This window comes from Erythrolamprus reginae, chromosome 11 (assembly GCF_031021105.1).
Source record: "Erythrolamprus reginae isolate rEryReg1 chromosome 11, rEryReg1.hap1, whole genome shotgun sequence".
Taxonomy (NCBI): Eukaryota; Metazoa; Chordata; class Lepidosauria; order Squamata; family Dipsadidae; genus Erythrolamprus; species Erythrolamprus reginae.
The window spans coordinates 13,085,922-13,158,010 of record NC_091960.1 but is presented as its reverse complement, the minus strand read 5'-3'; the positions used below and the strand labels follow the sequence as shown (position 1 = coordinate 13,158,010).

Below are 72,089 nucleotides of genomic sequence, written 5' to 3'. Positions count from 1 at the left end.
TAATGAAAGTATTGCATACCAAGACAAGCAGGAAAGCAACGAAGAAACAAATGCAAATAATCACATGGAAGGCGAAAATAGGAGTTGTATTACCGGAGGTGTCATAGCGCTCAAAACAGCGAGTCACAGGCCCCTCCTTAGTTGTGCCATTATCAACTAAAAAGTAGATGGAAGGAACGCCTATTAGGACCCAGATAGCCAATGTAACATAAATTCCTCTTCTTCGTGTGCTGGATTGAACGGCTGAAATGGGACTTGTGACAGCTTGGTAACGATTGTATGTTATGACTCCCAGGAATGCCACAGAGCAGTACGTGTTGACGAAAAATAAGTAGCCACCTATGTTACACAGAAAGCTGGGCATGATCCAGTTCCCTTTGTTCTTGTAATAAACAATCCACATTGGCAATGTAACCAGGAACAGTAAGTCAGCAATGGTTAAGTTAACTATGAATATTTTTATTTCATTTAATTTCTTCTTAGCGTAAAGCCGGCTGAAAAGCCACAGCACATAGGTGTTAGCTACAAAGCCCAGAATGAAAATGATGCTGTAATAGACGGTGAATAGTAGGTATCTGAACTCAGAATCCACGTGGCATTCCTTAGTGGATTGGCTGTGAAGTGCAGAGAGGGTTCCGTTTTCATCAAGTTTGGTTATCATTGCAGTAGTCATGGTGTCCTCATCCTGGGTGGAAAATGACAAAAGGAAATTGTTAATACAAGAGAAGAAAATGACGGGATTTCTTGTAGCTAAGTTGAAGCTGGCTATGTTATTAACACAATCTCATTTTCTTCCCTCACACTGCTTACTATGGAGCAATCCCATTATTTCCCCTTTAGGAATCCCCTTTCCGTGTATTCTCTAGGAATTGTGAGGGCTTTTAGCTAAACCTATAACCTGAGTGTTCTGTCGGGCTCTCTGGTAGACTCCTCCCGAAAATTCACAGGTACAAATTTCAGACACACACACGTTTGAAAATTCAAAACAATGTTCTTTATAATGAAAATTCACTTAAACTAAGCCCTCTTTTGGTATAGCAAAGAGCACTCGTCTCCAAACAAACTGGTAATTGGTACAAGTCCCTTATCATTTCTGAGATACTTAGCTTGCAGCTGTGAGGCAATTCACAGTCCTTCTTCTTTCACAAAGTGAAACACCCTTTGCTCTGCTTTAGTTTCAAAGCGGGGGAAAAGCAACACACCAAGGTCGAAGTCAGCAAGGCAGGCACGAAACACAACAATCAGATAATCCTCCACAATGGCCAAACCCACACGCTGCTCTTTATAGCAGCCTCACTAATTACCACAGCCCCACCCAACCACAGGTGACCTCATTTTCTTTGATAATAATCTCTCAGTTGTTGCTGCCTATGCATCGCTCTCCGCATGCGTGGCTGTATCATTAACTCTTGTTCCGAATCCAAGGAGGAAAGAGATAATTGATCTCCTTCTGAGCTGTCTGCCACATTCTCCTCCTCCCTGTCACTCATGTCTTCTTGGTCAGAGGAGCCTTCATCAGCAGATTCCCCCGGGAGCAAAACAGGCCTGTGACATGTGGATGTCTCCCCCACATCCACAGTCCTTGGGGCAGGAAGACTGGGCCAGAGCTAACCACAACACTGAGAATGCCTTTCCATTGAATCTTTCATCTGCACCTCTATAAATAACTACCTGGTTTGGTTCTGCAACCCAACAAGACAGGCACAGAATTCAGAAGGTAATTAGAACTTCAGGGGAAAAAAACCAATTATTACCAACCTGCCTTCCATTGAGGACTAGTATACTGCACGAGTCAAAAGGAGGGCTATGAAAATATTTACAGACCTCTCACATCCTGGACACAAACTGTTTCAACTCCTATCTTGAAAATGACACTAGAGCATTGCACACCAGAACAATCACACAAAAGAACATTTTTTCTTAACGTTAAATGTCTAAAGTTTTTTTGAGATCTTCCTAAGATACTGTTTGCTTGGTTCTTGCCACCTATATATCTTCAGTTTTTTCAGGGTAGGCCTGGATTTAATTTAATTTATTTGGCTTAAATCAATAGAATAAGAATGAACAGATACAGTTCATTACCAGGGAATTACATGACTTCCTTCTCCTTGCAATGTTTTCTAAAGCTTGTAAGGGGTTATAGTACAAGGCCATATACAGTACATATAAGGGGTGTGCATAAGTGCACCAGCGTGCCTTCTGTCCCTTGTCCTAATGTTTCTTTTTTACTAGTTTCTTGTACACTGCTCAAAAAAATTAAAGGGAACACTCAAAGAACACATCCTAGATCTGAATGAATGAAATATTCTCATTGAATACTTTGTTCTGTACAAAGTTGAATGTGCTGACAACATGTGAGATTGATTATGAATCAGTGTTGCTTCCTATTTTATTTTGCAGAAGTTTGATTTACTTGGAGTTATATTCTGTTGTTTAAGTGTTCCCTTTATTTTTTTGAGCAGTATATATGAACATTATTATATCTTTGTATACCACCAATACATACTTGACAAAACAAACAAATAAATAAAGGCCTCTGTGCTCAATAGTTTCTCACTTTTTTCCACACATTTCTTCATATATGATTAAGGCTTCTTAATCTGTTGTTTGTCTGATCTTTTTGTCTGGGAACCTGTGGCAAATTAGGGTATTCGTCATTCAGCAGACTAGTGTATTAGTCTTCTAACTTCTTTTCACTTGACTCTGTGATTACTTAAGAATAATGGAAATCGGGCTCAGGCTGCATTAGTTGCCTGCAAGTTCTGGCAAGGGGTGGAAGTGAGTGGAGGGGAAGAAAGAGGAACTATACAATTAAAAAAAGGAAGGAATCTGAGCTTTTACTGAAAAAACTAACCTTAAGTAAAACAAAGGGCAAAGTTTAGCACAGCTTAATGCTTTTCAGTCATGGTGTCTCTGGCAAAAGCAGGCTTCATCCTTTAGTAATGTTGTGGTTAGCTCTGGCCCAGCTCCCTGCCCCAAGGACTGTGGATGTGGGGGAGACATCCACATGCTGCAGGCCTGTTTTGCCCCTGGTGGAATCTGATGATGAAGGCTCCTCTGACCAAGAAGACATGAGTGACAGGGAGGAGGAGAATGTGGCAGACAGCTCAGAAGGAGATCAATTATCTAGCTCCTCCTTGGATTCAGAACAAGAGTTAATGATACAGCCACGCATGTGGAGAGCGATGCATAGGCAGCAACAACTGAGAGATTATTATCAAAGAAAATGAGGCCACCTGTGGTTGGGTGGGGCTGTGGTCATTAGTGAGGCTGCTATAAATAGCAGCCTGTGGGTTTGGCCATTGTGGAGGATTATCTGATTGTTGTGTTTCATGACTGCTTTACTGACTTTGACCTTTTGTGTGCTGATTTTTCCCTGCTTTGAAACTAAACCAGAGCAAAGTGTGTTTCACTTTGTGAAAGAAGAAGGACTGTGAATTGCCTCACAGCTGCAAGCTAAGTATCACAGAACTGATAAGGGACTTGCACAAATTACCAGTTTGTTTGGAGATGAGTGCTCTTTGCTATACCAAAAGAGGGCTTAGTTTAAGTGAATTTTCATTATAAAGAACATTGTTTTGAATTTTCAAACGTGTGTGTGTGTCTGAAATTTGTACCTGTGAATTTTTGGGAGAAGTCTACCAGAGAGCCCGACAGAACAAGTAATACGACAAAAGCTCTTAAAAACGTTTAAGAATAGAGGTGAGCTATGTGCAGGAGATGGACTGAGGCTTGCTAAGACACATGTGTCAAACATGAGCTTCATCTTGAATGTGTAGCTTTTCGTTTTTTAAAAAAACCTGCACAACCAATTGTATAGCAAGTAAGAAAAGCCGTTCTATACTTGTACCCAAATTAGGTAAATATTTGCAATAGTTAATTTATGTTTTGAAACGTCAAACACATAGATAAAACTGTGACTTCAATGGGACGGCTATAATTTTACCCTTGAATGTTACATTATACTGATGAGTAACTGGAATAAAGAGCCCACTGCCAAAAAAATGACTCATATTCATTTGAAAAGACCCCTCAAGTTACGTGGCTGGGATCCAGACTTAGACTGGTTTGAAAATCTGTGTTTCATTCTATGTTGCATAAAATATTTCTGACATTTTTGCAGTGTAAATGACAAAATCTTTTAAGAAGATTCTTAGGCATATACCGTAGTTTGCCAATAGCATTTTCTTAGGTTGAATTCAAGTAACCTCTCATTACCATTGGGCCCAAGCCCACCAGGTAGAAAGCTAACTTTAACCAAAGATTGAAAAAATTGTACCAAGCCTTAGACACCAAAACCACCTCTAGCAAGATTTTAATATATTTTGAAACTTCAAGAATAGCTCTCTTAAATTTAGTTTGGACAACTTCAAAGATATCGAGTTTTTTGAATGACATACTTGTCTTGGACACCTAAAGAGATAGGAAATGGCTTTGTTTACGAAGACCTTGCAAGCTACAGGGATAAAATGATCTCCCTTCATACAAATCTAATTAATAAATAAACAAAATAATAAATAAATAGAAAAACCTCCGGATAGCTGAGCTGTGTTGTGCAACATTTGACAATGAGGACTAGCACAGCATCCATAGGTTTTATAATTAAGATAGATCAGTGTTTTTCAACCCGTGTGCCATGGCACACTAGTGTGCCGTGAGACATGGTCAGGTGTGCCGCGAAGAAGGAAGCTCAGGTTTCGGTCTCGCAACTTTTTGCTGACTTTTTGCTGAGAGAGAGAGAGAAAGTAAGAAAGAGAAAGACTGAGAGTGTGAGAGAGAGAGAAAGCAAGAGAGAGAAAAGAGAGAAAGAGAGAGAAAGCAAGAGAGAGAAAAAAAGCAAGAGAGAGAGAAAGAGAGAAAAGGAGAGGAAGGGAGAGAGAGAGAGAAATGAGCAAAAAAGGGAGGGAAAAAAGAGAAATGAGAAAATGATTGAGGCATAGAATGAGAGGAAAGAGAGAGAAACAAAAGAGAGAGAGAAGTGACTCTTGATTTAAAGCATATGATAAAAAGCACCCAAAGAATAAGAGAGGGGGAAAAACCCAGCCCTCACCTGTTTTTGGAAAGGGTTCCAGAATGTGTACACACACACACAAGGGGGGGGAGGAGACAGGGATGGAAAAAGAGAGGAGAGTGTCTTAGGATGTCATTTTGTGTCATTTTGGTTGGTGGTGTGCCCCAGGATTTTGTAAATGTAAAAAATGTGCCGTGGCTCAAAAAAGGTTGAAAATCACTGAGATAGATAGATAGCATTTAGATAGCATTTCTTTATGTTTGCTAATTGAATTTTGTAACTATGAAAATGCAAAGAATTCTGCTTTTCTTCTAAGCAGAAAGAATCCCAAATTCTCTGTGCTATATATATTCTTCTCTTGAAAATTTAGCAATAGGGTGGTGGTGTGTTTTTCTTACTTCCCTGGGAACAATATTTCAATTATAATGTTCTGCTGCCTTCCTTTTACTCTCTTCCTCATTCTAGGCAAATAAGTGCTTTAGAAAGAGTTATTTAACTTTTATCAAATTATTTTCTTTTTAACTTCCTTATAATACAGCTTCAAGTGATACTTTCTAAATATTTTTACTTCATTTTTCTGGGTACATCTGCAATTATTTTATATGGAAGGAAGTGAAACTGGTGTAGGCATTCTTGAGAAATTCTAGATGAACCACAAAAGGAAATTGAGCAACATGAACCAAGGTTGAACATAAGTACAGATTTTTGTGTTTCTTTTCTCAATTTTTGATTGAGTCCTGCTTGTTAAAAAATCTAAAACTATTAGGCATCTTGATTAAGTCTAAGGACCATCATTCTCCCCTACTTGAGAATAAGCCTTACTTAGAAGGGGGGCTTGGCCAACATCACAGTTCTATGGGTGTCTCTGAAGGAAACCCCAAATCCCAGCTGTTTGGAGACCTGGAGGGGGGTTGAAGAAGAGAGGCAGCAGTCAGTGGCCAGGGGGGCTTGCAACCCCCTCTTCGGCAGCCAGTACCAGCCTCTTGGCCTTCACCTGTGGAAGATGACTGTCACCATTAGCTGGAGCAGCCATGATTGGAACAATTGAAATGGAGAGGTTGCGGATTGCCTGGGTGACAAGATCTAAGTGTTTGTGCTGGAGAGAGGTGGAGAAGTGCTGAAGCTGGGTGATTGTTTGGCCCATTTAATGAGGAAGTAATTTAAAAGGAGACAAAAGAGACTCTAAAATGGAATGAGCGGCTATCTAACAATTGGAAATACCATAGAGAGAATAAAAGGAACAAGTTTAAAAGCCCAAATTTGAGGATGTCTTAAAAATTGGACATGGAGGAAGTTAAAGTGACTGGGGAAAAAACAAAGAATTTGAAGAAAATATAAGCGCTAAAATACTTTGGAGACTTTTGTAAAAGCTGTTTTGTTATATTGGGAACAAACCATCTGCTGGTTAAAAGAAACTATTGCAATAGAATGTGGAAAGCTCAAACTAGCTGAGAGCTGGAGACTGACTTTGCCCATAAGAAGATAACTAAAAGCTTGAAAAGACTTGAAAGGAGTTGTGTTGTGCTAGTGTGTTTCATGCGGTGGGGGTGCAACTCTTACCTTGCTATTGGTGCACTGTGCATGCATCACCATGTTTCTGTGTGCACATGTGATTACTATGCACGCGCCTGCGCCTGTCTCCTTTCATGTGATTTTGCTTCTTGCGCATGCATAGAAGCAAAATCTCACAAGGGGATGCTCAAGCATAGGAGATTTCGGTGGTTTTTTGTTCGACGCATGTGCAGGAAGCAAATTTTAAAAAAACCCCAAAAATGTGGTGGGGACATTGGTGCTCTCTTATTTTGATTGTTTTCTTGCAGACATTTCATTACCATATCTAGTTTATTTTATTTATTTTATTTATTTTATTTATTTTATTTATTTTATTTATTTTATTTATTTTATTTATTTTATTTATTTTATTTATTTTATTTATTTTATTTATTTTATTTATTTTATTTATTTTATTTATTTTATTTATTTTATTTATTTTATTTATTTTATTTATTTTATTTATTTTATTTATTTTATTTATTTTATTTATTTTATTTATTTTATTTATTTTATTTATTTTATTTATTTTATTTATTTTATTTTTATGCCGTCCTTCTCCTTAGACTCAGGGCGGCTTACAACACATTAGCAATAGCACTTTTTAACAGAGCCAGCTTATTGCCCCCACAATCCGAGTCCTCATTTTACCCACCTCGAAAGGATGGAAGGCTGAGTCAACCGTGAGCCGGTGATGAGATTTGAACCGCTGACCTACAGATCTACAGTCAGCTTCAGTAGCCTGCAGTACAGCACTCTACCTGCTGCGCCACCCCGGCTCGATGTTGGTAGTTGGTAAATGAAAGGGCTGCAAAAGAACCAAGCTGTGGGAGCACCAAGGACCCCCCCAGTTCAATCCAGATCAACAAATACCGTATGAAACCGCTGGGTGAGATCATCCAAGGGCATGGGGTGAGGTATCATCAGTACGCTGATGATACCCAGCTTTACATCTCCACACCATGTCCAGTCAACGAAGCAGTGGAAGTGATGTGCTGGTGTCTGGAGGCTGTTGGGGCCAGGATGGATGTCAACAGACTCAAACTCAACCCGGATAAGACGGAGTGGCTGTGGATTTTGCCTCCCAAGGCCAATTCCATCTGTCCGTCCATCACCCTGGGGGGGGAATTATTGACCCCCTCGGAGAGGGTCCGCAATTTGGGCGTCCTCCTCGATCCACAGCTCACATTAGAGAAACATCTTTCAGCTGTGGCGAGGGGGGCGTTTGCCCAGATTCGCCTGGTGCACCAGTTGCGGCCCTATCTGGACTGGGAGTCACTGCTCACAGTCACTCATACCCTCATCACCTCGAGGCTCGACTACTGTAACGCTCTCTACATGGGGCTACCTTTGAAAAGTGTTCGGAAACTTCAGATTGTGCAGAATGCAGCTGCGAGAGCAGTCATGGGCTTCCCCAGGTATGCCCATGTTACACCAACACTCCGCAATCTGCATTGGTTGCCAATCAGTTTCCGGTCACAATTCAAACTGTTGGTCATCACCTATAAAGCTCTTCATGGCACCGGACCAGGGTATCTACGAGACTGCCTTCTGCCGCATGAATCCCAACGACCGGTTAGGTCCCACAGAGTGGGCCTTCTCCGGGTTCCGTCAACAAAACAATGTCATTTGGCGGGGCCCAGGGAAAAAGCCTTCTCTGTGGTGGCCCTGGCCCTCTTGAACCAACTCCCCCTGGAGATTAGAATTGCCCCCACCTTCCTTGCCTTTCGTAAGCTCCTTAAAACCCACCTCTGCCGTCAGGCATGGGGGAACTGAGATATTCTTTCCCCCTAGGCCTTTACAATTTAGGCATGCTATGTTTGTTTTTAGGAATGTTTGGTTTTACAATAAGGGTTTTTTAGTTGTTTTAGTATTGGATTTTTATGATGTTTTTTATTACTGTTGTTAGCCGCCCCGAGTCTACAGAGAGGGGCGGCATACAAATCCAATAAATAAATGAATGAATGAATGAATGAATAAATGAATAAATAAATAAATAAATTTTTCAGACTATAAGGCACAACAAGCTTTTGAAGAGGTAAGTAAGGAAAAAATGCTTTTATCTTCCCTGGCTCCTAGGAGCACTCTGCAGGCCTACCAAACTCTCTGAATACCCCATTTTTGCAAAAAACAGGCCCATTTTTTGCAAAAATGGGGTGTGAGGACAGGGCTTTGGGAGGCTCCAAATGGCTATATTTGGTGTACAAACCACACCAACATTTCCACTCTCTTTTGGGGGAGGAGGTGCGTCTTATGCTCTGAAAAATATGGTACTCTCTTCTATTGATACAGAGTTGATTAAAAGGCGAAAGTTTTTCTGACCTGCAGCGCACTTTGTCATACGCATAAAGCGACTGAGGAAATATTAAAATTGGGATGAACTGGGAGAGGTGGCTGAACTAGTTTACATCAAAATATTTTCAGCCATTCTTCAGAAGGCCTGAACAGACACTTGTAATCTGTTTCCTATATACCTGCATGTGTATAACAAATTTAAATTTTCCTCCCTTTCCCTCTCAGTTACACTCCTGGCTTTCCAGAAGAACCTAAAAATTTGGTTGTGCTTCTTGGCCTGGAGCCCCAAGAAGGCCCTACAACATTGGGGGTGACTGACAGAGAGAGAAGAGCTGTAATGATCATCCTCACCCATCATCTTGGTTTTTAATTTTAAATTTCTCTTATTCAGCTTTTCTAATTTTAGTTCATTCTTTAACTTTTTATTGTATTGTAAGCCATCAGAATTGCAGTATCAGTGAGATAAATGGCACACAAATTGAAATAAATAAATAAACCCAATTTAAATCCTTTGTCCGTCTAGCCACACCATGTCCCAGAGGAAATTAACTGTAGCTCAAGAAAAATTACACCGTTTTTATAAAGTTTGTTAGGCAGAAAAGACGCTACTTGATTCTTGACTTTATAATTTATTTATTTATTATTTATTTATTTATCAGATTTGTATGCCGCCCCTCTCCACAGACTCGGGGCGGCTCACAGCAATAATGGTACAATGTAAACAAATCTAATATTTAAGTTAATTTAAAACCCCAATTTAAAAACCAATCATAGATACTAACATACCATGCATAAATTTTATAAGCCTAGGGGGAGGGAAAGTCTCAATTCCCCCATGCCTGACGACAGAGGTGGGTTTTAAGGAGCTTACGAAAGGCAAGGAGGGTGGGGGCAACTCTGATATCTGGGGGGAGTTGGTTCCAAATGGTTGGGGCCGCCACAGAGAAGGCTCTTCCCCTGGGTCCCGCCAAACGACATTGTTTAGTTGACGGGACCCAGAGAAGGCCAACTATGTGGGACCTAACTGGTCGCTGGGATTCGTGCGGCAGAAGGCGGTCCCAGAGATATTCTGGTCCGGTGCCATGAAGGGCTTTATAGGTCATAACCAACACTTTGAATTGTGACCGGAAACTGATCGACAACCAGTGCAGACTGCGGAGTGTTGGTCTGACATGGGCATATTTAGGGAAGTATTGATGAAAACTGACAGAAAGAAAGTCATTCAAGACAATTGTGTGTCTTCAATGATTTGGTTTGCATCTCTGGAGTATTCTCCTTGTTTTCAGTTATAGTAAGTCATTGGCAGTGTGGAAATGAAACTCAACTGCTAGTCATATTACAGGTGGAATGTTGGCTGACTTATCTTTTACTACATGCAGCAAAATGCCCCAGGTATCGTGCTGTTCTTTCATTTCCCAATGAGAGAAGTTTCTGTTGGCAACAGAAATTTGGCATTTCTCCCAAATCATCATGAACAAAGGAACAAATCCAGAAAAAAGACCCAAGTTTAGGAGCATTTAAATAGCTTTTGAGAGCTCCAGAGGGAGAGAAATTGATCAAAACCTAGGAATGTTTAAGACCTTTCTTAAGAGAATAAGGATATAGAATAGAGTGGAGTGGAATGGAATAGAATAGAATAGAATAGAATAGAATAGAATTCTTTATTGTCCAAGTGTGATTGGACACACAAGGAATATGTCTTTGGTTGAAAAAGGAGAGGGGAGAGCGGCGGCATACAAATCTAATGAATAATAATAATAATAATAATAATAATAATAATAATAATAATATGCTCTCAGTGTACATAAAAGAAAAAGATGCATTTGTCAAGAATCATGTGGTACAACATAGGGGTCAAATAAGCAATGAAGAAACAATATTAATAAAAAAGTTTAAGAATACAAGCAATAAGTTACAGTCATACAGTCATAAGAGGGAGGAAATGGATGATAGGAATGATGGGGGAAAACTAATAGTAATAGTGGTGCAGACTTAATAAATAGTTTGACAGTGTTGAGGGAATTATTTGTTTAGCAGAGTTATGGCATTCGGGGGAAAACTGTTCTTGTGTCTAGTTGTCTTGGTGTGCAGTGCTCTATAGCAACGTTTTGAGGGTAAGAATTGGAACAGTTTATGTCCAGGATGTGATGGGGCAGTAAATATTTTCACTGCCCTCTTTTTGACTCGTGCAGTATACAAGTCCTCAATGGAAGGCAGGTTGGCAGCAATTGTTTTTTCTGCAGAGAAGAAGGCTTCTCCTTAGTGATGCCAGAGTGTATCTAGTGGTGGGCTCCTTGTACTTGGAGGAATCCCCCCCCATCAAACTACATAACATCAGTGGTAGAGGGGAACGGGGCTTGCTCTTATTTTATATTCCAGTCACTTGCCTTATCAGTGTTAGTGGAAGTGGTCTTGGTGCTCTTAGAAAAAGTGGTTGCTTACCATAGAAACATAGAAGTCTGACGGCAGAAAAAGACCTCATGGTCCATCTAGTCTGCCCTTATACTATTTTCTGTATTTTATCTTAGGATGGATATATGTTTATCCCAGGCATGTTTAAATTCAGTTACTGTGGATTTATCTACCACGTCTGCTGGAAGTTTGTTCTAAGGATCTACTACCCTTTCAGTAAAATAATATTTTCTCATGTTGCTTTTGATCTTTCCCCCAAATAACTTCAGATTGTGTCCCCTTGTTCTTGTGTTCACTTTCCTATTAAAAACACTTCCCTCCTGGACCTTATTTAACCCTTTAATATATTTAAATGTTTCGATCATGTCCCCCCTTTTCCTTCTGTCCTCCAGACTATTATCTTGTTAATCTGAGTTATGGTTCCTTGATTGGGGCATGGTTTGCTGCTTAGTTGTTAATCTAATGCTAATCTTGCTGCTATTCTCTTCTTATCTAGGTGTTGATTGCTAGTGAAGAGGCGTTTTTGTTTCCTTTTTGGCTTTTTGATTGTGTCTTTGAAATAACATATAAATGTTGTTTATCTCTACACGCCTGTTGAAGGTTGATTTGTCTCTAAATGCCAAGCTTCCAGGAATTCTCGAGTATTTTTGGACTTGGCTAGGTCTAGGATGCTCACAGTTTCCCAATTGAAGCTAGGGTTAAGTCTATCTGTACACTGTGAAATTAAGGATCAAGTTTTCTTCCGGCTTTAGGAGCTCAACATTAAAAAAACTAAGCTCGTGGCATCCGGCCCTCTCAATTCCTGGCAAATAGATGGGGAGGAAACGGAGGTAGTGACAGATTTTACTTTCCTGGTCTCCAAGATCACCGGCGATGGAGACTGCAGCCAAGATATTAAAAGATGCTTGTTCCTTGGGAAGAAAACCATGGCAAATCTAGACAGCATATTAAAAAGCAGAGCTATCATCCCGCTAACAAAAGTGCATATAATCAAGGCTATGGTTTTCCCAGTTACAATGTATGGCTGTGGAAGCTGGACCATAAGGAAGTCTGAGTGCCAAAGAATGGAGGCCTTTGAACTAGGGTGCTGGAGAAGACTCCTGCGAGTCCCTTGGACTGCAAGGGGATCAAACCGGTCAGTCCTAGAGAACATCAACCCTGGCTGCTCTTTAGAAGGCCAGATCCTGAAGATGAAACTCAAATACTTTGGTTGCACCTAATGAGAAGGAAGGACTCAGCGGAGAAGAGCCTAATGCTGGGAAAGATTGAGGGCAAAAGAAGAAGAGGACGACAGAGAAGGAGATGGCTGGATGGAGTCACTGAAGCAGAAGGTGGGATCTTAAATGGACTCCGCGGGATGATAGAAAACAGGAAGGCCAGAAAAATGTTGTCCATGGGGTCACGATGGGTCGGACATGACTTTGCAACTAACAACAGTAATGTTTTATGACTGTTGGTTGGTGTTCCTGGATGCACATTGCTAGTCTTTTGCCCCTTTGTCCTATATTGTTGCTGTTATAGTCTTTACCCCTTATCTTGTAAATGAGTCCCATTTTTTTCTTCTATTGGTATCTATTATGCAAATACAACAGTTGGTTTAGTTTGGCAAGATTCTGTCTAAAGACCAGGAACAATAAAGAAAACTACTTAGATTCATCTTCTTTGTTTCTGGGAGGAGGGCAGAGGTGGAGACTGGCATAGATTAAGCCAATTGAAGATCCTTTCTTTATTTCAGTATATATGACCACAATCTCTGCATCACAACTCCAGGTAGTTAAATACAACTAGTATAAATGATATAAAGTATTTGATAATAATGACTTTTATTTGGTAACAGATTTAACCACTGACAAACCACTTAGAAGTTACAACTCTGTGTTGATTTGTGGGAGAAGTGACGCAAAGTGTTGTGCGTTAATATGAGCTCAAGATTTTAATGTCCTTTGTCAACACAGCTATGATCATTTCAGTGGTATATGTGGACTTGCCACTAATATGTTTCACAGGTTTGGTGCTAAAGAAAAATCTTGTAAAGGGATAAGCCTTCATCAAAATGTGGCACTTATATTTAAGAAATATATGATGATGATGTCCATCCATCGCTTTCAAAGATGACCTTGACATTTTGGAGGGGATGCACAAGAAATATATAAGTACATGGAAAATAGAGGTTATTGTGCCCTTATGTGGCCTTTTCTATGGCAGGATTTTATTTTTTTGTTTATTTTCCCCAGTAGCTGCTCTTTTTTTTTTGGTACTGTACCTTCCTTTTGATGACTAGGTGAAACAGAAACCACAAAAAGGTTTGTTCTGCTATTTTATATTCAAGAACACTTGGTATCTTTTGCTGTAAACTTTCTATATTAAGTCACTTTTCAGATAGTCTTGGTCTTTACCCAAGCTGAAAATATCCTTTTTTGACCCTTGCGGTCTTTTGACCTTATGGTATCCTTTTTGCAGCCTGATGTCTTTCTGCCAATGCTGGGTTCCAATCCTGAACATCATGAGCTTTGGTGGCAGGAGATAGAAAGATGATGGAGTCCCATAATCAGCAGTAGGGCAGGATGGCTGTTCTAGAGCATTGGTCCCCATTTGGTTGTCATCCAAAACTACAATCTCAAATATTCCAGGCAGTGAAATTGCAAGCATCTCCTAGATATTAATTCCCAAAGTTATGAACTCAAAACCAGGTGAACATGAGTTCTAGTCCTTCTTTAGGCACGAATCCCAGCGGCCGATAAGGTCCCACAGAGTTGGCGTTCTCCGGGTGCCGTCGACTAAACAATGTCATTTGGCGGGCCCCAGGAGAAGAGCCTTCTCTGTGGCGGCCCCGGCCCTGTGGAATCAACACCCCCCAGAGATTAGAACTGCCCCCACCCTCCTTGTCTTTCGCAAGTTACTTAAGACCCACCTGTATCGCCAGGCATGGGGGAACTGAGACACCTCCCCCAGGCTCTTACATTTTATGTATGGTATGTGTGTGTTGTATGGTTTTTAAATGACGGGTTTTTTTAGCTGTTTTTTAATATTAGATTTGTTTCTATTGTAACATTGTTATTATTATTGTTGTGAGCCGCCCCGAGTCTTCGGAGAGGGGCGGCATAAAAATCTATTTATTATTATTATTATTATTATTATTATTATTATTATTACTACTATTATTACTATTATTACTATTATTACTATTATTACTATTATTACTATTATTTATTTATTAATTAGTAATTATTGAAGTCAGCTGTGTGACTTTCTGCCAATCAGTCACTCTTTCTCAGCCCTTATAGCTTGTGATAAACATATATCCATCCTAAGATAAAAATACAGGAAAGTATTTTTCTAACTTCTTTTCACTTGACTCTGTGGTTACTTAAGAATAATGGAAATCTTGGGCTCAAGCTGCATTAGTTGCCTGCAAGTTCTGGCAAGGGGTGGAAGTGAGTGGAGGGGAAGAAAGAGGAACTATACAATAAAAAAAGGAAGGAATCTGAGCTTTTACTGAAAAAATAAGGGCAGACTAGATGGATCATGAGGTCTTTTTCTGCCGTCAATCTTCTATGTTTCTATGTGATTGTGTGAAAAACAGGAAAAGCAAAAATTATGTACACACTGCCTTAAGTTGTAAAAAATAAAGATGAAGTATAACTCTAAATAACAAATTAATATTCAGGGACAGTGTTTAATAAGAAAGAACTGTATGCTTGTTCCGTTCAAAAATGAAAAACTTTGGACTGTGAGTCTTGTTGGGGGCAATATGTTGACTTTAAACTATTAGAGAAGGCTGTAAAGCACTATGAAATGGTATATAAGTTTAAATACTATTGCGGTACTAGGATCTGCTTGTTAGATTTCCACATTATAATAGAAACATAGAAACATAGAAGTCTGACGGCAGAAAAAGACCTCATGGTCCATCTAGTCTGCCCTTATACTATTTTCTGTATTTTATCTTAGGATGGATATATGTTTATCCCAGGCATGTTTAAATTCAGTTACTGTGGATTTATCTACTACGTCTGCTGGAAGTTTGTTCCAAGGATCTACTACTCTTTCAGTAAAATAATATTTTCTCACGTTGCTTTTGATCTTTCCCCCAACTAACTTCAGATTGTGTCCCCTTGTCCTTGTGTTCACTTTCCTATTAAAAACACTTCCCTCCTGGACCTTATTTAACCCTTTAATATATTTAAATGTTTCGACCATGTCCCCCCTTTTCCTTCTGTCCTCCAGACTATACAGATTGAGTTCATTAAGTCTTTCCTGATACGTTTTATGCTTAAGACCTTCCACCATTCTTGTAGCCCGTCTTTGGACCCGTTCAATTTTGTCAATATCTTTTTGTAGGTGAGGTCTCCAGAACTGAACACAGTATTCCAAATGTGGTCTCACCAGCATTCTATATAGCGGGATCATAATCTCCCTCTTCCTGCCTGTTATACCTCTAGCTATGCAGCCAAGCATCCTACTTGCTTTCCCTACTGCCTGACTGCACTGTTCACCCATTTTGAGACTGTCAGAAATCACTACCCCTAAATCCTTTTCTTCTGAAGTTTTTGCTAACACAGAACTCCCGATACAATACTCAGATTGAGGATAACTTAAAGGAAAAAGAAATGTACAGAATTTGCAGCAACTAAGTGACAACACCAATGACCTTTGCTCTGGGCATGATCCAGCACAATTCTTTTAACGTGAAAATGTAATTCCACTTTCTTGATAATTCCATTAATATTAGATTCTCTATTTTTAGTATAATTCCACTGTCTATTTGCAGTGATATAAAAAAATCAGTTACACCCTTTCCTGATGTGGTTGACTTTTCAACTTCCTGGTACTGGAAACAAGTTATTTTGAATACTAACAGGATGCAACCTATGGTGGTAACAACTTCTTGTTTGCCAGATTGAAAGAAAGACAGTGATAGAAGGTATGGCAACAAAATTTATGTGAATCAGATTACAATAAACTGGATCATTGCACACGCCTATAATATGAGATTTATAATATAATAGCCTATAATAGGAAGCCTAATTGTTTTTAATCCAAGGAGGACATAAGGCATGGGAACTCAAGGTTTCCATATAGAATAGACGATTTGCTATAAACCATCTACTTCTGCCTTAGAGACCAGTCATATTACAATCCTGGGTCTAGAAAGCCTAGAACTACGACGCCTTAAACATGATCTAGGTATTGCCCACAAGATCATATGCTGCAACATCCTGCCTGTCAACAACTACTTCAACTTCAACCACAATAACACAAGAGCACGGAACAGGTTCAAACTTAATATCAACCACTGCAAACTTGATTGTAAAAAATATGACTTTAGCAACCGAGTTGTCAAAGCGTGGAACTCATTACCGGGCTCCGTGGTGTCGACTCCCAACCCCCAACATTTTTCCCTTGATTGACCTCACCAGATTCCTTAGAGGTCAGTAAGGGGCGAGCATAAGCGCACTAGTGTGCCTTCCGTCCCCTGTCCAATTGTATATATCTTTTCTCCCATTCATATATCCTTTCCTCTACTCTTCATTGACGTATTCTATTCTCATATCTTTTCTTCTATCCTTTCCCTGATATTTACTACTACATGTTTTTATTCTCTTTAACTTTCCATTTGTATTGAACAAAATAAAATAAAATAAATATACTGAAACTGAAAAACCCAAAGTCCCAAGCCCATAGTCACAAACTGGTTGACATTAATGATTTGACATCTTTGAGGGTGTATCTACAGAAACACTTGCCATTTAAGGTAACGGTGCCCTGGTATGATCTTATGGTACTGATTACCTTTTGTAAAATATTATTTCATATTTCTGCCTGCCCAGCTCTAATCTTGCCAAGCAGTTATGGCACATGTCTGAAAAACCCCAATGAAAATTGTCTACAATATCATGATTATCGGAGCCGTGGATAGACAGTGGTGGGTAACTCATAGCTGACCTGCCTGTTTATGATAATCTTCTTCCTAAGGAAAGACAGCAGCAGGAGCCAATCAAAAGGAATTTTATCAGGAGCACTGCTGTAGGTACATATCCAAATAGGAAATTGTTGGATATCTACTGTGGTTCATAGATTCTCACAATCACTGCCAGCTCCTGGAGAATTTTGGCAATTTGTTTGCAAATTAGCATCATTTGAAGCTAGAAGGAACAACAACTGCCTTCTTATTTTCTTCTATGGTTATTCTGATTATTTGGAAAGAGTATACAGTACTCTAAACCAGTGTTTCCCAACCTTGGCAATTTGAAGATATTTGGACTTCAACTCCCAGAATTCCCCAGCCAGCGAATACTGGCTGGGGAATTCTAGGAGTTGAAGTCCAGATATCTTCATGTTGCCAAGGTTGGGAAACACTGCTCTAAACAACGAAGCAGCAGGCAGGGAAGGATGGATCTCCTGAAAATAGATCAACCAAGAATCTCCCAAATTTGCAACTGAGCATATTTCTAGTATCTACCATGTTTTCCCCAAAATAAGACCCTGTCTTATTTTTTTTTTTGAACCCTGAAATAAATTGTCATACACTCAAAATCCCAATTGGGTTTATATGAGAGGATTGCTTATTTTTGAGGAAACGGTACTATTTCAGAATCGGGATAATTATTTCTATTAAAATATTCATTATTGAGTCCAACCCCATGATGGATATTTCTGTACAAAAAATTCAATGGCAATAAGTATATTTCTATAAGGTTCTTCTGAGTTTTCGGGATTAAAAAAGCCTTGATAACAAAAGCTGGGTGCTGTCCTAGCACACTTAAATTATTTCATCTGTAAAAGCTCCCATTACTTACCACTGCAAAGATGGATCCTCTTGGCTGAGTCCAAGGTTTGGCCATGAGGAAATAATGGGCACTATCCATCAATAAAAGGCCAATCTGTGGGAACGATGTCTCTCACATGCTGTGACTTGAAACGTTTTCACCACAGGCTGAATTCCATAAACTCAACTGAAGGTGAGACAGGAAACCTACATAGTCATTGAGAATGAAGAAACCATGCGTGTGTCATCCCCATTGCTAAACAAGTGAAACGTTGAGCAAGTTTGAGAGGAACATAACTTGCTACAAAAAGCTACAAGACAGCATATATATATGTACTATATATAATACACACACACACATATATACTATTACAAGGCAGAAGCTGCCGGATCAAATCCCAGTAAGGGTATGGCTAGCTGATGAGGCCAGAACAAGGCCGAAATAGTGCTATCCTAGTCTCCCTTAATTTTAAAAATTCAGCAAAAACATGTGATACAGAACATAGTTTGTTGGCTATGAATAAATTAACTGCCTTGAAATGGCCCTGGGTTGGGCCTAGAGGCAAAAAAGGAGCTGTGACGTTCCTTCAATATACCAGGGTGATCCAACAGAAAGAATATATAGCCCCTCCCTGGTACAAAGCTGAAGGGATCAGATCTGGTGGCCTAGAGGTTAATTCTCTGCCTTGCAAGGCAGAAGCTGCCGGATCAAATCCCAGTAAGGGTGTGGCTAGCTGATGAGGCCAGAACAAGGCCGAAATAGTGCTATCCTAGTCTCCCTTGATTTTAAAAATTCAGCAAAAACATGTGATATATATGATATATATACCTCGTCGAAACGTTGTCAGAAATTTCCAAATCCTACACGGGAAGAAACCCGAATATACCAAGACCGTCATATATATGTATGTATGTATGTATGTATGTATGTATGTATGTATGTATGTATGTATGTATGTATATATATTGCTCAAAAAAATAAAGGGAACACTCAAATAACACATCCTAGATCTGAATGAATGAAATATTCTCATTGAATACTTTGTTCTGTACAAAGTTGAATGTGCCCAACAGCATGTGAAATTGATTGTCAATCAGTGTTGCTTCCCAAGTGGACAGTTTGATTTCACAGGAGTTTGATTTATTTGGCGTTATATTGTGTTGTTTAAGTGTTCCCTTTATTTTTTTGAGCAGTGTGTATATACTGCATATACAGTGGTACCTCTACTTAAGAACTTAATTTGTTCCGTGACCAGGTTCTTAAGTAGAAAAGTTTGTTAAGTAGAAGCAATTTTTCCCATAGGAATCAATGTGAAAGCAAATCATGCGTGCAAACCCATTAGGAAAGAAATAATAGCTCGGAATTTGGGTGGGAGGAGGAGGAGGAGGAAGAGGAGGAGGAGGACAGTCACAGCCGAAGGAAGAAGGTGAGGTGAGGGGAATCCAAAAAATCCAAAACTTTAAGGCTTAAAAAAAAAAAGAGGGACTCTGAGGTTGCAAGGAAGAGCACGCGCATCTCATACACCCGGCGCGAGGCTGCCTCCCATACACTGCACCAGAGAGAGAAATCCAGGGGGAATGGCAGGAAACAGGCCGAGCCTTCATACCACTCTCAAATTTCCTGGGAAATTTTTCCGGGCTCCGGTTCTTAAGGAGAAAATGGTTCTTAAGAAGAGGCAAAAAAAATCTTGAACACCCGGTTTTTATCTAGAAAAGTTCTTAAGTAGAGGCATTCTTAAGTAAAGGAACCACTCTGTGTGTGTGTGTGTGTGTGTGTGTGTGTGTGTGTGTGTATATATATATATATACCCCCTCCCTGGTACAGAGCTGGAAGGGTTCTGATCTGATAGCTCTAACTGCTAGTTCTCTGCTTTACAAGGCAGAGTTCACCAGATCGAATCCCAGTAAAGGAAAGGGTATGGCTAGCTGATGAGGCCAGAACAAGGCCGAAATGGGACCATCCTAGTCTCCCTTAATTTTAAAATTCCAGCTAAAAACATTTAATACATACAGAATATAGTTGTCGGCTATAAAATATATTAACTGCCTTGTAGTGGTCCTGGGTTGGGCCTAGAGGCAAAAAAGGAGCTGTGACGTTCCTTAAAATATACCAGGGTGATCCGACATAAAAAAACATATACCCCCTCCCTGGTACAGAGCTGGAAGGGTTCTGATCTGATAGCTCTAACTGCTAGTTCTCTGCTTTACAAGGCAGAGTTCACCAGATCGAATCCCAGTAAAGGAAAGGGTATGGCTAGCTGATGAGGCCAGAACAAGGCCGAAATGGGACCATCCTAGTCTCCCTTAATTTTAAAATTCCAGCTAAAAACATTTAACATATATATATATATATATGTAGATTGTTCTGAGTTCGGGTTTTGCCCCATGTAATATTTTGAGTGTCTATGCGACGTTTCGGTGAAATCACATTCACCACCATCAGGCTGAAGTTATAAGCTTCGTGCTGCTGTAAATATGGAATTTTTATTTATTTACAGCAGCATGAAGCTTATAACTTCAGCCTGATGATGGTGAATGTGATTTCACCGAAACGTCGCATAGACACTCAAAATATTACACGGGGCAAAACCCGAACTCAGAACAATCTATATACATATACCCGTGAAAATCTACGAAAACAAACATATATATATATATATATGAGACGAGCAATCAAATATATTTAAACATGTGAAAGTTGATGTTTCCGATCCAAAGAGCTACGGGATCAGCAACGATGAGTATGGCACATGTGAGTGGAGTTTGGATTTGCTTTAACTTATTTACATATTGTAAGGATGTATGCAGTAGGTAAAACTGAATTTTAATTCTGAATCATCGAAGGCTTAATTAGATCACTGTAGACCTTTTCATTCAGTGAATTTTGGCAGTTGTTAATTGCATCACGAGAGCAACTTTGGTGTTGGGGTGAAAATATCAGGCCAGAATTGGAAGGCCCTGAGTTCTAGCCCTGCTTCAAGCACAAAGGCAGCTGGGTGACCTTTGGCCACTCACTTTCTCTTAGCCCTAGAAAGGAAGCAATAGCAACCACCTTTGAAAAACCTTACCAAAAAATCCTTCAGGGACTTTCCCAGGCAGTCTCCCGGAATCGTTCACAATTGAACAAAAGAAGAAAAAATATACACTACATGTTTGTTTATCTAAAGATTATTTGCAGAGAAAGCTAGGATATCAGCTATAAAATGTATCATATTTTAATAACCAAAATTGGGTATAATGCAGCTGCCTGGATTCAGCTTGATAGAAAGCCTGGAATGGCCCTATTATCAGATAAAAAAAAGGAAGTCACCTGAGATTGCATTTTACTTAGAAGAAAGGGCTGTGCTATCTGAATGACTTCTGGCAGGTTCTATCACTAATGTGAGTACACGCACACTCACTCACAAATCACATGGTCCATTGATTTGTCATATCAGGCAGCAGAGGTGTGACCCAGCCTTGTTTCAAGGCAGCCTTATCAGGTCCTTTCCGTTATGGAATAAAAGCCGAGTTAGGGTTGTTGGTTTTTTTTTCCTTTTGAACATATTAACAGGTTGGGTAGAAAACCATTTTGATCACAGTGTATTAATTGATTCAATTTTTTTTTTAACCTTGTTGCATAAATTGTGGTAAATATCTTGTAATCTGTATTTAATAGTGATATGGGTCTGTAATGTTGAATTTTTTCTTTTTCTGTTTTGGGTATGAGTGATATTAATGCTTCTGACCATGTTTGGGGTATCTTTGCATCTCGGGCTATTTGATTATAAATTTCCAATATATTATTTTCTAATATTTTTATTTCTTGTTTGTACAATTCTACTGGTATACCGTCTGTGCCTGTTGCTTTATTGTTTTGTTTTGTTTTTATCACTGCCTAATTGGTCTATTTAATTCTTGCTGTTGCTCTTCTGTTAATACTTCCATATTTGATAATTCAATATACTTTTCTATTTCTTCTTTTTTTACTTCTTCCTGTGTGTATAATTTTTATAATATTGTACTGCTATTCCTTTCTTTTCTTCCTTATCATATTTTATATTAACTTGTTCATCTTCTAATCTATCTATAATTTTTTTTTCTTTTTGTTTTCTTAGTTTATGTGCTAGCCACCTTCCTGTTTTGTTTGCTTGGTCGAAGTATACCTGTTTGGCTGCTCTAATTTTTTCTTCTACTTCTTCCTGATGCAGCAAATTAATTGCATGTCTAATGTGGTCTTTTTTCTCCTTAATTTTTTTACTTTTTGGATTTAGTTGTACAGTAGTTCTGTTTCTATTTGTTACACAGAATATAGTTTCATGGTTGTGCTTTCACAAAGCATCAAACATAAACGTACAAAGATTTGATAGCAGATTATGAAAACCTCATTTATTATCCCATTAGGCACATCCGAAAAGTGTACAATCTACACAAGATCTATAACACAATCTTCTATAACTCTCTACCTTTTTCTTCTATCACTGTATCTCTTTCTCTTCTACTATTCTTCCTATGTTTTATATTATTCCTACATCTTCTCCTCTATTCTTCCATTGATTGCCGTACTATGTGTATATCCCCTGTAACCTCATTGTGTTTTGGACAAAATAAATAAATAAATAAATAAAAAGAAGACAGCAAACCAAGGGCAGCCTTGAAATAACAGGCTTAACATAGTTTGCATCCAAGCCATTTATCACCTCCTCCCGTGCAATCTATCCTGAAGTCTCCACTCTTTAGGATGGCACATTTCACAGATCCCATAAAGAAAAAGCTTGGAATCCATAGCCAATTTGGTCTTGTGCATTTTGCTACTAAAGTCAGTTGCTTCATTGCTACAGTTTATTTCCCCAAGACTTTTCATTATATTTTGTTAAGGTTTTTTCCCTGGCTGTTTAGGTCTGTAATACTTTAAATGTGTCATGGATGTTTTATTATATAACTGTAATGATTTGGCTTTTCTCCCATGCATTGGGCCAGGACTGTAATTTAATTTATTGTGTTAGCAATAGGAATGATTGTTATCAAGGAATGAATGCACGAATGCCGACTCTAGTTATGCTGGAGGTGGGTGGCTTGTAATGTGCCCACTCAAAGAAAAACATGCCCAGGGGTTTATGCTAGAGAGGTCTATAGGATGGGGTTGAATGTTGTCCCTTCCATGAGATGGGTAAATGACCAGCTGCCTCCTTTGTCAGAGGTTGGCTGGGGAATATTATTTATTTATTTATTGGATTTGTATGCCACCCCTCTCCGAGGACTCGGGCGGCTCACAACATATATAAAAAACTTAATAGTACATCTAAATCCAATTAATATAATTAAAAATCCTAATATAATTTAAAACATTCATTATCATTCACTCCATGAAATACACTAAAAAACACTTGTTGGCCAGGGGAAAAGATCTAGTAACCCCAGGCCTGGTGACAAAGATGAGTCTTTAAACTTTTTTGGAAGGCGAGGAGGGTGGGGGCAGTGCGAATCTCCAGGGGCAGCTGATTCCAGAGGGCCGGGCCCCCCACAAAGAAGGCTCTTTCCCTAGGTCCCACCAGCTGACATTATCTGGCTGATGGGACCCCGAGGAAGCCAACTCTGTGGGACCTGACCAGACGCTGGGATTTGTGCGGCAGAAGGCGGTCTCGGAGGTAATCTGGTCCTATGCCATGTAGGGCTTTATAGGTCGTAGCCAACACTTTGAATTGTGTCCAGAAACTAATCGGCAGCCAATGCAGTCTGCAGAGTGATGGTGAAATATGGGCATGCTTTGGAAGGCCCATAACTGCTCGCACGGCTGCATTTTGGACGATTTGAATAGACAAGTAAGGCTCCCCTTTGCTGTTTCTCTCAAACTACTCGACTCTGCCTTCCAAATGCAAGTTCAGATGCCATCGCTCTGCCAAAATGTATGATTCGTAGTCTGAAATATGCAGAGAGCTCCCATCTCCTCTAACGTTCAGATAACAAAATATATTGGGCTGATCTTGATGACTTGCCAGAGGTTGGAAATCCAAGAACGAAGTTAATCATTTAATGACAACCCTCCCTTGCTTCTTCCCTCATATTATTTGAAAAATGCTAATGCAACGAGCAGTGAACAAGTACAAAGAAAGACATACAGAGATCCTGATCTGTTTCGAAATAAAATTAAAAGGGACTTACCTCCATTCGTAGTTTTTATAATTTAATCCCACTAGCAGATTATGGGAAATGAGGATCTTTTCTTCTCATGGTTTCTTTTAAATCCCGGAAGTCCAGATTATTTCAGTAGGGCTTCTTCCGAAGTGTCCACTGTGATTATTTTTACTCTTCTGGAGAAAAAAAGTTTTGGGAAGATCATCATACTGTAGAAGGAGGAGTCCATTATAATATCACATGCAACAGAAGTGCTGGGAAATCCCAGAGGTCCCATGTGTGTGTGTGTATATGCGTATCTATTTTGCAACTCTTTGAACTTATTTCTCAACAGCCGTAGCAGGAAACAGACGCTATGAGTGAGCAAGGTGTGGTCGCTCTCTCAGGTGAATGAGTCAGATTCTTAAAACAGTTTAATTTCTGTTTCGTGCCCTATCCAGGCAACAGCCTGGCCTCCCGGCTAAGTGCATGTAATAGAAATACAGAGGAGAATACCTGGTTAGAGAAAATGATTCTCTGAAATTTGCTCTGTATTCTCTCGATTTTTATTTTATTTGTATGGGTATGGATATGTTTGCACAGCCTTTAAAAACCTTATCTGTCATTTATTTATTTATTTTATTTATTTATTTATTTTGTCCAGTACACAATAATACACAATGAAGGTTATATAGGATATAGTAGAGAAGAAATACAAGATACAGTGATATCTTGTCTTACAAACTTAATTGGTTCCGGGACGAGGTTCTTAAGGTGAAAAGTTTGTAAGACAAAACAATGTTTCCCATAGGAATCAATGGAAAAGCGATTAATGCGTGCAAGCCCAAAATTCACCCCTTTTGCCAGCCTAAGCACCCGTTTTTGTGCTGCTGGGATTTCCCTGAGGCTCCCCTCCATGGGAAACCCCACCTCCGGACTTCCGTGTTTTTGCGATGCTGCAATTTCACTGAGGCTCCCCTCGCTGGGAAACTCCACCTCCAGACTTCCATTGCCAGCGAAGCGCCCATTTTTGCGCTGCTATGATTCCCCTGTTGTGATTCCCCTGCAGCATCACAAAAACACGGAAGTCCGGAGGTGGGGTTTCCCATGGAGGGGAGCCTCAGGGGAATCTCAGCAGCACAAAAACGGGTGCTTCGCTGGCAATGGAAGTGTGGAGGTGGGGCATCCCAGTTGCGGCGGTGGGTTTGTAAGGTGAAAATAGTTTGTAAGAAGAGGCAAAAAAAATCTTAAATCCCGGGTTTGTATCTCGAAAAGTTTGTATGACGAGGCGTTTGTAAGATGAGGCATCACTGTATAGGAGAGACTATAGGACAGGGGACGGAAGGCCCTCTAGTGCGCTTATGTACGCCCTTTACTGACCTCTTAGGAATCTGGAGAGGTCAACCATGGATAATCTAAGGGTAAAATGTTGGGGGTTAGGGGATGATACTACGGAGTCCGGTAATGAGTTCCACGCTTCAACAACCCGATTACTAAAGTCATATTTTTTACAGTCAAGTCATTCTGAACATAGTAATGTTCGCCAAGTGTTAAAGAACTGGTAACCAACATGAGAAGCTCCAACTTATGTATTCTCTGGAACAGTGGCAGCCTGAATATTTACCGTCTGAGAAAAGTGAGTGCTAATGTAATGGGAAGCAGGCAGGTACAATGAAGTTCAGGAAATGAGAAGCAGTTGGTAGGAAATTGCCACGAGAAGCAAGGAAATAAATTGAACGCTAGGAAAAACCCTGGATGTCCAGGGTTTTTTAATTACCTAAAGGCAGAATAATAATAATAATAATAATAATAATAATAATAATAATAATAATAATAATAATAATTTATTAGATTTGTATGCCGCCCCTCTCCGAAGACTCGGGGCGGCTCACAACAGACGATAAAACAATATATATAGGCACAAATCTAATATTAAAAAAAACTAAAAACCCTATCATAATTTAAAAACCAAACAGCACATACATACCAAACATAAATTATAATAAGCCTGGGGGAAAGGTGTCTCAAATTCCCCATGCCTGGCGGTATAAGTGGGTCTTAAGTAGTTTACGAAAGACAAGGAGGGTGGGAGCAGTTCTAATCTCCGGGGGGAGTTGATTCCAGAGGGCCGGGGCCGCCACAGAGAAGGCTCTTCCCCTGGGGCCCGCCAGACGACATTGTTTAGTCGATGGGACCCGGAGAAGGCCAACTCTGTGGGACCTTATCGGCCGCTGGGATTCGTGCGGTCGCAGAATAGAGGGAAGAGGGAAAGGTAAGCAAGCAGGAAATAACATAATTGGTTCATGAGATTAAAAAAGTTTATTAGTACATAAAATGGATCTTTCAAAAAAATTGGGTACTTATAATTTCCCATTGCTGGAAAAAATTGTTAGGAACCCTGGACCTGAAGGAGAACTGAATCAGTACTGCATGAAGTAAAACCAGACTAGAAGTCCTAATGATGAAGCTATAGCTTAAACATTTTGTATATATAATTTAAGGCTGCTCAAGGATCATTTGAAGAAGACTCAGGTATTCTGGAAAACCCAAGCGGATTAAAAGAGTCCATTTTGGAGTGAGTGGCATATAAATAAGATAAGATATAGAATAGAATAGAACAGAACAGAATAGAATAGATGGTTGCAAAGATTCAAAGGAATAATTGCTGACCTACAGTTTTATTTATTTATTCATGACGGACTCAGGGCGGCTCACAAGAATAAAAATAGATATACATAGTGGTACCTCTACTTAAGAACTTAATTCCTTCCGTGACCAGGTTCTTAAGTAGAAAAGTTTGTATGTAGAAGCAATTTTTCCCATAGGAATCAATGTAAAAGCAAATAATGTGTGCAAACCCATTAGGAAAGAAATAAAAGCTCGGAATTTGGGTGGGAGGAGGAGGAGGAAGAGGAGGAGGGGGACAATTGCTGCCAAAGGAAGAAGGTGAGGTGAGGGGAATAAAAAAAATCCAAAACTTTAAGGCTTTAAAAAAAAAAAGAGGGACTTTGAGGCGGCAAGAAGCATGCGCCTCCCATACACCCGGAGCAAGGCTACCTCCCATACACTGAGCCAGAGAGAGAAACCCAGGAGAAATAGCAGGTAACTGGCTGGGCCTTCGTGCTGCTCTCAAATTTCCTGGGAAATTTTTCCTGGCTCGGGTTCTTAAGCAGAAAATGGTTCTTAAGAAGAGGCAAAAAAAAACCCTGAACACCTGCTTCTCATCTAAAAAAGTTCTTAAGTAGAGGCGTTCTTAAGTAGAGGTACCACTGTAATGACAATAAACACTATTAAAACATTAAAAATACTAAAAAAAACCACACCACAATAAAACAATCATTCCTCTTTCATACAATTGGCTGGAGCAAAGCTGTTGCTCACGGTCCCCAGCCCTGCCGGCATAGATGTGCTTTTAATGCCTTTCGAAAGGCAAGGAGAATGGAGGCAGTGTGAATCTCCAGGGGGGGGGGGTGGAGTTGGTTCCAGAGGGCCAGGGCCACAACAGAGAAGGCTCTTCCCTGGGGACCCACCAGTTGGCATTGTTTAGCTGACGGGGCCTGCAGGAGGCTGGCTCTATGCGACCTAACCGGTTCCTGGGATGTGTGAGGCAGAAGACAGTCCCATAAATAATCCCAAACATGTAGTGTCTTGCCAAGAGTTTTCTTCAGACAAAAGTACAGTAGTCTGATCAACCTGGCCATCTGGATATTTTGCAGTCCAATATGAAAATTAGTTCTCACACAGTCAAAACTCCTCCTAGGTCAGGCTCTTGCCACAAGGGATGGGTGGAAATTGTACCTTCTGCCCAAAAGAAAGGTACTTTTAGCTCTTTTCTAGCAGAGAACACTTGTTATAACTTTCTCCCCAGAGAAGGTTTTGCATTCCAAGTTTTTTAGTTAAAGCAGTTCGGTTTCAATATTTGGAGGCTGGAAGGCATAACTGGAGGCAGAAATCATATTTGGGACTTGTTTATAATAGTTTTTAAGCCTGTCTGGATTTCATTGTTTTTCCTGACACATACTAATGAGTTGTGTAGCCTGAATCGATACTATAGGTAACAAGGAAGTTTTGTCCAAAAAATGGCAAAAGATACACTAAACCAGATACATTCAGTAGATTTGGGCTACAAATATTTATTATTATTATTATTATTATTATTATTATTATTATTATTTATTGGATTTGTATGCCGCCCCTCTCCGGAGACTCGGGGCGGCTAACAGCAATAATAAGACAGCGTACAATAATAATCCAATAATAAAAATGATTAAAAACCCATTAATATAAAAACTAAACATACATACAGACATACCATGCATAAAATTGTAAATGCCTAGGGGGAAAGAGTATTTCAATTCCCCATGCCTGGCGGCAGAGGTGGGTTTTAAGTAGCTTACGAAAGGCAAGGAGGGTGGGGGCAATTCTAATCTCTGGGGGGAGTTGGTTTATTTATTTATTCAACTTCTATGCCGCTCAGTCCCGAAGGACTCAGGGCAGCTTACAATAATAATATAAAGAGAAATAGAAATAGATACAAAACAATAAAATGAAGTCGAATATAATAAAAAACTATAAAACCCCCTATTAAAAGAAACCCATTAATTACAAAACAGTCACAATCCCACAATCCCATATATACATACCATTCATACAGTGTGGCCCTGTCAGTTGTTATATCCAAATGACCACCAAGGGTTTTCTGTATTTATAGCTATTCACTGGACCTTTAGGTTTTTGTTCCCCGAATCTGACTCTAAGACTGCATATTCTTAAGTAGCTTCAGATAGAGTAAAAGGCTAGATGTTTCCTAATACAGTATAAACATTGTCCTTCCTAAGAATGCTTTTCCAGGGAAGAAATATATTTTTAGTATAGTGTTAGCATTTGTAGCTCTGTGTTGGCTGGTTTACAATTGTATGACTAGTTTCCTTACTTGGCAATAATCATACAGTCTGACTTTGAACTGTTCCGTATTTATTTATTTACTGATTTATTTATTTACCTATTTAATCAAGTACGTACAGTATTGGTAGGATACATAGATATAACACTGTTTATAAACATGGGATGGGTACTAATAAGAGGGAATCTTCTTTTTCTGAGTAAGTGCCTGTGTTTTCCTACTCATTGGTCAATTTAGCAGAAGTCTTAGTGGGGCCCATGGAATAAAGCAGTGCGATCATCTGAGTATTAGGATTTGCCAGCCTTATAGTTCTGTGAAACGGCCTCTTTTTTTTAGCATGGATGGAGATGCTATGATCGTCCAAGTAGGCCCAAAGATCTTTATAGTGTATTTGGGTTTTGGAGAGAGAAACAGAAATATCTGCATCACTAAATCCTTCAGGATTGGGCGGCATAGAAGGATAGATAGATAGATAGATAGATAGATAGATAGATAGATAGATAGATAGATGGATGGATGGATGGATGGATGGATGGGTGGGTGGGTGGGTGGGTGGGTGGGTGGGTGGGTGGGTGGGTGGGTAGGTAGGTAGGTAGGTAGGTAGACAGACAGACAGACAGACAGACAGACAGACAAATAGATAGATAGTTAGTTAGATAGATAGACAGACAGACAGACAGACAGACAGATAGATTGATAGACAGACAGGCAGACAGACAGACAGACAGACAGACAGACAGACAGACAGACAGACAGACAGATAGATAGATAGATAGATAGATAAATAGATAGATAGACACAGATAAATAGATAGATAGATAGATAGACAGACAGACAGACAGACAGACAGACAGACAGACAGATAGATAGATAGATAAATAGATAGATAGACACAGATAAATAGATAGATAGATAGATAGACAGACAGACAGACAGACAGACAGACAGACAGACAGACAGACAGATAGATAGATCATATATACATACATCATACATACATACATAGTTGTGTGAAGCCCAGCTAAAGTGAAACTAACCTTTAGATGATCCTAACTGTTAACTCCAACTGTTTTGAAGGGAAGCAAAGAAAATTCATATTTGGGCAGGTTCAAATCATAGTATTATGATTGGTTAAGGTCAGTGATGGGCTACCAAAATTTTTACTGCCACACTGTATGCCACGGCTTATGCATTTTGTTTCAACATATTTCAGTGCAAATTGGGTGTTCTGGGGTAGAGCTCCACTTTTGCTACCCCACTGCACCCCCCCCAAAATCCGGGCAGTAGCCCACCTCTGATTATCTACTATATAAAGTGTGTGTATACACACACACACACACACACACACACACACACACACACACACACAGCTCTTCTAGAATTATACACATTCAACGTCATTTACTGTGATAGGAAAAACAGAAGAGAAAAAAAAGAAAGAAATTTTTGCTACCGGTACTGTGTACCCGTAGGGGTCCATCACTGGTTAAGGCCCTGTGAGCCCAGAGTATAAATTACATGGATTTCTCTGTTGTCGCTCAGTTTAGTTTGAGTTAATTTTTTTTTTAATTCTTTGTCCAATATACAATACATATGAGAGAGAATATACATTAGGAATATATATATAAAGATAGGAAGTAAAAAGAAGGGAAGTGGATAGGAAGAGAATATATATAGAGGAGAGAATATATAAGATAAAAGAGGTAAGAAAAGAGAATTGGACAGGGGACGATAGGCACATCAGTGCACTTATATACGCCCCTTAATAAATAAATAAATGCTGTTGTATCAATGCTGGTCTGGTTTTGCCTCTTGCAGTCCACTACACAATAATTAACCCTACAGAAGAGCAGTCTGGCTTATTCTGACCAGGAACATCCTCAAATCTGGAAACGTCGTTTTCTGCTGCTTCAGCAAAGCAAGCCATGTAAACCAACAATATCCATTTCAAATCATTATGTGCCAACACATGACTTTTAGCTTTCCTCTTTTTGTTGAAATTCTGATTCTGTAACCAAGTACCCCATATGTAGATTGCAGAAGTTGTCAGAAGGTGGGAAGTGGGGAGAGCTGCAACTTCATTATGTTGCTGGGGTTACTCACATGTCATCTGGGTCACAGGGGATTTACACAATGCCTTTGGGCAGAGCAATTGGTGCTTTACAAAAAAACGAGAAGCTGTTTCTCAAAATGTTCAAAACCTCCACTTGCAATTCCATCAGTGTATCTTCAAGTGTCTAAAAAAGCTATTGATAAATAGACGGTTAAGCAATCAAGAAGAATCAGAATTTTATAACATTTGGAATAAAGTTTATACATGGATAAATAAAAGGAAAAAATAAAATTTAAATGATATGGAAATGTTTAAATACATTAGAATAATTCTTTTTTTCTTCTTCTTATAATGCTTAAATTACATAGAAACAGAAACATAGAAGACTGACGGCAGAAAAAGACCTCATGGTCCATCTAGTCTGCCCTTATACTATTTCCTGTATTTCATCTTACAATGGATATATGTTTATCCCAGGCATGTTTAAATTCAGTTACTGTGGATTTACCAACCACGTCTGCTGGAGGTTTGTTCCAAGGATCTACTACTCTTTCAGTGAAATAATATTTTATCATGTTGCTTTTGATCTTTCCCCCAACTAACTTCAGTTTGTGTCCCCTTGTTCTTGTGTTCACTTTCCTATTAAAAACACTTCCCTCCTGAACCTTATTTAACCCTTTAACATATTTAAATGTTTCGATCATGTCCCCTCTTTTCCTTCTGTCCTCCAGACTATACAGATTGAGTCCATGAAGTCTTTCCTGATACGTTTTATGCTTAAGACCTTCCACCATTCTTGTAGCCCGTCTTTGGACCCGCTCAATTTTGTCAATATCTTTTTGTAGGTGAGGTCTCCAGAACTGAACACGGGATTCCAAAACAAAACTCTTCTTTTCATTTAAATCGTTATGTTGATTTTATGAATTATTAGTACATTCTTTTTCTGTATTAAAATAGACTTCTAAGACAAGTGGGATAATTGTAACCCCAGCTATATGTTAAATGTATGTATGTCTGTTTGTCATTTTTATGAAAAATTAATTAAAAAAATAAAATAAGATAAATAACAAATCTGTTTGTAATATGACTGACTTCATCCACAATTAAGTGGTGGACAAGAAAACAAGCTGGGCCAAGGGAGATATCTTGCCCTGTTAAAAATATACCCTCCTAGGTCCTTTCTCAGCCATGATCCTCTGGAAAACCTTTTATGCAAGTTTTATTAAGGACTTTTATTAAGGATTTTGACAATAAATAAAATATAGCACAAACTGAAATCAGAAAGAGGGAAAGGAACAGAAAAAAGGAACTATAAAATGCAAATGAAAGCGGAAAAGAAAGAAGGAAGGAAGTAAAAATATTTAAAGAATGACTTCTGATCTTCATCACCAGTACAAACAAACTTATTAATTATCCATCCTCTAAAAGGTTAGATATGGGAAGTATCACTTCTTCCCATAGCCTTCCCCTTATTCATTCAGAAATTGATGAATTTCTGTCCAGTGTCCAGATATCAACAAAAAGCCCGTAAAGAGTTCCTAGAATTGTATAGCAATAGTACTTAGACTTATATACCCCTTTACTGTGCTTTGCAGCCCACTCTAAACAGTTTACAGAGTCAGCATATTTCCCCCAACAATTTGGGTCCTCACATTAGAGAACCATCTTTCAGCTGTGGCGAGGGGGGCGTTTGCCCAGGTTCGCCTGGTGCACCAGTTGCGGCCCTATTTGGACCGGGAGTCATTGCTCACAGTCACTCATGCCCTCATCACCTCGAGGCTCGACTACTGTAATGCTCTCTACATGGGGCTACCTTTGAAAAGTGTTCGGAAACTTCAGATTGTGCAGAATGCAGCTGCGAGAGCAGTCATGGGCTTCCCCAGGTATGCCCATGTTACACCAACACTCCGCAGTCTGCATTGGTTGCCGATCAATTTCTGGTCACAATTCAAAGTGTTGGTTATGACCTATAAAGCCCTTCATGGCATCGGACCAGAATAACTCCGAGACCGCCTTCTGCTGCACGAATCCCAGCGACCGATTAGGTCCCACAGAGTTGGCCTTCTCCGGGTCCCGTCAACTAAACAATGTCGGTTGGCGGACCCCAGGGGAAGAGCCTTCTCTGTGGCGGCCCCGACTCTCTGGAACCAGCTCTCCCCAGAGATTAGAACTGCCCCTACCCTCCTTGCCTTTCGTAAACTCCTCAAAACCCACCTTTGTCGTCAGGCATGGGGGAACTGAGATATCTCCCCCGGGCCTATATAATTTATGTATGGTATGTTTGTAGGTATGTCTGCTTAAAAATGTGTTTTTTTAACTAGTTTAAATTTTAAATTGTAAATTATTAGATTTGTCATGAACTGTTTTATTGTGTTGTGAGCCGCCCTGAGTCTATGGAAAGGGGCGGCATCCATATAAGTAAGTAAGTAAGTAAGTAAGTAAGTAAGTAAGTAAGTAAGTAAGTAAGTAAGTAAGTAAGTAAGTAAGTAAGTAAGTAAGTAAGTAAGTAAGTAAGTAAATAAATAAATAAATAAATAAATAAATAAATTTTACCCACCTCGGAAGGATGGAAGGCTGAGTCAACCTTGAGCTTGGTGAGATTTGAACTGCCAAATTGCAGGCAGACGGCCGTCAGCAGAAGTAGCCTGCATTAACCACTGCGCCACCACAGCTCTTATATATCTTATTTTGACCCTGATCATACCAATTGTCTTTGTATTGCTTCCTTTTGCTTCTAACAGTTTTGGTCCTTGGTTCGTTCAGAATCTGTCATAGGATTTAATGGCCCTTCGGTTTTTCTTTTTCCCATCTATAAAATTTTATGTTTCCCTGGCTTCAGGTCCTGAGAGAGGTCAGTTGTCCTGTTCTTTGGGGAAAGGCTGAAAATTTAAGAAGCAGACTCCTAGGGAACTATTGCCCTGGCCCTCTACATGTGGAGAAATCTTAGAAATGGCTTTGTATAATTTTTTTATTTTTATTACATCTTTAACATACAAACATTTAAACACCATACAAACAACATTGAACATTTACAATTTCCTATAGGCATAAAAAGTTAATCTTTTACAATTCTATTTACTATGCTTTTTTTTTTTAATTTCCACCCAATTGTACAATTTTTCCCACACTCTGTAATAGTCCTTATTTTGTTGATTTTGTATTTCATATGTTAATTTGCTAAATTTGGCGCAGTCTAACATTTTTTTAATAACCAGTCTTTTCTTGCTTCCATACTTGTGCAAAAGCCAATCTTGCAGCTGTAAGTATATGATTTATTAAATAATAATTTTCTTTACTATGTTTGCCTCTAATTATTCCTAGTAAGTACATTTCTGGTTTCATCTCAAGTTTATAATCCAATATTTCTTCCATCCATGTCTGAATTTGGGTCCAGAATTTTTTTGCTTCCGTACATCGCCACCAGATGTGGTAGTATGTTCCTACCTCTTTTTTGCACTTCCAACATTTGTTACTTACATTCACATTTATTTTGACTAAGTGCGCTGGCGCGTAGTGCCATCGGAAAAACATTTTATAGAGGTTTTCTTTATAGGGTATTGATAGCATTATCTTTCTTTTTCTTTTTTGTAAATATTTTAATTGATTTTTTAACAATTTTTATATCACACAACATATAACAGTGCATAGTGAATTGTGCCCACCACCCCGACACACACACATTCCCCACAACCAAATTGGGGGTGTTTCTTGTATAGTCCACTTAACCCAAGAGCAATATATCTATTTACATATTATAGAGTGATTCCAATTTATTCCTTGTAGCTTGGTCTCGGATTCTGCTCGTCATATATCGTCTTACCCTGTCCCACCGTCCCATCAGCTGTCCCTCCTCAGTTTCATTATCCAAATTTATCCTTTTTTCCATAATTTCAAATTGAATATGGTCCACCATGTACCTATACCAATTTTGCATTGTCCATTTTGTCTCATCCTTCCAACCCAAAACTATTACTGCCTGAGCGCTTCCCTATTGCTGCTTTTTTTATTTCTCTAAATTCTCCCATCGCATTGCTTTTTAATAGTACTGCATTGATAGCATCATCTTATAATTTACTGACCATAATTTTTCCCAGTCTTCCAGTTGGATCGCATAACCAAAGTTAGTCATTCCATTTTTTAGAAATGGCTTTGAATGAGAGTGTCAGTGTCTGGCAATATGCACGGCAAACTCTGATGAACGCAAAATGGTATTGTGACAGAATCACTCAGTATTGCGATTACACATAGCAGCATTGAAGTCTGACACAACTACATGTGTCATTATTTAGCTCCTCTTCACCCCCCTCTTCACAGTTGCCCATGGATGTGCTACTCACATTAAAGGATTAAGGGCCCCCTGCCATCATTAATAATATTATTATTATTATTATTATTATTATTATTATTATTATTATTATTATTATTATTATTATTATTATTAGTCAGTACAACACAGCAAACGAGATCACTATGCTGGATTTCGTATTTCATCACCAGTCGGGCGCTTCCCAAGCACCTAGGACTGCGTGATATAGTGGCGAATTATATTTGCCGATCCCAGTAAAGCGGCCTTTTGCAATTGACAGATGGAGATTTTGTCAATTCTGATGGTTTTCAAATGTCCGCTGAGATCCTTTGGCACTGCGCCCAGCGTGCCAAGTACCACTGGGACCACTTTCACTGGCTTATGCCAGAGTCGTTGCAGCTCGATTTTTAGATCTTCATATTTCACTAATTTCTCTAGCTGCTTCTCCTCAATTTTGCTGTCTCCTGAGATTGCGATGTCGATGATCCATGCTTTCTTTTTCTCCACAATCAGGATGTCTGGGGTGTTATGCTTCAGAATTCGGTCAGTCTGAAGTCGGAAGTCCCACAGTAGTTTTGCTTGCTCATTTTCGACCACTTATGATCCCACTTTGCCACTGGTAAATGGTAGTTCTGGCACAAGTTCCAGTGGGTCATTATTATTATTATTATTATTATTATTATTATTATTATTATTAATTAGATTTGTATGCCGCCCCTCTCCGAAGACTCGGGGCGGCTCACAGGATGCAATATAAAACAGTGAATACAAAACAAATCTGATTAATTAAAAAAGCTAAAACCCCAATATATTAAAATCAATCAAACAATTCAATTGCAGCCATACATCACATTTATTGGCCAGGGGGTCTAGATCTAATTGTCCCAAGCCTGGCAACATAAGTGAACCTTGAGACTCTTGCAAAAGGCAAGGAGAGTGGGGGCAGTGCAAATCTCTGGGGGGAGCTGATTCCAGAGGGCTAGGCCCCCGACAGAGAAGGCTCTTCCCCTGGGCCCTGCCAAATGACATTGTCTGGTTGACGGGACCTGGAGGTCAACTCTGTGGGACCTCACCGGCCGCTGGGATTCATACGGCAGAAGGCAGTCCTGTAAGTAATCTGGCCCGATGCCATGTAGGGCTTTGTAGGTTATTACCAACACTTTAATAGAACATCCATGACAACTTATAAGATTGTGCCCTTGCTACAAATATAGAAATGACTCTGAGTTGCTCACTAAGCATCCCAGTTATATTCAATTGAATGAAAGAGTTGAGTTTCCAGGTTGTGCGTTCAGGTTTCTAAACAAACTTTAATAAGCTTCTGGTTAAGGCTTGTGACCTCTTGAGAACATTCCATCTGTGTCACTTGAGAGGGAGAAATACTGGACTGGATGCCAAAATCTTGGGCTTTTGGCTGGTGAGAAACAAGAGCTCTACTTCCCCATAGTGACAACGGAATTTCTTCAAATTGTAAAAAAAAACACTTTTGTCCGTGTGTCTTTTTGCAAGCTGCCAAGTGACGTTGTAAAAGAAAAGATCCACCAGCCCCTTTATAAATTACACTACATTGCAAAGATAAAATGGTGCAGAGGCTGCGGAGAGAAAAAACCAGGAGTTAGACAGGAAAAAGTAGTTATGACTTCTCAGAAATCCATGCGGTTTGAAAATTATAGTGGTGAGTCTTAGCCCATTGTGGCTTAGCATGGTGGGCAAAATGCAGACTGTTGTGATTTAGTCAGTCAGGATTAACCAGTCTCTGAGCAGTGTGGTCGGGCAGTAGGGAAAGCAAGCAGGATGCTTGGCTGCATAGCTAGAGGTATAACAAGCAGGAAGAGGGAGATTGTGATCCCCTTATATAGAGCGCTGGTGAGACCACATTTGGAATACTGTGTTCAGTTCTGGAGACCTCACCTACAAAAAGATATTGACAAAATTGAACGGGTCCAAAGACGGGCTACAAGAATGGTGGAAGGTCTTAAGCATAAAACGTATCAGGAAAGACTTCATGAACTCCATCTGTATAGTCTGGAGGACAGAAGGAAAAGGGGGGACATGATCGAAACATTTAAATATGTTAAAGGGTTAAATAAGGTCCAGGAGGGAAGTGTTTTTAATAGGAAAGTGAACACAAGAACAAGGGGACACAATCTGAAGTTAGTTGGGGGAAAGATCAAAAGCAACGTGAGAAAATATTATTTTACTGAAAGAGTAGTAGATGCTTGGAACAAACTTCCAGCAGACGTGGTTGGTAAATCCACAGTAACTGAATTTAAACATGCCTGGGATAAACATATATCCATTGTAAGATAAAATACAGGAAACAGTATAAGGGTAGACTAGATGGACCATGAGGTCTTTTCTGCCATCAGTCTTCTATGTTTCTATGTTTCTATAAGCTGATCACTCTGAATCCATTCAAATCAGGTGGACAGCTAAGCAGAACTGGCAAACCTACCGATGGCAAACTGGATTCCCCTCCCCATTGAAATCTGATTTATCCTAGATAAGACCAGTGTGGAAAAACACTGTCATAATTACACAGCTAAGGAGGCAATACCATCTGAAACACACTGAACCATAGGCTGGCTAAAATGACTTCCTGGTTTGTGGCTCAGGGTGTTGTACAAACCCACTTTTCTAGTTACTGTGTAAAATAAAAGGTGCAGACGGAGTCCTCCTCCACCCTCCTCCACATTGAGAGACAGTACATTATCTTGCTCTAAAATCTTACGTGTAAGTAGCCACATCGCATGCTTTGTTGTATTAGCAGAAAATGAAAATTCCCCCAAGTCTGCCAAATGGGGTAACGGATGAATCGTTTGTAACTTCCAGCCTCTTCGAAATACTTCGGAAGATTGCAAAAGGCAGCTCCCTTGTGGCATGTTGGTTAGTGACCAAGACATCCGTGATATTCCAAGAAAGCACGACTAGCCCATAAATTCTTAGCAACTATTTTTAGATATGCTTTATTATTCTATTGTTGGCCTGATGATGACCCTCAGCATTTGCCTTAGTATTAAGGGCGTGATTAGGTCCCACAGAGTTGGCCTTCTCCGTGTCCCGTCGACTAAACAATGTCGTCTGGCGGGTCCCAGGGGAAGAGCCTTCTCTGTGGCGGCCCCGACCCTCTGGAACCAGCTCCCCTCTGAGATTAGAATTGCCCCCACCCCCCTTGCCTTTCGTAAACTCCTTAAAAACCATCTCTGCCGTCAGACATGGGGAAACTGAAATAACTTCCCCAGGCCTATGTATGGTGTGTTGTGTGCATGTTTTTAAATTATGGGTTTTTAGTTTAAATTATTAGATTTGTTTTACATATTGTTTTGCTACTACTGTTGTGAGCCGCCCCGAATCTACGGAGAGGGGTGGCATACAAATTTAATTTAAAATAATAATAATAATAATAATAATAATAATAATAATAATAATAATTAATAAAGTGTGATACAAACTAGAATTCCAGCAAACTTTAGTTTTCATCCTGAAAAGCATCAATAGTCAATCAGTATAATATCTTCCTTATTGGAACAGTGATTTTTAGAATAAGCATTTGAGAATTAAGCCTTGTCTTTGTGATATCTGTGTTCTTGTAATTGGGAATGTCACATACTACAGACCAGTGATGCCGAAAAAGCATGGGCGTGTGCTATCGCACATGCACGAGTGGCCACACCCATAATTCAATCCTTTGGGAGGGCGAAAACAGCGTCTCCCGCCCCACGGAGGCCCTCTGGAGGCCGGAAATGGGAAGCTTCAAAGGCTTCCCTGGAGCCAGGGGAGAGTAAAAACGCCCTCCCCCCATCCCTCCAGAGCAGTGGTTCTCAACCTTTCGACCCCTTAATACAGTTCCTCATGTTGTGGTGACCCCCAACCATAAGTCTAGCATCAATTCTTCCAACAGAGCTTTAAGCTGATTGGCAGGAAGGTCGGAGGGACACCCCCACTTGTAAACACCCGATTGGTTGGATTGTGAAAAATATGTTCCAAGGCACCAGAATAGAAGCTTTAGTTCCTAACAGCATGGGAAATTTGTCTTTTCCCATGGTCTTAGGTGACCCCTGTGAAACATAGAAACATAGAAGTCTGACAGCAGAAAAAGACCTCATGGTCCATCTAGTCTGCCCTTATACTATTTTCTGTATTTTATCTTAGGATGGATATATGTTTATCCCAGGCATGTTTAAATTCAGTTACTGTGGATTTATCTACCACGTCTGCTGGAAGTTTGTTCCAAGGATCTACTACTCTTTCAGTAAAATAATATTTTCTCATGTTGCTTTTGATCTTTCCCCCAACTAACTTCAGATTGTGGCCCCTTGTTCTTGTGTTCACTTTCCTATTAAAAACACTTCCATCCTGGACCTTATTTAACCCTTTAATATATTTAAATGTTTCGATCATGTCCCCCCTTTTCCTTCTGTCCTCCAGACTATACAGATTGAGTTCATTAAGTCTTTCCTGATACGTTTTATGCTTAAGACCTTCCACCATTCTTGTAGCCCGTCTTTGGACCCGTTCAATTTTGTCAATATCTTTTTGTAGGTGAGGTCTCCAGAACTGAACACAGTATTCCAAATGTGGTCTCACCAGCATTCTATATAGCGGGATCATAATCTCCCTCTTCCTGCTTGTTATACCTCTAGCTATGCAGCCAAGCATCCTACTTGCTTTCCCTACCGCCTGACTGCACTGTTCACCCATTTTGAGACTGTCAGAAATCAAACGGTCATTCGACCCCAAAAGGGGTCCCGACCCTCAAGTTGAGAACCACTGCTCAAAGGCTCTCTGGAAGCCAAAAACGCCCTCCCAGATCATCTGTGCGAGCCAAAAATCAGCTGGCCAGCACATACATGCACGTTGGAGCTGAGCTAGGGCAACAGCTCACGTACCAGCAGATATGGCTCTGCATGCCACCTGTGGCACCCGTGCCATAGGTTCGCCATCACTGGTATAGACCAAACTGTAAGTAAGGTCATACTTTGTGTCTTTACTTTATAAAACCTTATAAACCTTGTTTTTGTGACATCCAGACATCCAGGGTGGATGGAAAGATCAGTCTCGCTGCCTATCTAAGATTGAGATTGAGAATAAGGAAAACTTGGTTTGCCCTGGTTTTATTTTACAAGGTTAAAACAGGTGGCACCCCTCAGGAGAGATTCATTGCTAGGCCATCACAAAAGCCTTATATGACAAAATGGGTATCAATCAACAAATATGTATTATTCTTAATTTGCTGTGTCGTGATAAGATTAAAAATTAGACTTGGTTATAGTTGGTATGCGATGCAGTTAAAGCTATACGAATATTGACCTACATAATAAATAATAATTAATAATTAACACAGCACAACAACACAATGTTGCTAGTTTCTGGATAAGATCCATTTAATTTGTATGTATTTTAAACTTACATTTTATATTTTAAATTTTAGGTTGTGGTTAGCTCTGCCCAGCTCCTGCCCCAAGGACTGTGGATGTGGGGGAGACATCCACATGCCGCAGGGCTGTTTTGCTCCCGGTGGAATCTGACGATGAAGGCTCCTCTGACCAAGAAGACATGAGTGACAGGGAGGAGAGTGTGGCAGACAGCTCAGAAGGAGATCAATTATCTAGCTCCTCCTTGGATTTGGAACAAGAGTTAATGATACAGCCACGCATGCGGAGAGCGATGCATAGGCAGCAACAACTGAGATTATTATCAAAGAAAATGAGGCCACCTGTGGTAATTAGTGAGGCTGCTATAAATAGCAGCCTGTGGGTTTGGCCATTGTGGAGGATTATCTGATTGTTGTGTTTTGTGCCTGCCTTGCTGACTTCGACCTTTGTGTGCTGATTTTTCCCTGCTTTGAAACTAAACCAGGGCAAAGTGTGTTTCACTTTGTGGAAGAAGGACTGTGAATTGCCTCACAGCTGCAAGCTAAGTATCTCAGAACTGATAAGGGACTTGTACAAATTATCAGTTTGTTTGGAGACGAGTGCTCTTTGCTATACAAAAAGAGTGCTTGGTTTATTTGAATTTTCGGTATAAAGAACATTGTTTTGAATTTTCAAACGTGTGTGTGTCTGAAATTTGCATCTGTGAATTTTCGGGAGGATTCTACCAGAAAGCTCGACAGAACATATAGCATGCCTTATTTTTACCTGTGATGCTTCTGACGGGAGCAAACATGCTATGTGCTGAGAAACAGAGAAAACCTGTTTATTTCAACCAGAAAGATACAACTGCAAGTTTTTGGAATAATTGAGCACCGTCATGAAAATATTTTGGGTAAAAATTTATTTTACATAGAGAACGTTGCCACTAACTGCATGTACAATGCAAGATATTCATTACTATATTTACAGAAGGTGGTGGTGGTGGTGGTTCTAGTAATCAGGCTGTCTGCTCACCAAGCTGCAATTCTGGAGCACAGTTGGAAATTAGGAGGGAGGAAGGAAACATCTCGTGAAGCTTAACTAACCAACTCAGTTCTGGGTTCCAGACTTCACCACCAGCAAGTGGAGAGAGATGAAATACGGTCGGCTGGATGAGGTGAGCAGGAGGAGACTCCAGGCCCTGTTTCAGTATCTGCCTTATGGAGATTCTGAACGGATGCTTCTCACAAGCCATGGGCCTGGTGGCAATTTGAACAGCAATACCCTTGAAATACAGAACATTAAATTACGGGGATTACAAGTATGTGTGATGGTGGCGTCTTTCTAAGTTAGCCAAGGATTCTAAAAGCAGCAGGAGGTTTGGCCTGGAAATTCAACCACGAACCTCAGGGAACCAAGCAGAGGTTAGAATATTCTGATCTTCCATCAATCGTACTGAAACCAAAGATTCTACTGGAAAAAGCAAGAAGAGACTTAAACAGGGCAATACGCAAGTGTCCACAGGAGCCTAGAATAGCCGGCTTATTCACGCTGCTCCATCTTCACTTTGGGTGGTCTCAAAAAGGTCCTATTTTTCTTCTCTTTCTTCCCTTTTGTGTTTGCCTGAAAGTTCCTCCAGCTGTCCACACGTCCATCCCGACTCTCCTGGATACGAAGAGGATAAGCAGGAAGACAAGAGCAACAATGAGAAGACAGCTAGCGTTCCCTGTCACTATCTTAACAGAAGATGTCTCTGCAAGAAGAATGTGGTGGTGGTGGGTTTTCAAATTAAAAGCACCTAAACCAGTGATGGTGAACCTCAGCTCCAATGTGTATGTGTGTGCCAGCCAGCTGGTTTTTGGCTCGCACAGAGGCTCTGGGAGGGCGTTTTTGGCTTCCAGAGAGCCTCCAGGGGAATGGGGGAGGGCGTTTGTACCTTGCTCCAGGGAAGCCTTTGCAGCCTGGGAGGATGAAACACGAGCCTACTGACCCACCAGAAGTTGGGAAACAGGCCACTTCCAGCCTCCAGTGGGCCTTGGCCCCCGAGGGAAAAAAGGTTCGCCATCACTGACCTAAACCAACTCTACTTCCCCAGGGAAACTGTCGGTTCAGCCATAAGCATTTAGAAGGCCAAGGAAAGTTGATAAAATATTGGGAGATAAGTAGAGCTCTGTGAAAGCAACAGAGAGAAATTACTTTCAAGGTGCCCCTTTATCCTTTCAAAATATTGTCCTGTCCCATTATACTTAGTCTAATTGCTTCTCCTATGTTACTAGACAGGCACAAGTTTTCTTCTCCAATCAAATCCACTCACATAAATCTAGAGGGACTGTAACCCCAAACCAACCTGTGTTTTGGTGTCATGTATCCTTTCTCTAGTTCAAAAGCACTGATAGTCCTCGACTTGCAACCACAACTAAGCCCACAAATTTCTGTTGCTAAGCAAAGCTGTTGTTAAATCAGATTTGCCCAATCTTACAATCTTTTTTGCCACAGTTACAATCAGCAAATCACTGCAGTTGTTAAGTTAGTAACATAGTTAAGTGAGTCTGGCTTCCCCACTGACTTCCTTCCTTCCTTCCTTCCTTCCTTCCTTCCTTCCTTCCTTCCTTCCTTCCTTCCTTCCTTCCTTCAATTTTTTATGCCACCCTTCTCCTTAGATTCAGGACGGCTTACAACATGTTAGCAATAGCACTTTTTAACAGAACCAGCCTATTGCCCCCACAATTCGGGTCCTCATTTTACCTACCTCGGAAGGATGGAAGGCTAAGTCAACCTTGAGCCGGTGATGAGATTTGAACCACTGACCTGCAGATCTAGCAGTCAGCTTCAGTGGCCTGCAGTACAGCACTCTACCTGCTGCGCCACCTCGGATTTAGTTGTCAGAAGGTCGCAAAAGGGGATCACAAGAGTCTTGGGCACTGAAATCTTCATGAACACAAACCAGTTGCCAAGCATTCAGATTTTGGTCACATGGCCATGGGGAGGCTGTGACGTTCGCAAGTTTGATAAACAGTCATACGTCATTTTTTTCAGTGCTGTTGTAACTTTGGTCTCTAAATGAATGGTTGTAAGTCGCGGACTACTTGAACCCCTTGTGAACCACAAACAATATTAGGCAGTGAAGAGATGTTTTTATCTACCTTAGTAACAAGCTTGTTGAAAGAAATTCCTATAACCCTAGAACAAAATTTCTATTTTTGACCTCTTGTCTCCAAATGGACAGGTCCCTCAGAAAATCAATACTATGCCCATTTTCCACATGTGTTTAAAATCACTCCATCCATCAGTTAAGCTCCTTAAAACTGAGATATTCTTTCCCCCTAGGCTTCTACAATTTATGCATGGTATGTTTGTATGTATGATTGGTTTTATAATAAGGGTTTTTACTTGTTTTAGTATTGGATTGTCACATGTTGTTTTTTATCAGTTGTTAGCCGCCCCGAGTCCACGGAGAGGGGTGGCATACAAATCCAATAAATAATAATAATAATAATAATAACAACAACAACAACAACAACCTGAAATAATGGCTGAGTAGCATTACTCCATAAGCATTCTCTTTACATACCAGGCTTGACAACCAATTTTCTTAACCCTTTCCACAAAAGTTTGGGACACAACAGTGGTTCTCAACCTTCCTAAAGCTGCAACCCTTTAATAGAGTTCTTCATGATGTGGTGACCCCCAACCATATACAGTAGTACCTCTAGATACGAGCTGCTCTACATGCGAGCATTTCAAGATACAAGCCACGAAGGGAGAGACATTTCTGTTCTAGTTCTGAGCTCAAATTCGGGATACGAGCCGAGCGTCCACTAGGTGGCGCAAGAATCCTTGCTTTTGGTTATCTCGGAGGGGAAAAACAACTTGTTCCAGATACGAGTTGCCTCGAGATACAAGCTCCCTTATGGAACGAATTATGCTCGTATCTAGGGGTACTACTGTACAGTGACATCTCTACTTAAGAACTTAATTTGTTCCATGACCAGGTTCTTAAGTAGAAAAGTTTGTAAGTAGAAGCAATTTTCCCCATAGGAATTCAATGTAAAAGCAAATAATGTGTGCAAACCCTTTAGGAAAGAAATAAAAGCTCAGAATTTGGGTGGGAGGAGGAAGAGGAAGAAGAGGAGGAGGACAGTCGCTGCTGAAGGAAGAAGGTGAGGTGACGGGAATTAAAAAAAAATCCAAAACTTTAAGGCTTAAAAAAACAAAAAGAGGGACTCTGAGGTGACGAGGAGGAGCACGTGCCTCCCATACACCTGGTGTGAGGCTGCCTCCCATACACTGCACCAGAGAGAGAAACCCAGGGGGAATGGCAGGAAACTGGCCGGGCCTTTGTGCCGCTCTCAAATTTCCTGGGAAATTTTTCCTGGCTTGGGTTGTTAAGTAGAAAATGGTTCTTAAGAAGAGGCAAAAAAATCTTGAACACCCGGTTCTTATCTAGAAAAGTTCTTAAGTAGAGGCGTTCTTAAGTAGAGGTACCACTGTAATTATAACATTATTACAAAACTCAGGGGTGGGGTCTAACTTACCTCGCTGCCAGTTCGTTTACTTCTGCACTCCATGCACACGCATTGTTCCAATTTTTTAAAGAAATTGCAAAAAAAAAAAAAGGCTGGGAACAAGATGCCGATGCATGAGCAGTACTGGAAATTTGACCTCTGCGCATGCTCAGAAGTTCCCATAGTAGGTTTTTATTTTTTTTACAGTAGTCTATTTGCATGTGGGTTGACCAGCCTGGAGATGGATAGAAGAGTGGTATCTCAGTTCCTAAGACCATCAGAAATATGTTTTTTTCCCAATGGTCTTAGGTGAGCCCTGTGAAAGGGTCGTTCGACCCCCAAAGAGGCCACAAAGATGGAGATAGCTAGATATCTGCAGAAGCTTCTGTTAAGATTCTTTCATTAAGAACTAACCGACACTTCCAACTGCTCCTGCAGCAAACATTGCCAATTGGTTTTGCTAAGAGCATCCATGCAGAGTCAAAGTACGTCTGCTTTGGACGCCACCACAGCATTTATGGCAGAGTTTTCTCAACATTGTCAGCTTATGAAAGAAAATTGCCCTGTAATTCGGGACCTGCTTCTGCTTTGCATTAAATTCCTGGACGCACCACTTTTCTTTTATCTTTATTCGTTACATTTTTATGCCACGCATCTCTGTATAAGGCAACTCCTTGCCAGACTGGCTTTTGCAATCAGGATGTTTGTGGCTGACTGTGCAAAAGATGAGCAATATCCCCACTTCCCGATGTGAGCTGGCAATGCACGATCATAACTGAGAATATGCATAATGATCCCCAAGTTTTGGGAACCTCAATCACCTAAGCCCATTTTACTCAGGCAAAGTGTGACACTTATTACAAGATTATCTCAGGGACCGCCTTCTGCTACACGAATCCCAGCGACCAGTTAGGTCCGACAGAGTGGGCCTTCTCCGGGTCTCGTCAACTAAACAATGTCGTTTGGCGGGACCCAGGGGAAGAGCCTTCTCTGTGGCGGCCCCAGCCCTTCGGAACCAACTCCCCCCAGAGATTAGAATTGCCCCCACCCTCCTTGCCTTTCGTAAGCTTCTTAAAACCCACCTCTGCTGTCAGGCATGGTGGAACTGAGATATTCTTTCCCCCTAGGCCTCTACAATTTACGCATGGTATGTTTGTATGTATGTTTGGTTTTATAATAAGGGTTTTTTAAAGTTGTTTAGTATTGGATTGTTACATGCTGTTTTTTGTCACTGTTGTTAGCCGCCTCGAGTCTACGGAGAGGGGCGGCATACAAATCCAATAAATAAATAAATAAATAAATAATAAAATGTAGTCAAGTAATTGCTTGGCATTCAATTGCTTCAAAACTCGTTGAATTTGGTATCCAATGCATTTTGAAGCACAAATCTTGTCCCGGCTTTTGTCTTTCTCCCAGTAGTTGACGGGAAGGAAGAACTTGCTGATGTCAGTTGCCTCATGACTCACTATTTCTTCCAGCCAAAATAGTGGGTCATGTGGTTCTCGCAGCACCCACTGGTTTTACCCGGTGTGTCTTACCGATAAAGACTGAGGTACCACTCTATATGTTTTAAAATTAGACTGCTGAAATTCCAATTTGAAACGCAAGGATGCACAGCTGTAGTTACCTCAAAATTTTTCTGCCACTCTCGCTCCCGTTTGGCTTTCTCCTGGGCCTCTATTTCCTCTTCTCTCTGTCTTTTTCTAGAACAAAAGCCCAGGGAGGAAAAGTTAGCATTATGCTTGTTGGAGATCACAAGTCAATTTCATCTAGTGTTCCCTGCACCAACTTAAGTGCCCAAGAAGCTGCTGATGCAGAGGAATCGTTGAGTCTGTCATCTGCACCTCTATAACTGTCTGGTTTGGTTCTGCAACCCAACAAGACCAACACAGACTTCAGAGGAGAATCAGAACTTCAGAAAAAATAATTGGCCTTCCATTGAGGACCTGTATACTGCACGAGTCAAAAACAACCTGCCTTCCATTGAGGACTTGTATACTGCACGAGTCAAAAAGAGGGCAGTGAAAATATTTACTGACCTCTCACATCCTGGACATAAACTTTTTCAACTCCTACCCTCAAAACGTCGCTACAGAGCACTGCACACCAAGACAACTAGACACATGAGCAGTTTTTCCCCCAAACGCCATCACTCTGCTAAACAAATAATTCCCTCCACACTGTCAAATTATTTACTAAATCTGCACTACTATTACTAGTAGTTTCTTCTCATCATTGCTGTCACCCATTTCCCCCCACTTATGATTGTATGACTGTAACTTGTTGCTTGTATCCTTAAGATTTTTATTAATATTGATTTTTTCTTCACTGCTTATTTGACCCCTATGACAATCATTAAGTGTTGTACCTCACGATTCTTGACAAATGTATATTTTCTTTTATGTACACTGAAAGCATATGCATCAAAGATAAATTTCTTGTGTGTCCAATCACACTTGGCCAATAAAGAATTCTGTTCTATTCTAATCTAATGCTTATGTTTTAAATTATAACTGTTACGTTAGCTGGCAGATAATGGCTTTTTGGGCTTTCCTGGTTGGTTTTGGCCAAAGAAGACAAGATGAACTAAGAATTTAAGAAGAAAACAAAGGTTTTGGGAACTGAAACTAAGAATTCTCTCCTTCCAGGGCTAAAGACACAGATCACCCCCTGGAGCCAATATTTAGATACTGCAATGTGAACACGTTTAACAGAATTATTTTTCTCCTTTTCAATCCCTCCTTCAACTGTCATTACTATATATGTATAGATTTTAAAAGTTTTTTTTATTTTTTACAAACATATCAATGCATGAACAATGCATTGATACATGGGTACATACATTTTAATACAAATAGAATAGTATTAATTGTATTTCTTTCATATAACAAGCTTATATAATCCTTGTAATAATACACATGTTTATTAAATTATAATATTTCATTATTTAATCATTCAATATTGCAATATGTTATTTCTATGCCAATCACCCTATTGTCACAACTTTTTAAATAGAATATTATTAATCATAGTAATAAATAATAATAATAATAATAATAATAATAATAATAATTTATTAGATTTGTATGCCGCCCCTCTCCGAAGACTCGGGATGGCTCACAACATAGCAATAGTACAATACATTACAAATCTAATGTTAAATTTTTTAAAAAGTTAATTAAAAACATTAATATAACATAATCAGTATCATAAAATCATCAACTATGCAATCATACACACTCAACCCATATTACTTTTAGCAAACATATATAAGTCTAATAATATAAACATTTATGCTAAATTGAAATCTTCCATTATTTGCTTGTACCACTTATAATCGTTCATTATTTAGTCATTCAATAATTCAATGTTATTTTTATGTCAATCACCATATTCTGCATGTCATACATTTTAATACAAATAAAGTACACTGCTTAAAAAATAAAGGGAACGCTTAAACAACACAATATAACTCCACGTAAATCAAACTTGTGTGAAATCAAACTGTCCACTTAGGAAGCAACACTGATTGACAATCAATTTCACATGCTGTTGTGCACATTAACTTTGTACAGAACAAAGTATTCAGTGAGAACATTTCATTCATTCAGATCTAGGATGTGTTCTTTGACTGTTCCCTTTATTTTTTGAACAGTATATTTCAATCATATTTGTTACATTCAATAAACAGATACTTACCTTTTTGTATTGAATTATAATCTTTTATTATTTATTTAATCAATAGTTCGATATATTGTTTTTATGCCAGTCACTATATTATTTAAGTGTACTTAATAAAACCATCATTCAAATTCTAATTTTCTCTCTTACTATTCTTTCTCCTTATATAAAAATGTGTATTTTATTAATCTCCCTCTCTCTAGTTTTCACCCTGATTCTAACTTTGATTATGCCACTACTATATTTATTCCCTTTTTAATCATCATCTTTTATCCGCTTTAATTGTTCATTTCTTAGCTTGCCTCCCATATTCCTCGCTTGGATCTTTAGTTCTGTCTGCTTCGTTCGACATCTTGACTATTCATTTTAAACATATCTAATTTCCAAAGTATTTACTCTTACTCCTCTACTACTTCTTAATTCCCATAGAATACTCTCCCCTTGCCTTGTATCTTCAAGCATTATTATATCCTCGTTATCATGTAGTATCATTGGTTTTCTCTGTTCCATTTTTTCATCTACTCTTTCAGTTAGTACTTCCTCTTCCTGGGCGTGTTATAACTGCCAGCATTCCATCCGTGCTCTTTCTGTTCAATTCATTATTTCCTTAAAATGCTTTGTCAGTGTCTCCCTTATACTTTGGATTATTGATCCCATCTCTTCCCAAGCTCTACTCCTTTCTCCTTGATGAAGCATCTTGTTAAAATTTACTGTGTCCCTCTTCTATCCAATAATCCAAAGACCATCTATTCAAACCAATAGTCAGTTATAAAAATAATTCTATATTTAATTCTTTGTATTGCAAAATTAATCAACCTCTTCCTCTGGATCAGTGACTTTCAACCTTTTTTGAGCCGTGGCACATTTTTTACATTTACGAAACCCTGGGGCACATTGAGAGGGCGGGGTGGGGGGGGTGGGCGCTAAAAAAAGTTTGGACAAAAAAATTCTCTCTCTCTCCCTTTCGCATTATTTCTCTCTCCCTCCCTCTTTCTCTCCCTCTTTCTCTCTCTCTCTCTCCATCCCTCTTTCTCTTCCTTCCTTCCTCTCTTTTTTGCTCTCTCTCTCCCTCCCTCCCTCCCTCCCTCTATGTCTTTCTCTCTCTCTCCTTCCCTCCCTGTTTCTCTCTCTCTCTCTTGTTTTCTTTCTCTCTCTCTTGCTTTCTTTTTCTTGTTCTCTTTCTCTCTCTCTTGCTTTCTTTCTCTCTCTCTCTTGTTCTCTTTATCTCTTGCTTTCTTTCTCTCTCTTCCTTTCTTTCTTTCTCTCTCTGAGCTTCGCGGCACACCTGACCATGTCTCACGGCACACTGGTTGAAAAACACTGCTCTGGATAGTCCCATAAATTTTCCAGAACCTCTTTAGAGGTCCCTCTATAAATTCAGTATTGCACTGTAATCTTCAGGGGTCATCTTAATGATAATGTTTTTTCTATTATTTAAATCCCAAACAATCAAATAGTTCCAAGATTTGGGGAGTATGTTGTTCTTCCTTTCGTCAGCAGTGGTGCTCTTAGATTGGATTTCAATATTAACCATTTTCCCCCCCACAATGTAAAAATAATGTTGATTTTTAAAATTTATTTTAATTTTTTAAAAATGATTTTTATAATATAAAAACAAACACACAATAATGTTGATTTTTAAGTAGATAATTCCAGCATTTCAAAATGTCTATTTAATGTGGGGCTTATCCAGTTTAAAAGTCCAATTTTCTGTATTTTAGCTATTTTTCTGCCTTTTTCCTTTTAATTATTTCCTTTAATTTTCCAGAGTGCTATATCACTGCTCCTTTAAAAATAATTGTGAACTCTCTTCAACTCCTACCCTCAAAACGTCCCAAAGAGCCCTGCACACCAAGACAACTAGACACAAGAACAGTTTTCTCCCGAACGCCATCACTCTACTAAACAAATAATTCCCTCAACACTGTCAAACTTTTTATTAAGTCTGCACTTCTATTTCTACTAGTTTTTTCTCATCATTCCTATCATCCTTTTCCTCCCACTTAGGACTGTATGACTGTAACGTGTTGCTTGTATCCTAAGATATTTATTAATATTGATTGTTTCCTGACTGCTTATTTGACGCCTATGACAATTATTAAGTGTTGTACCTCATGATTCTTGACAAATGTATTTTTTTCTTTTATGTACACTGAGAGCACGTGGGTCCAATCACACTTGACCAATAAGGAATTCTATTCTATTCTACTCTATTCTATTCCATATTTGTCACGCCGATCGGTTACATTCAAAAGAGCGCCATCACTCTACTAAACAAATAATTCCCTCAACACTGTCAGACTTTTTACTAAATCTGACAATTATTAAGTGTTGTACCTCATGATTCTTGACAGATGTATTTTTTTCTTTTATGTATACTGAGAGCATCTGCACCAAAGACAAATTTCTTGTGGGTCCAATCACACTTGGCCAATAAGATTTTTATTAATATTGATTGTTTCTTCATTTCTTATTTGACCCCTATGACAATCATTAAGTGTTGTACCACATGATTCTTGACCAATGTATCTTTTTCTTTTATGTACACTGAGAGCATATGCACCAAGACAAATTCCTTGTGTGTCCAATCACACTTGGCCAATAAAGAATTCTATTCTATTCTATTCTATTCTATTCTTTTCGGCTTACAATTTGCATAAAAAGAATTGTTCTCACCCAGTTCACACACTGTTCACCAAAGTCTGCACCTGCACTATGCTTAGATGGTCATCTGCTTCCCCAGCTTCTTGGCAGCCATCATAGACTGCCTCTTCTCCACATTTATTCATTCATTCATTCATTTCATTTTTATGCCGCCCTTCTCCTTAGACTCAGGGCGGCTTACAACATGTTAGCATTAGCACTTTTTAACAGAGCCAGCATATTTCCCCCACAATCTGGGTCCTCATTTTACCCACCTCGGAAGGATGGAAGGCTGAGTCAACCTTGAGCCAGTGATGAGATTTGAACCGCTGACCTACAGACCTACAGTCAGCTTCAGTGGCCTGCAGTACAGCACTCTACCTGCTGCGCCACATCGGGACATAGAGGGAAAAAAGCCCCCGGGTTCAGCAGGAGAGTTGCAATCTCTCCTGCAACTTCACAGGGCGCCCCACCTTAGCTTCGCTGCTTCTACAAGGCAGGTTTAGCTACTTTCAGAGCCCACAAACAGGGAGAAGTCAGCACAGGAATGGAGAGCTCTATTCTCTGTGACTGGTAATGCTGTGAAGCTCCACCCTTCTCCATTTACTATGTTTTTCAACATACAGCTATGGCTTAAAAATAGAGACGACCACAATTCAATATACATTTCCAAGCCCTTGGTTCAGTGGGCTCTAAGGAAAGTTTCCACTGCTTAAAGGAACTTGCATTACATAAATGAAATAGTCTAAGATTGCCTTAAGCCGTAATAAAAGTCCGCAATAAAAGCAAGAAATCTGCAAAGTGTATTACCACACACTTTAGGACATGCAAGAGGCACAATACTATATAGAAACCTGCCTGAGAGAGGACTATATTTGTCACTCACAATGTATCAGCAATAAATGATCATAATCTTTGCGTTACACAAGTGAGCTGGCAACACTGCAATATTTATTTATTTATTTACTTACTTACTTACTTACTTACTTACTTACTTACTTACTTACTTACTTACTTATTCATCCATCCATCCATCCATCCATCCATCCATCCATCCATCCATCCATCCATCCATCCATCCATCCATCCATCCATCCATCCAATTTTTATGCCGCCCTTCTCCTTAGACTCAGGGCGGCTTACAACATGTTAGCAATAGCACTTTTTTAACAGAGCTAGGCTATTGCCCCCACAATCTGGGTCCTCATTTTACCCACCTCGGAAGGATGGAAGGCTGAGTCAACCTTGAGCCGGTGATGAGATTTGAACCGCTGACCTTCAGATCTACAAGTCAGCTTCAGTGGCCTGCAGTACAGCACTCTACCTGCTGCGCCACCCCGGCTCATATTTACTGTAATGTAAATGGTCATTTTGCTTATCTGGCACTTTGCAGCTATTTGATTTCACTGCTTGCTATGAAGTCAGGAAGGTGGCTTGTTTCTGGCAGGTTCAAGTTTGACTTTGAGTAATTTCTCACATGAGCTAGAAAGTGAGTATAAGTAGACCGCATGGATACGATGGTATTGGGACTGGAGTTTCCATCACTAAGTGATGCAATTGTAAAGTACAATGTCATGTGACATTGCTTACTGACAGCAGACCCCACTCCAAGCCATTCACAGCTTGTGCCCTCCCAGCTGCAAGCCTCGGTAAGAGACTGCATTCCCAGATACAGGGGGTGGACACAAAAATGGAAACACTTGACTTTTTGGCATCATAATGTTTGAACATGTTCAAATCAATGAAAACTTGACATATTTTAATGTTTTTAAAAAAAATTCTGTTATTCGATATATTTTTTTAAACTACCTTTTTTTTTTTTTACAGAAATTTAAGGAAATTGGTTATAACCTTCTAGAAATGGCAGACCTCTCAGACTTTCAAAGAGGTCAAATTGTTCGTGCTCGAATGGCAGGCGCTAGTAAATTCAGTATTGTATTGTAATCTTCAGGGGTCATTTTAATGATAATGTTTTTTGTATTATTTAAATCCCAAACAATCAAATAGTTCCAAGATTTTGGGAGTATGTTGTTCTTTCTTTCGTCAGCAGTGGTGCTCTTAGATTTGATTTCAATATTAACCATTTATTTCCCCACAATGTAAAAGTAATGTTGATTTTTAAAATTTATTTTAATTTTTTAAAAATGATTTTTATAATATAAAAACAAACACACAATAATGTTGATTTTTAAGTAGATAATTCCAGCATTTCAAAATGCCTATTCAATGTGGGGCTTATCTGGTTAAAAAAAGTCTGTTATTTGATATATTTTTTTAAAACTACCTTTTTTTTTCTACAGAAATTTAAGGAAATTGGTTATAACCTTCTAGAAATGGCAGACCTCTCAGACTTTCAAAGAGGCCAAATTGTTGGTGCTCGAATGGCAGGCGCTAGTGTAACAGCAAGTGCCCAAATGTTTGGTGTTTCAAGAGGTAATGTCTCAAAAGTAATGACTGCTTTTGAAAGAGAAGGTAAAACGTCCCCAGCCAAGCACAGGTCTGGTTGAAAGTTGAAGTTGTCTGAGAGAGACCGTCGGACTCTAAAGCGAATTGTTAGAGCGGATCGCAAGACCACAGCTCCTAAAATCACTGCAGAGCTCAATAGACACGTACAGAGCCCAGTTTCCACAAAAACTGTTCGAAGGGAGCTTCAAAATCTGTATTCCACAGAAGAACTGCAATTAGAAAACCTCTTGCTCTCAAAGACAAATGTTTAAAAGCAGAGTGGTGTAGAAACCACCAGAAATGGTCCCCCGAGCAATGGCAAAATGTGATTTTTTTTCTGATGAATCATCATTTACCCTTTTTCCGACCTCCGGCCATGTTTACGGTTGGAGACAGCCAAAAGAATCATTTCATCCAGACTGCCTTCTCCCAACTGTCAAACATGGCGGGGGTTCAGTGATGATCTGGGGTGCTATTTCTTGGAAATCCGCCGGGCCAATGATTTCCCTTCATGGAAGAATTAACAGCCATCACTATTTAGGAATTTTGGCCAACCAAATTCATCCTATGGTTCAAGAACTGTTTCCAGAGGGGGATGCCATCTTTCAAGAGGATAATGTACCAATCCATAGAGCAAGAATTGTTAAAGAATGGCACGAGGAATATTCTAATGAAGTTCAGCATCTCATCTGGCCACTACAATCGCCAGACCTCAACATTATTGAGCATTTATGGTTGATTTTAGAGATTCAAGTAAAAAGTCAATTTCCACCATCATCGTCTCTAAAAGAACTGGAGGGTGCTTTAACTGAAGAATGGGCTAAAATTCCTTTGGAAACAATTCACAATTTGTATGAATCAATATATTGGAGAATTGAGGCCGTATTTGCCGCAAAAAGTGGACCAACACCATATTAAAATATATTTTGATGATTTTTCAAGGTGTTTCCAGTTTATAAATATATATTAAGATCTAAACCAGAAAGTATTATGCTAAAAGACAGTATGATCAGCTGGTGCAGGAATTTGGGGCATTCAATAGACATGGACAAATGGGAAAATCTCTGGACACATAACTGGCAAATAACAAAATCTGTTTTATTTAAAGAAAATCAGATGAAGATGTTCCACAAATGGCACCTACCTGCCAAACAGACTTTCTAAAATGTACCCAAATTCACAACTGAACTGTTGGAAATATAAAAGAGATTGGCACTTATTATCACCAGTGGTGGACCTGCCCTAAAGCTAAACATTATTGGAACCAAATTGAGAAATGGCTAAAAGAAATAATACAAGATGAAGTGGGAAAGACTCCAGAATTCTTTTTACTAGGGATACCCTCTCAAAAATATAAAAAAGAAATTCAATAGTTATTAATTCATATCTTAACAGCAGCTAGGCTGGCCTATGCACAAAGATGGAAAGATGCTGAAATTCCAATAGAAGAGGAAATAATAAACAGGATTACTGATTGCACCAAAATGGATATGATGACAAGGCGGCTAAAAGAACAAGAGGAATCAGAATATAATAAAATTTGGCGTAGGTTTTATGATTGGTTGAATAAAAGAATACTCATATAACAGTATATTTTATATTAAATGGTACAAAACTATGCAATGTAAATAGTAGTAACAAATACTGTCAATATTTTTTTTCCATTTTGATCTACCTTTTTCTCTCTTTCCCTCTTTTTTTAACATAATATGTAAAATTCTCCGAGACTTTTGAGAAGGATGGAGCAGTTTTGGCTCCTTTTTATGTTGTATGTTATGTCTGTCTTTTGTCTTGTTTTCAAATTTAAAAAATCAATTAAAAAAAAAGATATTTTGATGATTCTTCAAGGTGTTTCCATTTTCTTGTCCACCCCCTGTACATCAACGTTTAAGTTTATGTTTTAGCAGTGATAAAGAATTCCATTTAAGCGGTCTTTTGTTACTGTTAATAATCAAGCCTTTTTATGTACACCAGAACGTCTAATCTCAGAGTTTTCAATATAGGCCGCAAGAATAAGCACTGTTTCCTACCTTTCGTGCATTTCCTTTGCTTCCCTTTCTTTCCTTTTAATTTCGAGCTCTGCGAAGAGTTTCATTGTCTGTTTGTACACCGCCTGCTTGAACTGTAAGAAACAGAGAATCAGCACCAATCCGGCAGCTCAGCTACAGTTCAATAAAATATTAATCCTGAGACTAATTTAAAAGACCAGCGGTCTTCCAGGGACACATCACAATAAACTAATACTAATCCAGAAGCTGGGCTTGATATTATACACTAGATGTAGTCAAACTACCATGAAGCAACTGGAAATTGCTAGAGAAAGCCTATCGCATGGGTCTCCAACCTTGGCAACTTAAAGACTTGTGGACTTCAATTCCCAGAATTTGGGGAGTTGACGTCCTCCCAGGAATTCTGGGAGTTGAAGTCCACTGCTCTAGAGCAGTGATGACGAACCTATGGCATGGGTGTATCTGCTGGCACACGAGCCATTATTATTATTATTATTTATTATTATTATTTATTAGATTTGTATGCCGCCCCTCTCCGTAGACTCGGGGCGGCTCAGAGCAATGATAAAAACAATATATAATGACAAATCTAATAGTTAAACTCTAAAATAACAATAATAGCTCAGCTCCAACATGCATGTGTTTGCCAGCCAACTGATTTTTGGCTCACATAGAGGCTCTGGGAGGGCATTTTGGAGCCTGGGGAGGGCGAAACACGAGTCTACTGGACCCACCAGAAGTTGGGAAACAGGCCGTTTCCGGCCTCCAGGAGGTGGGGGAAGCAGTTTTCGCCATCCCCAGGCATTGAATTATGGGTGTGGGCACTCGCGCATGCACGGTAGCACACGTGCACACTTTTTCGGCACCCGAGGGAAAAAGGTTTGTCATCACTGCTTTAGAGCATCACAGCTATGCCCTTACGGTATCACTATGACATCGTATCACTAGATGCCTATGGGGATTCTCAGTCATCCAGGACATGGTTGTCCCAAAAATGCTTTTCCAAAAGGCAATGTTTTCGTTTTTTCCTAAAAAAACATTTCACTTCTCATCCAATAAGCTTGTGATGTTATATCACTAGCTCATCCCAGAGTAACTTACATAAATTTTGTACAAATATTTGCAGGACTATTAATATTAAGAATAAAAACATGTTCTAGTTTGGCATTGATGTCTAAATGTGTAATCAAATAGAATACAAAGAATGAAATAGAGGGGGAGTAACAGATGTGTTTATGGGTCTGGGACCAGACTAAAACGCCTGAAAATGTGCAAATATTGATCCAAATAAAGGAAGGTGTTGCCTAGGACTAGGTGAATTTTATTCCTGGAAAGATGAACTGGTTAACTTACTATTTGTGGATCATCTTCTTCTACATCAGTTGGCTTGCCATCTTTCTTTAACTGTTTCTTTTTCTCTTTCACCTGAAAGAGATTTCACAAATAAGGAATACAGAATTCAATTCAATTCAATTCAATTTATTAGATTTGTATGCCGCCCTTCTCCGAAGACTCGGGGCGGCTCACAACAATAATAAAAACAGTATTTTAAGCTGCAGATCGTGCAAGAACTCATAGTACAGTATTGTGCTGGCTCATACTAACAGCAAAAGGCATTCAGTCAAATCACTGCTACTCTAAGCATAATTTTTGCTAGTCTATTTTCTTGTTACTTGTATGCTGGTAGAAATAAATACGCTATATGATCATTTCCCAGTATTACAAGAAAGAGAGATTCTTGGTGGAGGTTAATTCTTAAAACTCACGTCATCATGTGATGTATTCTGTTTCCCCCCCAAATAAGACATCCTCTGATAATAAGCCCAATCGGGCTTTTGAGTGCATGGCAATAAGGCCAAGCTCTTATAGAAACATAGAAACATAGAAGTGTGACGGCAGAAAAAGACCTCATGGTCCATCTAGTCTGCCCTTATACTATTTTCTGTATTTTATCTTAGGATGGATATATGTTTATCCCAGGCATGTTTAAATTCAGTTACTGTGGATTTATCTACCACATCTGCTGGAAGTTTGTTCCAAGGATCTACTACTCTTTCAGTAAAATAATATTTTCTCATGTTGCTTTTGATCTTTCCCCCAACTAACTTCAGATTGTGTCCCCTTGTTCTTGTGTTCACTTTCCTATTAAAAACACTTCCCTCCTGGACCTTATTTAACCCTTTAATATATTTAAATGTTTCGATCATGTCCCCCCTTTTCCTTCTGTCCTCCAGACTATACAGATTGAGTTCATTAAGTCTTTCCTGATACGTTTTATGCTTAAGACCTTCCACCATTCTTGTAGCCTGTCTTTGGACCCGTTCAATTTTGTCAATATCTTTTTGTAGGTGAGGTCTCCAGAACTGAACACAGTATTCCAAATGTGGTCTCACCAGCATTCTATATAGCGGGATCATAATCTCCCTCTTCCTACTTGTTATACCTCTAGCTATGCAGCCAAGCATCCTACTTGCTTTCCCTACCGCCTGACTGCACTGTCCACCCATTTTGAGACTGTCAGAAATCACTACCCCTAAATCCTTTTCTTTTGAAGTATTTGCCAACACTGAACTGCCAATACAATACTCAGATTGGCACTTATTTCAGGGTTCAACAAAATATAAGACAGGGTCTTATTTTTGGGAAAACACAGGTGTCACAACTTTTCTCCCCTTCGCTAAACCAGGGGTGAGCGTGGCCAGCATATGACACAACTGGCTCATGGGCCATGAGATATACAAACACACACCTACATACATATGATGTAAGTATGCAACTTAAAACCTGAAGTTTTACGTCACATACACCAGTGTTTCCCAATCTTGACAACGTGAAGATATCTGGACTTCAACTCCCAGAATTCCCCAGCCAGCGAACACTGGCTGGGGAATTCTGGGAGTTGAAGTCCAGATATCTTCAAGTTGCCATACACATTTAGAATACTGTGTTCAGTTCTGGAGACCTCGCCTACAAAAAGATATTGATAAAACTGAACGGGTCCAAAGACTGGCTACAAAAATGGTGGAAGGTTTTAAGCATAAAACGTATCAGGAAAGACTTTATGAACTCAATCTGTATAGTCTGGAGGACAGAAGGGAAAGGGGGGGGACATGATCGAAACATTTAAATATTTATTTATTTATTTGATTTGATTTGTATGCCGCCCCTCTCCAGAGACTCGGGGCGGCTAACAGCGACAATAAAACAGTGTATGTTAAAAGGTTAAATAAGGTTTAGGAGGGAAGTGTTTTTAATAGGAAAGTGAACACAAGAACAAGGGGGCACAATCTGAGGTTAGTTGGGGGAAAGATCAGAAGCAATGTGAGAAAATATGATTTTACTGAAAGAGTAGTCGATGCTTGGAACAAACTTCCAGCAGACGTAGTTGGTAAATCTACAGTAACTGAATTTAAACATGCCTGGGATAAACATAGATCCATCCTAAGATAAAATACAGAAATAGTATAAGGGCAGACTAGATGGACCAAGGAGGTATTTTTCTGCCATCAATCTTCTATGTTTCTAAGTGAAAAAGCATCATGTTTTATTCATTTGTTTATTGTTTTAAGCACTCCTCCATCTGGAAGGACATGTTTGGGTTACTAAGGACTTTGGAAGATAATGAAGACATCTGCCAGTGTAACATGCTGGCTCTGTTAAAAAATGCTATTGCTAACATGCTGTCAGCCGCCCTGAATCTAAGGAGAAGGGCGGCATTTTAAAAAATTGGAATAAATAAATAAATAAACATCACTTATCATTCTTCACAAATTGAAAAGGGATGCAAACAAGGCAGCACTGGAAGACCAGTTGCTTTATTTCTTCCATGTGAATAGCATTGTTGTTAAGTCACTTTCCTGCTTTCCAACAAAAAGATGCAGGCAAGCTAAACTGAAGCTATAGATATATAAACATATAACAACTTCCAAGATTGTTCTTCAACATTCCCAGCTCAATTTCTTTCTTAGTGGAATTTAAAGAGAAAACTTTGAATACTTTTACATTATTAGACCAATTACTTTATGAATACTTCAGTTATCTTCCAATCTAAATTCACTGAATTCTAAAAGTTTAGAAGCAGATATAACATTCACAACGTATTCTTTACAACATGTAATTCTCTTTCTAATCACAGTTAACCTTCATCAAAGTTGTGGTGCAATAAAATATACCTAAGCAGTGGAATAATTTAAACATATATAATTTTCAGTTTAAGCAATATGCGGACAGACGCCAACTGCAGTAGTTCACACTTCTCCCCCTGGATCAAAGGCTGGCTGCAACGTGTGATACTTACAATGTGCTCTATGTATTCCTTTCCAGCCTGTATCACATCCAATGCTCTCTTCTTTTGCTCCTGGTCTAGCAATAGCTTGTATGCTTTGTCAACAGCTGACAAGGAAAATATTTCTATCAGCACATTCATACAACTTGAAAAATCTATATTACTAGAGAAAACATAAGGGCATATTTGTTTATTGGGCTCTAGCAGAAAGGGCAACCTAGAATAGAATACAATTCTTTATTAGCCCAAGTGTGATTGGACACACACGGAATTTGTCTTTGGTGCATATGGTCTCAGTGTAAATAAAGAAAAAATAAAATATATTTGTCAGGAATTGTAAAATACAAAACAGGGACCGCCTTCTGCTGCACGAATCACAGCGACCGGTCAGGTCCCACAGAGTGGGTCTTCTCCAGGTCCCGTCAACTAAACAATGCCGCTCGGCGGGACCCAGGGGAAGAGCCTTCTCTGTGGCGGCCCCGGCCCTCTGGAACCAACTCCCCCCAGAGATTAGAACTGCCCCCACCCTCCTTGCTTTTTGTAAGCTACTTAATACCCACCTCTGTCGCCAGGCATGGGGGAATTGAGATGCTCTTTCCCCCTGGGCCTTTACAATTTCATGTATGGTATGTCTGTATGTATGTTTGGTTTTTTATATTAATGGGTTTTTAATCTTTTTTTAGTATTTATTGTATTATTATTGTACATTGTTTTATTATTGCTTTTAGCCACCCCGAGTCTCTGGAGAGGGGCAGCATACAAATCCAATAAATAAAAATAAATAAATAAATAAATGATAGTCACAGGATATTAATAAGCAATCAAATCATACTAGGAAACAATAAAACAGTATAAGTTGTAAAGATACAAACAACATGGATATAGCTAGACATGGAAAGAGATCGGTACTAGGTAAGGTTGAGAAGAAGAGTCTTCGGAGAGGGGCAGCATACAAATCTAATAAATTATTATTATTATTATTATTATTATTATTATTATTATTATTAAGAATAGAAATACAGTCTAAGTAGTTAATTTGACAGCGCTGTGGGAATTAGTTGTTTAGTAGAGAGGGCATTCGGGGAAAAATTGTCCCTGTGTTTTGTTCTGGTGTGCAGAGCCCTATAGCATTGTTTTGAGGGTAGAAGTTGAAACAATTTATGTCAAAGTCCTCAATGGAAGACAGGTTGGTAGCAACTGTTTTTTCTGCAGTTCTAATTATCCGTTGAAGTCTGTGTCTGTCTTGTTTGGTTGCAGAGCCAAACCTGATAGTTATAAATCACAGATGACAGACATGTACCGTATTTTTCGGTGTATAAGACACACCTTTTTACTTCAAACAAGTGCGTCAAAAACTGGGTGCGTCTTATACACCGAATGTTCCCTTCCCCCCCCCCCCCCCCAGCAGCCCTCGGCAGGAGGCTGGCAACTTAACCCTGAGAATGCCCCCAAAGGTGGGAGGTTGGAGTAGGGGCTGATGGAGCCAAGCCCCCTCCCACCGGACGATCAGCGCCGCACCGCGGGCCTCCTCTGCGGCTGGATGCGCCGAGGGGATGCCCTGCCCAGTTCTCCGCAGCTGCATGCGGGGAAACCTCGCAAGGGGCTCACGGAGGCTCCGCTCCACACCCAGCAGCAAAGCGTTGCATTCCAGCTGGTTGCACGGGGCCTCCGGGTGGCAGGGACAAGGTGGGCATGCCGCTGAGTTAGCCAATCCTGCGGAGACAGAAGCAGAGGCGGCAACTGCTAAGGTGGTTTCGGCGGCTTTCCTTTGAGCAGCAACAGCGCCAGGAATGTCACGCCCACGCTCCAAGTCCCCGCCGCCGCCATCACTGTCTCCGCTGGGACCGCCTAACTCAGCGGCGTACCCGCCATGTCCCTGCCACCCGGAGGCCCCGTGCAGCTGCCTGGAATGTGACGTATTGCTGCTGGGTGCGGACTGGAGCCTCCGGGAGCCCCTCCTGAGGATTCCCTGCATGCAGCTGCGAAGAACCGGGCAGGGCATCCCCTCAGCTAGACCCGCGGGGTGAAGCCCAGCCAGAGAGAGATCGGAGCGCAGAGCTGCTGGCCGGCTGTAAAACCCGGAAGCGGTGCAGTTCTGAAACTGGAGGATAAGCTCAGAAGTGGGGTAGGCTGCTGGCAGGCCAAAGTGCCTAACTATAATTTTCATTCTTTTTTCCAACTCCATCCGCACTGCTCCCATCCGGCGCCCTTTCCCCGCCCTCTTCAACCAGGGTTGATTTGCTCCTGGGAAAATCACTTTCCCGCAATCTCTGCCCATCCCCCGTGGAAAGAGCTTTCAGCAGCTGTTGGCAGAAGGAACTCATTCCCTCCCTTTCTGCCTCCTGGCATCGGTTCGGCTGGCCTTTCTGGGCTTGGCAGAACACCCGACTCCTTCCCCCCGGACGGACGGCCAGCCGGCCTCTGGGCTCCTCTTCCAGGCTGCCAGCCACAGGCCTTCTCTCTCCTGGCGGGAACCGACCTTTGGTCGGCCAGGCACTACTACTACATCCTACGATGGGGACTGAGAGAAGAGCGCCCTGCGTGGACAGCAAAGCTCAGTTTTCCCTGAATAACCTCACGACAGAGAACTCGCGGGATGGGGTGGGGTGTGTACGTGGTGGCAGCGAGTTAGGATTCTGAAAGCACGATTCAGAGCATCTTGCTCTGAGATGTATCCTGAATCAAGCTCTTGAGAAGACCGCGCTTTTAACACCCTTTCTTTTTTGATAATTGTGAGGATGAAGGTGGGAAGAGAATGAGAGTGGGAGAAGAGGGAAGCAAATGAGAGAGAGAAGGGGAGAGAAAGAAAGAGGGAGAGGAAAGAGAGAAAAACAGAAATGAAAGAGAAATGAGAGCAAAAAGGGAAGAGAAAGAAACAAATGAGAGAGAAAAGGGGGAGAGAGAGGGAGAAGTACACAGAAATGAGAGACCTGGAGGGAGAAAATGAGAGAGAGAAAAGAAAGGCAGAGAAGTGGAGAGAAAGAAAGAAAAGGGAAAGAGAGAGGGAGGGAGGGAAAGAGAGAAGTGGAGAGGAAGGAAGGAGGGAGGGAAGGAAGGAAAGAAGGAATGGAGACGTTTCCCACAGAAAACTCTGAGAGCCACAAACCCACCCCCTCATGGCTGGAGAGGTTACTATTACTATTTTAATACTACACCATTTGGTTCAGAATACTTTTTTCCTTGTTTTCTTCCCCTAAAATCTAGTTGCGTCTTATACACCTGTGTGCCTTATACATCGGAAAATACGGTAATTTATCTTCATGCTAACATCAGAACTTCCCATTATCTATTGCAGTGTTTCCCAACCTTGGCAACTTGAAGATATTTGGACTTCAACTCCCAGAATTCTCCAGCCAGCGAATGCTGGCTGGGGAATTCTGGGAGTTGAAGTCCAGATATCTTCAAGTTGCCAAGGTTGGGAAATACTGATCTATTGGATACATTGCTGATGCCTGAAATCCTGAACCCATAAAAAACAGAGAAGTACCTTCAAAGGCCTTTTGCGATCTTTCAGGATCATCTTGGTTTTTGTCAGGATGAACCAATATGGATAACTGTATAATTAAAGAACACAGATATCAAGATATATGAAATAATCAATAAAGCAAGCCCTTATTTGCACATACAGTATATGCAAACATTGCTATTTACCTACTACTTTCTGGGACAAGGCTTTCCTAAATTCTCAGTCTCATTCTGCCAATTTCTTCAATGGTATATAGTTAGAAAAGCATAGCAAGTATTTTTCAAAGATATTGACATCATTCTAATTTCTTAAATGACACGAAAGTTTTGTTCATCTGTGTGATTTATTCAATATTCTAATATGAATATTCTAGCAATCATTTTGAAGTGATAAAAACACCAACATAAAATGTATTTAGGTGCTCATATTTTTTATTTAGAAACATAGAAACATAGAAGACTGACGGCAGAAAAAGACCTCATGGTCCATCTAGTCTGCCCTTATACTATTTCCTGTATTTTATCTTACAATGGATATATGTTTATCCCAGGCATGTTTAAATTCAGTTACTGTGGATTTACCAACCACGTCTGCTGGAAGTTTGTTCCAAGGATCTACTACTCTTTCAGTAAAATAATATTTTCTCATGTTGCCTCTGATCATTCCCCCAACTAACTTCAGATTGTGTCCCCTTGTTCTTGTGTTCTCTTTCCTATTAAAAACACTTCCCTCCTGAACCTTATTTAACCCTTTAACATATTTAAATGTTTCGATCATGTCCCCCCTTTTCCTTCTGTCCTCCAGACTATACAGATTGAGTTCATTAAGTTTTTCCTGATGCTCTTTATGCTTAAGACCTTCCACCATTCTTGTAGCCCGTCTTTGGACCCGTTCAATTTTGTCAATATCTTTTTGTAGGTGAGGTCTCCAGAACTAAACACAGTACTCCAAATGTGGTCTCACCAGCGCTCTATATCACAATCTTCCTCTTCCTGCTAGTTATACCTCTAGCTATGCAGCCAAGCATCCTACTTGCAGCCAAGCATCCTACTTATTTCGGTATAAAAATATCCAAATTCAGACACAAGTTTCTAGATTGTATGACTATGGAAGGAATTTTGTCATCAAAACAAATATATCAAGAAAACTATCAGAACAGTATTGCTAACTATTTGGGAAATGGAATGAGGAGCCATGGGGGGAAGTTTGCACATTTATTTTTTGTGCTGGTTTGTGACCACAATGAAGATTGAATTGAATTGAATTGGATATTTATTTATAGACCACTCCAATTTGGGAATTTTATAAAATACACAGTAAAAATACAACAGAAACAAACAAAAACTCTGCAACCTAGTTCTAAACATAATTCTTTGCTAAGTTAGAACCTGGTAAATTATTCTTTGGTTTCCTCTTTTATAAGCTTGATGCTTATCTGCCTAACCCGCTGCCTAATCATACTGCATTGACTACTGAATGATCTTTTAAAGTAATGAAACAATTTAATCTCTCAAATAAGAGCAATTGGGGATAGCTCTAAATACATGCATTTTTATGACATTACAAAGCACTTTGTAAACTTAGTTAGCATGCTGCATATGTTCAATGAAATAGCTGCAGTTCTCAAATAAATGTATTGATGCTTACAACTAAGCAATGTCGTTTGGCGGGACCCAGGAGAAGAGCCTTCTCTGTGGCAGCCCCAACCCTCTGGAACCAGCTCCCCCCAGATATCAGAGTTGCCCCCACCCTCCTTGCCTTTCGCAAGCTCCTTAAAACCCACCTCTGTCGTCAGGCATGGGGGAATTGAAATTTTCCCTTCCCCCTAGGCTTATAGAATTTATACATGGTATGTTTGTATGTATGAGTGGTTCTTTAAATTGGGTTTTTTAGATTGTTTTTAATATTCGATTTGTTTACATTGTCTTTTTATATTGTTGTGAGCCGCCCTGAGTCTTCGGAGAGGGGCGGCATACAAATCTAATAAATAATAATAATAATAATAATAATAATAATAATAATAATAATAATAGCCAAAAGGGTCTCTTCCATGTTTAGCAAACTGTAGAAGCCACATACCTGACGGAATCTTTTCTTTATATCTTCATCAGTGATTTCAGGATCCAATTGCAATACCTGGAAAAGTCCAAGTGATTTTTGTTTTGTTCTCTTGATAAAGGTACTGCTTAGAAAATACACAAAACAGCACTATTCATGAAACGAGTTATCGCCATGCTCCAGAAACTTTAAGATCATCAAGAAACTAGAAAGCCAAAATCCTTGAGAAGTAAATTCTTCAGGGAGTAATCTCAAAAAGTCATCCAGCAACAATTAGGCATGCTCATTGGTTATTGAATGCCGAGGGAAAACTAGCAAAAAGGGTAAAGGACTGGAGAATGTGGTTCCGGGCACTCTGAAGGGCATCATTTTATACTGCCATTTGTTACAATTCCATGTGTCCTTTTAACAGACTTAGTAACTGAAAAACAAGTGTACTGAATGACGAAGACACAAATGCAAGACTCACTGCTCACAGTCATTCATGCCCTCATCACCTCGAGGTTCGACTACTGTAATGCTCTCTACATGGGGCTACCTTTGAAAAGTGTTTGGAAACTCCAGATCGTGCAGAATGCAGCTGCGAGAGCAGTCATGGGCTTACCTAGGTATTGGTTGCTGATCAATTTCCGGTCACAATTCAAAGTGTTGGTTATGACCTTTAAAGCCCTTCATGGCACTGGACCAGAATATCTCCGAGACCGCCTGCTGCCGCACGAATCCCAGCGACTGATTAGGTCCCACAGAGTGGGCCTTCTCCGGGTCCAGTCAACTAAACAATGTCGGTTGGCGGGCCCCAGGGGAAGAGCCTTCTCTGTGGCGGCCCCGACCCTCTGGAACCAACTCCCCCCCGGAGATTAGAACTGCCCCTACTCTCCTTGCCTTTCGTAAGCTCCTTAAGACCCACCTTTGTCGTCAGGCATGGGGGAACTGAGACATCTCCCCTGGGCATATACAATTTATGAATGGTATGTCTGTCTGTATGTTTGTTTAGAAAATGGGGTTTTTAAAATATTTTTAAACTGTAATTTAGATTTGTTGTAAATTGTTTCACTTTGTTGTGAGCCGCCCCGAGTCTGCGGAGAGGGGCAGCATACAAATCTAAATAATTAATAAATAATAATAAATAATAATAAATAAATAAATAAATAACTGGGCGGGGTGGATTCTTATTCTGCTGCAAAACATACTTCAGATCTAGGGTGAAAGCCTAAATAACTAGGTTTACTTCTTGCCAGTTCACTGATTCATTTCTAAAGGGATCAAGAGTGGTGCCATTTGTGATATAAAAAAATAAGTACACTTTAAATTCCAAAAGAAAATGTTACCAAATTCTCAAACATTTTAAAGAAATGATCCACTGACAGCAAGCAACTAAAATATGCCAATATAAACGTTTACCACAAGTCAATATTATGACACAAGCAATTAATTAGTTGTGTGCAAAACCAAATGGTACATATCCAGAATATTCCAGGAATGGACCATGCTAGTTTGCATATCTCTTTCAAATAACTGGATCTATACCAAAAAAAAAACCCCTGCAGTGGTAAGACAATGAATAAAGAAAACAAATGTAAACATACCTCAAAGGGATTCAGATTAAAATAGGAGGCCCCAGGCCTAGTGAGCCTTTCAATCTGATTTTTTGAAGTTAAAACAGAATCTCGCCTTTCAATTTGCTTTACCTGTAGAAATTAGCACATCATTAATAACCAGAACTGTACCAGATAATTGTGGGAGAAGTAGGAAGTGGAAGATGTACTGGGTAATAAAGTGGGATACAAAAAAATAATAATTTGGTTAATTCAAAAAAGCCTCAATTAATTGTGACAATATATCTTGTGAACTGAGCTAAAGTCAGATAGATTGGGCACAACACTGACATAAGCAGTTAAAGCTGCATAGGAAAATGTTGAGAATAATAGGAGTTAATAATTGGAAGACACTGTTAGGGGAGACTGTGATGTACACTTCAATGAGAGTGACTTAATGAATTAAATATGCTGAATAAACCCAACTGAATTAAATTGTTGAATAAATATAACAGAATTACATAAATGTGCCCAATTATATTATTTTCAATTTATTTCACATTTCAATAGGGATGTCATTATCTATGCCAGAGAATCACTAGATGGCAGCAGAGAGACAGATAACCTAACTCTTTGCTACCATCCATTGGTGACCACACCCAGTTACGATTATATATGCAACAGGACAAAATATGTTTATTAAAGTTGCCGTCTTTCTCCTCTTCTGAAATTGTCTAAGGTATAATGTTTAATACAAAGCAACACAAAGAACATAGGGCAAAATGTAACAAAAAGGTGGATTTACATTTAGTCCCATGCACACTTTCAAGAAAATCCACCATTTTTTACAGAATGGGAAGCAAACAACCTGGACCCTGTTCTCTTATTACTGTCACTGTAATAGTCAGTGAAATGATTAAATTACAAGCCAATTATATTATAATCTTAAAATTGTACTACCTATCATTTTGAAAGAAAGACCGAATCAATGTCAACACAAAAGGATGTATGACAGGTCAGCAGAAAAACAGAAAAGGAACAAGGGAAGGAACAAGAAGATCAGGACCAAAGAAAACAGTTGAAAGTACAGTATTATGCAGTTGGGAACCATTGAAAACGTTAGAGACCATAATGGTTTGGGATAAAGACACAGCAAACCTTCCACAGGTGACTGCAGAGCAAATATTAACGTGTCACTGTCGCATATATGTGACTCATATATTTCTGATCAAATGCCTCCCTGTCTTATACACAATGAAAGAATAGAGCCAAGGTGTTGCAGTGGTTAGAGTGCAGCACTGCGGGCTACTTCAGCTGCTAGCTGTAGTTTAGTGGTTCAAATCTCACCACCAGCTCAAGGTTGACTCAGCCTTCCATCCTTCCGAGGTGGGTAAAAGGAGTACAGTACTCAGATTGTTGGGGGCGAAATGCTGATTCTGTAAACCGCTTAGAGAGGACTGTAAAAGGATCATGAACAGTAAGTTTAAATGCTATAGCTGTGTTTCCCAGCCTTGGCAACTTGAAGATATCTGGACTTCAACTCCCAGAATTCCCCAGCCAGCGTTCGCTGGCTGGGGAATTCTGGGAGTTGAAGTCCAAATATCTTCAAGTTGCCAAGGTTGGGAAACACTGCTATAGCTAATAGGGATTAGAATTAAACCTGTGGCTCCAAGGGAAGAATTCGATGTAAATAAGAAAACTGGCTGGCAATGGATGCTCTGCTCTCCTCCTACATTAAAGTGACGGGACTCTCTCTCTCTCCCTCGTTTTCTACCTAATTTTCCATTAATAGGCTCCCCGCCCACTGTAATCACGGCAGGGATCGGCCTTTCGGACTACAACTTCCATCCGCCCCAGCCAGAGTAACGAATAGCGACGAGGGGAAGGAAGGCAAATCCCTGAAAAAGGGGACAAGGCAGCTTGTTTTGGGCCTGGCAACAGAGGCACCTCGAAAGGCTCCCTCACCCCCCACAACGTCTCCGGGTGCAACAAGCTCAAAGCTTCTCCCAACCACCTTTATCCGAACAGAAGAACCGAGCGGGAAAGGAAGGACCGGCAAGACAACCGGTATCTATACTCAAGCCAATCGACCCGAAAGGAAGAAGCCCAGCCCGGCTGACAGCCCCAACCCTTCCGGGACCTGCCGAAGCGGGCCAGAAGGACAAGGCGTCCCTTCGGCCACCAGGGACGGAGACCGGGTCGCCGTACCTCCGTGTAGAAGGTGAGAAACGCCTCCTCAGCAGAGCCCACCGCTTCTCGCTCGCCCGGAGCCGCCATTTTGGTACCACGTGACCCGCTGCGCGCCCTTTCCACCTGATCGGGACCGATTCCGGCCTGGCTACCGGCCACGTGATCCAGAACGCCTGCCTTTCCGTGGGGGGGGGCGGTCTCTTAAAGGGCCAGGGCGCCGAGACTGGGATACCTCTTGGCCCCGGTGTCGTTTCCTGTAGTTGTTCTGCTCGCTGAATAGAATAGAACAGAACAGAATTCTTTATTGGCCAAATGTGATTGGACACACAAGGAATTTGTCTTTGGTGAATATGCTCTCAGTGTACATAAATGAAAAAGATACATTTGTCAAGAATCAAGAGGTGTGTGCAACACTTAATGATTGTCATAGGGATCAAATAAGCAATGAGGAAAAAAATCAATATTAATAAAAATCTTAAGGATTTATTTTATTTATTAGATTTGTATGCCGCCCCTCTCCGTAGACTTGGGGCGGCTACAAGGATACAAGCAACAAGTTACAGTCATACAGTAAATGGGAGGAAATGAGTGATAGATTAGAAAAAACTAGTAGTAATAGTAGTGCAGACTTAGGAAATACTTTGACAGTGTTGAGGGAAATATTTGTTTAGCAGAGTGATGGCATTTGGAGAAAAACTCTTCTTGTGTCTAGTTGTCTTGATGTGCAGCGCTCTATAGCGACATTTTGAGGGTAGGAGTTGATGCGAGGGGTCAGTAAATATTTTCACAATCCTCTTTTTGACTCATGCAGTATACAGGTTCTCAATGAAAGGCTGGTTGGCAAAGATTTTTTTTCTGCAGTTCTGATTAATCTCCAAAGTCTGTGTTGGTCTTGTTTCCCCCAAAATAAGTCAAAATAATACCTAAGGCAACAACCTAACCATTTCTGGTTGTTGGTTTTTCATCGCCTTTTTTTTTTGGTTAGAAAAAGAGATATTTCTCCCAAGGATTTCTAATAGTTTCACTTCTTTTTTTTAATCCTCCGCATAGGTATTTATCAAACCTCCTCTATTTTTGACCCCTATGACAATCAATAAACGTTGTACCTCATGATTTTTGGCAAATGTATATTTTCTTTTTATGTGCACTGAGAGCATATACACCAAAGGTAAATTCCTTGTGTGTGTCTAATCACACTTGGCCAATAAAGAATTCTATTCTATTTTAGCTGTGTGAACTTCCAGTTCCTAGAATGCCCATAGCTAGCCTGTTTCAGAGTTCAAGGAAAAACAAAAGTTCAGTTGCCTTTTGAAAAAGGATCTTTGGGACAACCAGTGTTCCCTCTAATATTTTTTGGGGGTGGGCGGAAAAGTATAGTGTCTGAGCGGCAGTCCCTTCAAGACTGGGCGGCACAGAAATATTAAACAAACAAACAAACAAAAAACCCACCCTGTTTTGCCTCAGAGAATTTCAAAATAAAATACTGTACTGTGTGTCTATAACAGTGAGCTCATAATAGGGCAACTCTATCAATATCAAAATGCCACTTAAATAGTTGAGCTAGTTTCAAACTAGATTTTGATTTTCTTTCTCTCTTCCTTACTCCCATTCTTTTTCTCTTTTCCTTCCTCTCTTTTTTCTATCTGTTTCTCTCTCTTCCTCTCTCTCTCCTTCCCTCTCACTCTTTCCCTCTCGGCTTCTGGGCAGGTTTGAAAAACTCTGAGTTGATGATGATTTTTAAGTGAGCGATTGCTCACTGCTCAGCTTAGAGGGAACTATGGGGACAACCATGATCTGGATGACTAAGGATCTTTTAGAGCAACCAATCTTGCCAACTTTAAGCCTGGAGGACTTCAACTCCCAGAATTCCCCAGCCAGAATTTGGGAGTTGGAAGTCCTCCAGGTTTAAAGTTGGCAAGGTTGGAGACCCCTGTTTTAGAGGAGTTTAAAATTGCAGAGGTTGAGAAACAGTTCTGCACAATCCTATGGGGTGGCGTAAACTTAAAAGGCAGAGTGTTGTCTTAATCTTCCCGCTCCATTCCCGAGTTTAACTAGGTAAGAATTACAAGCTGGATCTCTTTGATTAAAAACCCTGTAATATATCGGTGTTCAATATAAGCGTCACTATACCCAGAATATTTTCAATCTGCATGTTGCAGTTTAAAAAACGGTGGTATCTATACACCACATTACACATTAGTATGCAAATATTTATCTCTAATTTTCCTAAATGGTCAATGCAAATGACAATCAGTATAATAAAAGTCATCACCCGTTAGAGTATACATCAAATTTTATTGAACAAACAGAGATAACCCTGGGGTGGGGGGTGGGGAGGAAACTATGAGACAGTTGTAATAAACCATTTGATGTACACTCTTCAATATCCTTCCATGGCTTTTTTTTCTTGCACCACATGCTTACCCATTGATTGTAGTTAATTCAGTTGCTTTATCAGATTATCCCAGTTTCCCATAAACTTGCTGTACAGATTCTCAGCACATAATAATCTAAAAAGTGCTTGA

The 72,089-nt window shown here is 39.9% G+C and overlaps 2 protein-coding genes and 1 long non-coding RNA gene across 3 annotated transcripts in view; 1 reads left to right on the top strand and 2 right to left on the bottom strand.

The window, feature by feature from the left end:
- LOC139174054 (uncharacterized) overlaps positions 1-9,241 on the top strand; it is a 15,849-nt gene extending 6,608 nt beyond the window's left edge. The window contains exon 3 of the long non-coding RNA XR_011560291.1: positions 9,083-9,241. This is a non-coding gene — a long non-coding RNA (uncharacterized lncRNA). The remainder of the gene's footprint in view (positions 1-9,082) is intronic.
- The window catches only part of PTAFR (platelet activating factor receptor), a 32,309-nt gene extending 3,454 nt beyond the window's left edge, over positions 1-28,855 (bottom strand). Inside the window, exons 1-4 of the mRNA XM_070764101.1 lie at positions 28,775-28,855; positions 24,180-24,328; positions 18,070-18,245; positions 1-685 (exon numbers count right to left, since the gene is read on the bottom strand). The exon at positions 1-685 is cut by the window's left edge and continues 3,454 nt beyond it. Of these exons, the coding sequence (XP_070620202.1) occupies positions 1-685; positions 18,070-18,138 (754 nt within the window). The 5' untranslated portion in view covers positions 18,139-18,245; positions 24,180-24,328; positions 28,775-28,855. The remainder of the gene's footprint in view (positions 686-18,069; positions 18,246-24,179; positions 24,329-28,774) is intronic.
- A 12,797-nt stretch (positions 28,856-41,652) lies between these two features.
- Positions 41,653-69,712, bottom strand: DNAJC8 (DnaJ heat shock protein family (Hsp40) member C8). The gene is made up of 9 exons (XM_070764845.1): positions 69,583-69,712; positions 67,426-67,527; positions 65,861-65,917; positions 63,803-63,869; positions 60,328-60,422; positions 57,384-57,455; positions 56,052-56,143; positions 46,880-46,955; positions 41,653-42,412 (listed from the first exon to the last, which is right to left on the bottom strand). The coding sequence occupies exons 1-9, from the start codon at positions 69,649-69,651 to the stop codon at positions 42,290-42,292; spliced, it is 753 nt and encodes a 250-aa protein (XP_070620946.1). The 5' UTR covers positions 69,652-69,712; the 3' UTR covers positions 41,653-42,289.
- Positions 69,713-72,089: the final 2,377 nt, after the last annotated feature.

What these genes read in the sequence shown, in the direction of transcription:
- DNAJC8 (XM_070764845.1), bottom strand. Translation starts at nt 69,651, where the DNA reads ATGGCGGCTCCGGGCGAGCGAGAAGCGGTGGGCTCTGCTGAGGAGGCG. An exon ending in TAAAGAAAAGATTCCGTCAG is followed by an intron (nt 63,870 to 65,860) that starts GTATGTGGCTTC and finishes TTAATTATACAG; the next exon opens with TTATCCATATTGGTTCATCC. An exon ending in AGGAATACATAGAGCACATT is followed by an intron (nt 57,456 to 60,327) that starts GTAAGTATCACA and finishes AATCTCTTTCAG; the next exon opens with GTGAAAGAGAAAAAGAAACA.